The sequence below is a fragment of the Monodon monoceros genome, unplaced genomic scaffold (genome assembly GCF_005190385.1).
Source record: "Monodon monoceros isolate NGI ecotype Baffin Bay Population unplaced genomic scaffold, NGI_Narwhal_1 Super_Scaffold_14, whole genome shotgun sequence".
Lineage (NCBI taxonomy): Eukaryota > Metazoa > Chordata > Mammalia > Artiodactyla > Monodontidae > Monodon > Monodon monoceros.
The window spans coordinates 41,804,421-41,876,509 of NW_021703770.1; positions in this window are offsets into that span (position 1 = coordinate 41,804,421).

Sequence of the window (72,089 nt, forward strand, 5' to 3'; positions counted from 1 at the left end):
CCTTCTTTTCAAGCCCTTTACAAATATTGAATCACATAGCCCTCATAACAACCTTGAGAGGTTGGTAATATGAGAAACCCAAAACAGAGATAGTAAGTAATGTGCTTAAAATCAGACTGCTATAAGAAGTTTGGCTTTCTCTCTTTCCTAAGTTTTATTAAAAATGAGAATGAGGGGCTTCCCTGGTGGCGCAGTGGTTGGGAGTCCGCCTGCCGATGCGGGGGACACAGGTTCGTGCCTCGGTCAGGGAGGATCCCACATGCTGCAGAGCGGCTAGGCCCGTGAGCCATGGCCGCTGAGCCTGCGCGTCTGGAGCCTGTGCTCCGCAGTGGGAGAGGCCACAACAGTGAGAGGCCTGCGTACCGCAAAAAAAAAAAAAAGAGAGAATGAGCAGTATCTCCATTCTGTGCTTTAGGAATATGCTACCTCTGGAGTAATATGGCAGCTCCTTGCCATATTACTGTGAACATAGTGATCATGTGAAATCTTTTTTATTTTGTTAATTTTAATTTTATTTAAAAAAATTTATTGGGGTATATTTGATTTATAACGTTGTGTTAGTTTCAGATGTACAGCAAAGTGAGTCTGTTATACATATACATATATCCACTCTTTCTTAGATTCTTTTCCCATACAGGCCATTACAGAGTATTGAGCAGAGTTCCCAGTGCTATACAGTAAGTCCTTATTAGTTATCCATTTTATATATAGTAGTGTGTATGTGTCAATCCCAATCTTCCAATTTATTCCTCCCCCCATCCATTTTGTTAATTTTTAAACTCATGTCTTTATGAGACCAAGAATGCTAACTTAGCTAACTGAATAGCTGGAAAGTGGTCTAATGCATGATTCAGTTTGTCTGAAAACAGAAGATACAAAACTAATTACTTCTCTGTCTGCATCTATCTCAGTAGCACTGACCTCCTTCCTCTTTCCTCATCTTGTTCATCTTTTATTCCCATTTCCTGACTGTGTCCTCTCCACCCCCACCCTAAAGACCATCCCTGGTGTCTGGAAAGCCTTATGAATTATCTTCAACTGGACATATTTAGTACTTAGGTCCATTAATACTTTGAGTATTGGCTAATATGTTTGTCTGATCTTGCATTTGAATGCATTTCCCTAATATTGAATCCCCAAATTGTTTTAAATTCTCCATTAGGATCATTTGAGGTATTTAAAAATGTATGAAGGTTTGATGCCTCTTGATGTGAGCCTGTCAGTCACTGCCAATGACTGCAGTCAGAGGCTCTGGTGATGAGGATGTGAGTTACTGCTGGACTTAAGTAGAGAACTGTAGAGTCTTCAATGGCCTGAATGATATCTTAACATGTCTCTAATTTAATGCTTTCATCAGCTAATTCAGTTTTCTATCCAGACTGTATTGTTTTCTTTCAGATCAGTGAATTGATGGGATAAAATGGAGAAGCAAGATAACAAAATTTCTAAGCATAACCCTACCAGCTTCTGAAATGTACACTAGAAATGAGCTTAAACCTTGACAAAAGGTATTTGGAAATAAATTAAAAATAAATTATTTAGAAAAAAAATTTTAAAGACTATTTTTCTTCAAAATAAATGTAGAATACAGTCTGCTTTTAGAAAACATCCAGAATAAGTCAACAAAAAGAGAGGTGGCAGTGGTTCAGAAGAGTTCAGAAGTCTATTTTGAAACTCAAGTGATGAGCGTTGCTGGGCAGCCAGCTACTTCACTCTTATTTTGACATATAACCATGGAGAACCAGACTGGACCAATTCAACAAATTGTGACATTTGTAAATTTTTTTATAAAGGGCAAAGAAAAAAAAATCTAGGTCTTTCTTTCCACTGCAGTTTGAGACCAAAATCTTTGAAGGTCCTTTACTTCTCCCAAAATACAGCAATCCTGTTGGTAGCAATTTGGTGCTCACGCTTGCTGAAATAAGTTTACCAATGCAAGGTGTTTGGATTATACTAAGGTTTGAGGTATTTGTTTGGAGATAAATAGTTTCAAGTCATGTCCTGAGTCAAAGTCTTCAACATGTGTGGGCCAACTGAATAACTCTGTTATAATCAAGTACATGTATGTCTAAATTAAATGTATCACATGCTAAAATATATCATTTATTTAGCATTTATATTCCAAATAGGTATTATTTACATTAGCTATGGGTGGCTGCAGTAGTTGCTACCTTTATGACACCTTTGGACATGTTTCTCTGAGTTAATATCATTTTGAAACTTAGATTTCTCATGTGATCACAGTGATTCTGTATTACTTTTAAATAAGATGGTAAGCTGGAATAATTAAATCAAGGCATTAAAATAACGTGCATGCAAAATTTCTTTTTTGCTTTATTAATTTTTTCACCCACAAGAAATAATTCCTGAGATTGTCTTTTCCTGATGGGAAAACTAAGTTAGACTGTCTGAGAACTCAGAAGATTTCAGTGAGGTTAGACAAGAGAGGACTTCATGATTCCTCATCTTATGATGGTGCTGACCAGTAAAGGACACCCCCTCCCTATTTCTCTCATTTTGAAGAGAGATAATTCAGTGGGTACAATACAGCTCTCAGCTATAGGTTCAAGATATTATACTCCACAGCAGGACTCCTTTTCATCCTGCAGGGAAATAGGTTTCCATTATAACCCTCAACTGTCAGCAAGAACACAGTTAAGGACTGAATTAAGCTATTGCCCACAATTGCAAAAAATTGGATACATCTTTTCGTTACTTTTGAAGATATAATGACAATACATAGGCTTTCTTGAAGTGGAACAAATGTACTCAGTAGGCTCATGGGAGCATAAATCTGTCTGTGACAACTGTAATAGAGTTATGCAGGCTACTGCTTATTAATCAAGAGTTTAAGTCTTAGGCTGAAAAATTAAATTCTGTCGATTTTTGTTTTTTGAAGAGTAAATCAAACTAGTTTTCTCCCACAGATTTGACACTGCTCATCTCCTGTTTCTTTTTTATCTCTCTTCATGTTTGCTCATCTTTAATGTAAATGTAACTTATGGATTGTTGAACTTTCTAGAGACTCCTGCTGTGTTGATTAATTGTTAATGAATGCTAATGAAGGAGTGAGGTGAATTTACACTATGATGTATTTAAGGGATGATTGATTAGATTTAGCACTGGCTGTCAGGAGAGTACTTACCACAACAACAAGTCCATAAATATGCACAGAGTAGTTGGCAGTCTCACTCTGTGATTCTGGCCTTTCAAGTCAAGTTCCTGGGTTCATTGAATCAGAGAAAGCACTAACATTTTAGCTTCTGTAGCTGAAATTAATTTTCTTGTTAAAAAACTATAGTGATTTCATTGATGTGTTTTAATGTAAAATTGATAATCTGTGGATATTTAATTGCTAAAATATTTCACAGATTTTTTTAAAGGATAAAATTAATTCCTAGTAAAAATAGGCTCTAGCAAATATGTTTGGAATTCATGTAGTTAAATAAAAAATTAACTGACTTTGCAAACAGGACAGTGTACAGTTATTGTGTAATAATTATTTGTATATTGGTTCACTTAGGAAAGGTACTGAAGTGTTAAAATCAGATGCTATGATTCCAATGAATTTGATTTTAAAAGTCAATTTCTATTCTTTTTCTACTCACGACACTTGTACTTGCAAACTTTTCTTAATCTACTTGGTGAAAAAATACCTCCTTGGGTCCCTCTCTCCTGCTGAAGCAGCCCTGAAACAAAAATAATTGGGGGGGGGGGTTGGAGAATGTTTGGATTTTGGAGAGACAACTAAATTATAATACACTTTTTTCCTACTATCTTTTTGAATCAGTTGAGAGATAAGACAAAGCATTTCATAAGATAAAACATTATTATTCATAAAGCTAATGTTGGAGAATGTGATTTAGGTTTGTGGCAACAGTAGGTGCAATAGTATAAATGATCAGATACAGTCTCTCAGGCTCAGGTACCATTGAGAACTCATGGACTTCTCCAAAGGGGGCCTATATTGTGTTTTTTACAGGATGGAGAATTAGAGGAGAAAACCTGCTCCCTGTAGTCAGGTATTGTCTAAATAAGTGAGCAGGAAGGGCTAAGACATCATACATGGTTCATCTCCTAAACTCATCAAATAAGTCAGATCTCTCACTCAAGAGAGATTAGAGGGAAGTACCAAAAAAAAAAAAAAATAAGACAGTGAAACCCCCTTCACATAGAAGGGAATATTAGGGAGATATTTTGGGGAAGAGCATTGCCCCCAGTCAAGAAAAAAGTTGATTTGATCCACCTCAAGTCAATAAAAACCCATTAATAAATAAAAAGAAAAATGTTAAATATTACTATGAAAAGAGAACAGCTTATCATGAGGAGTGGTTCCATGGGCCATCAGTTTTAAGAAGCACAGTCTCAGGTTCATGCCACAGTTCAGAAATATATACACTCAAAAATTATTCCTCAAGGAATGTGCCAGGGTAAATATTAAAAAAAAGGAAGAGAGATGATGACACAAAAACTTATAGATAAGTGTTATCTACATGAGATCAAGATGCAGTATACACATTGTATTAAATACAATACTGTATGTATTGTAGTATATCTAATTGACTAGATATTAACATATGTATTGTAGTATATCTAATTGACTAGATATTAACATATGGATTCAAACATATAGTTCTTCGATTGCCTTTTTTTCATGTACCTGTTTTGGCCTTGTGTTTTGTTGTCTTATACTATCAAATACTATACAAGGTATTGACATTTCTTATTAAAAATTAAATAGATATTATTCAATTTAGAGCCATATGCTATTTTGATGATCAGATTGAGTCAGATTTACAATCAAAAGTTCCTAAAATTTTACCAAGGGAGGATTTGTAATTTTTTTTTTATCATATAAGAGTAATTACATATTCTGTACTTAGTTGCTTAATCATGTTGCTTCAAAAGATGTAGAATATAAGTTTTAGCTAATTCACTTTACAACATCATTTGCTATAAAGTTTATACAGTTGGATAATAAAACTGAGCTATTATTTGATGTAAGGAAGATTTGTAAAATACTAATCATATTAAATTTAAGTTCACTTTAAAATCCATATTCTACGCGCTCTATTTGTTATTTTCTTTTTCGAGAAGGTCTTTCATATGGCATGCTTTATTTTTTCATCTGTTATCTAACATTTTTATTCACAGATCATAGAATATGGCTATTCCTCTAAGGCACCATGGAGATGTGAAAATGTAATTGCCTTAATATTAACATTATGTGGTAGACAAGCTTTTGGATGATAACTGGATATTTCTTTGTGGATTATTAATTTAATTTTCTTTTTTTGATATTTTAAAGATTAGATAGGCTGTGCCTTAAGTTAAGGCTTTATATTCTACATGTTTTCCTATCTTATTTAATTGATTAACTTCTTAAGTTATGTGTGTGTTTGTGTGTATGTGATATCTTTTGCCATCTGAGCATGTGTCTGTATTTTAAGGTGATGATATATCATTTCACTCTTTTTCTGTAGCACTTCCAGAGTAGGATAACACTAATCAATAGCTATTTGAATCTTTATACAACTCCTATAGTATAGCCTCCTGATTCTGGATAGTTTCAAATAATATGTTCAAAAAGTTTGCACAAACGTAATGTATTTGCTTTTTATACTTCTTTTTTATATACACATTTTGAAAAAGATTAGATACTATACAACTCTATAAATTGAGGACAGCCATATCTAAAGAAAAATAATTAAGTAAAACTTTGATTCTCTTTTACTAAGTTAATTATCTTTCCTTAACTAGATGTACATCAGTACATCATGGTAGTCTTTTTCTGTTATCTTGATGCAGTTTTTCTGCCAATATTCTATTGCAACCCAGTGAACGTCTTTCTTGGCCCTAAATTAATTCCTGGACATTGGAAAAGACCTTGTCTACTATAGTAGAAACTAGTGAAAATTGTTGCATCCCTTTGCCTCTCAACCTCAAATAGCTTTAAATATTTTCTTTTGTCCTGACTTTAGAATCCCATTTGTAATTGCATGGTTCCACCTCTGCAATATTCCTAAATCCACCATGAAACATGAGTATGGGCAATACTTTAAAGGGACAAATAAAACTCTTGTGACTTAAGCTCTTGTCATGTGTGATGATTTAAATTTAATTATCAGTGTAAGCCCATGCTGTATCTTTAATAACTTTTGAGTTAAATACATCTGCCAAGGTAAATATTAAATAACTGCATAGGGAGAGAGAGAGCAATTAACAAGTGTAGGCAATAGAGAGCCTTTCTCTGGTGAGAGCTGAAACACAGAGAGTTGGTGATGTGAAGAAACTCTCAGTGATAGAAATTACTTAGAAAGTTCTATTAAGAACAGAAAGAGTATACTTAATTTTATATACCAGACCATGACAAGGTGGAATTTAGGGGAGTGTTTTATGAAAGGATTTATTGTAGTTAGAGACAGAGGAGAGAAAGAGGAAAGGAAACTACTAAATAGTAGTCTCTGTCTTTGGCTTTTAAAATTTTGATTGTAATGCGTCTCAGTGTGGATGTCTTTGAGTTCATCTTACGTATAGTTTGTTGAGTTTCTCTGATGTTTCTTTTTCTTATTTTAAAGAACGTTATTTTTTAAGAAATTGTAATTACAATAGCAATACTTTTTTTTATTGTCAAAGCTTTAGAAAATACAGAAATCAAAAAAAAGGAAAAAAATCATCCATAATCTATCTTCTTCCATAAAAAAAAACCAAACACCCAAATTTTGGAGACTGTTCCTCTACTTTTTTATGCATATGTAAATATATTTATATAAAAATAGGATCATACTTGACATGCTGTTTTTAACTTGCTTCTCTTTAAAATTATGAACACCTTTCTGTACTAATATATCTACATCATCCTTTTTAATGTCATGTATTCCATGGTACGGATGGACTGTAATTTGTTTACTCTAGCCCCAGTTGCAAACACTATAGTTTCAATATTATGGCTTTTATTAAAATGCTACACAGAATATCCTTTTACACACATTGGATTCTATCATTAGGATAAACTTCCAAAAGTGGAAACACTGGGTCAAAGGGTGTTTAAAATTTCAAGGCTTTTGATGCATATGGTTACCTCCAAAGAGGTTTATAAACAAAGTGTAAAACTGGTTGTTCCCCCACAGCCTTAAATACTGGGTAACATTGTTCTTTTTAATCTTTGCTAATCAGCAAAGGAAAAACAGTAAAACAAAACGAAAGGCATTTCCGTGGTAATTTATATTTAATTACTGTGGAGATTGGCTCCTTAAAGATATATATTCACTATTGAATTTTTTCTTTATTGTATAGCTTCTTCATATCTTTTGGGCATATTCACCCATTCTTTTTTTATTTATTTAATTTATTTAATTATTTTTGGCTGAGTTGGATCTTTGTTGCTGCATGCGGGCTTTCTCTAGTTGCAGCGAGTGGGGGCGACTCTCTCGTTATGGTGCGCAGGTTTCTCATTGCGGTGGCTTCTCTTGTTGCAGACCATGGGCCCTAGGGTATGTGGGCTTCAGTAGCTGTGGCATGCAGACTCAGTAGTTTTGGCACGAGGGTTCTAGAGTTCAGGTTCAGTAGTCATGGCACACGGGCTTAGTTGCTCCGTGGCATGTGGGTTCTTCCCGGACCAGGGCTGGAACCCCTGTCCCCTGCACTGGGAGGCAGATTCTTAAACACTGTGTCAACAGGGAAGGCCCTCACCCATTCTTCTTCTTTTTTTTTTTTAAACATCTTTATTGGAGTATAATTGCTTTACAAGGTTGTGTTGGTTTCTGTTGAACAACAAAGTGAATCAGCTATACATGTACAGTTATCCCCATATCCCCTCCCTCTTGCTTCTCCCTCCCACCTTCCCTATCCCATGCCTCTAGGTGGTCACAAAACACCAGGCTGGTCTCCCTGTGCTATGCAACTACTTACCACTAGCTATCTATTTTACATTTGGTAGTGTATACATGTCCATGTCACTCTCTCACTTCGTCCCAGCTTACCTCTCCCCATGTTCTCAAGTCCATTCTCTACATCTGGCCCCCATTCCTGTCTTGCCCTTTCCCCTAGGTTCTTCAGAAACTTTTTTTTTTTTTTTTAGATTCCATATTTATGTGTTAGCATATGGTATTTGTTTTTCTCTTTCTGACTTACTTCAGTCTGTATGACAGACTCTAGATCCATCCACCTCACTACACATAACTCAATTTAAGTTCTTTTTATGGCTGAGTAATATTCCATTGTATATATGTGCCACATCTTCTTTATCCATTCATCAGTCGATGGACACTTAGGTTGCTTCCATGTCCTGACTGCTGTAAATAGAGCTGCAATGAACATTGTGGTACATGACTGTCTTTGAATTATGGTTTTCTCAGGGTTTATGCCCAGTAGTGGGATTGCTGGGTCATATGGAAGTTCTATTTTTGTTTTTTAAGGAACATCCATACTGTTCTCCATAGTGGCTGTATCAAACTACATTCCCACCAACAGTGCAAGAGGGTTCCCTTTTCCCCACACCCTCTCCAGCATTTATTGTTTGTAGATTTTTTGCTGATGGCCATTCTGACTGGTGTGAGGTGATACCTCATTGCAGTTTTGATTTACATTTCTCTAATGATTAGTAATGTTGAGCATCCTTCCATGTGTTTGTTGGCAAACTCTATATCTTCCTTGGAGAAATGTCTATTTAGATCTTCTGCCCATTTTTGGATTAGGTTGTGTTTTTTTTTGGTTTTTTTTTTGATATTGAGCTCCATAAGCTGCCTGTATATTTTGGAGGTTAATCCTGTGTCTGTTGATTTGTTTGCAAATATTTTCTCCCATTCTGAGGGTTATCTATTTGTTTTGTTTATGGTTTCCTTTGCTGTGCAAAACCTTTTAAGTTTCATTAGGTCCCATTTTTAAATTTTTGTTTTTATTTCCATTTCTCTATGAGATGGGTCAAAAAGGATCTTGCTGTGATTTCTGTCGTAGGAGAGTAAATTCATGAATTTATAAATACTACTTTAATTTTGTTTCATTCAAAATAATCCAGTTTTTGTGAAATCTTTCTCTATTTTGTTAAATAAACTTGAATTAGTGTACTACCTCCACAAGTAAAACAAAAAGAGATATTTTTCCAAAAAAGGCATATGGATGGCCAACAGGCACAAGAAAAGATGCTCAACATCACAATCATCAGGGAAATGCAAATCAAAACCATAATGTGATACCACCTCACACCTGTCAGAATGGCTATTATCAAAAAGACAAGACACAACAAGTGTTCGTGAGGATGTGGATAAAATGGAACCATTGTGTGCTGTTAGTGGGAATGTAAATTGGTGCAGCCACGATGGAAAACAGTATGCAGGTTCCTCAAAAAATTAAAAATAGAACTATCATATGACCCAGTAATTTCACTCCTGGGTATTTAACTGAAGAAAATGAAAATACTAATTTGAAAAGATATATGTGCCCCTATGTTCATTGCAGCATTATTCAAACAGCCAAGATATGGAAGCTGCCCATTGATAGATGAATGAAGAAGATGTGGTATACACACACACACACACACACACACACACACACACACACACAATGGAATATTACTTGACCATAAAAAAGAATGAACTCTTGTATTTTGGGACACCATGGATGGACCTAGAAGGTATTGTGCTAGGTGAAATAAGTCAGACAGAGAAAGACAAATACCATATGGTCTCACTTATATGTGGAATCTAAAAATTAGAACAAACAAATAAAACAAAGCAGAAACAGACTCATAGACACAGAGAATGAAGTGGTTGCCAGAGCAGAGCAGTGTGAGGGGACAAATAACATAGGAGAAGGGAACTAAAAGGTACAAAATTCCAGGTATAAAATAAATAAGTCACAGGGATATGATATATACATAGAGAATATAATCAATAATATAAAACTTTGTATCATGACAGATGGTAAGTGGTCTTATTGTGGTGGTCATTTAACAATGTATACAAATGTTGAATCACAATGTGGTACACATAAAATTAATATAATATTGTATGTTAATTATAACTTAATTAAAAATTTTGTTGAATAAAAAACCCTTGCAGAGTATCTTAATTCCTCTATTCAAGTGATTGGGGGAGAGATTAGACAACTCTTGTTTCAGGGTATTAGAAGATATATTTCCTCTCAATATGGACACAGACCTCCAGATATTTATATACATTTATATCAATGTAATCATGCATTGATTTTTCTGTATATACTTATCCATCATAAATAAGAACACAGGTATGTCTATACACACATATGTATCTGATTTGGAATTCTCTTAAACACCCATGTTTACCATTGATCATTACTAGGGTGGTGCTCTAAAATTATTTTTCATTCATCTCTCTAAAAATATACCTTTTTTTGCCTTATACTTATGTGTATTTCTGGAAATTCTTGGATAGAACTTTACTTGATTTTAAGAGCAAAGAGCAGAAATGGGTTAGAACTCAGGAAAGTGAGAAACCATACCCCAGAGAAGGCTGGGATCGTTGGAGTCAAAGCCAAAATCTGTAAATGGGTTCTATGCTTGAAACTCTTTCTAAAAAAATGGATACTGCCTGTGTCCTCCATGAATTTTCAGAAAGAATGACCGTTGTGTTTGTGATAGAAGGCTTTGAATCCTTAGATAATTACATCAGTCACACTTAGTCACATTATCTAATGCATGCTGATTTTAATACAGGCTTTTTTCCCCTTTAAGTATTTATAAAATGAAACATCTTCTGGTCCTCTAACTATTGCATCTCATATTAAAATTCAGACTACATCACCACAGTTACCAATTTACCTTTTTGAAAATAAAAAGGTTAAGAAAAACTGAAGTGGAAAAACAGGATACTAGGGAAGTTCAGACAGTATTACAATATGATATCAGCTTTTCCTCATTCTTGAATATTACATTAGCTACTTGAAGATTTTTCCTTTGGTTTTAAAATTTTATTTTTAATAAACTTTAAATATAATTGACATTCAATCAAATGCACCCATTTAAAATGTAGTTTAATGAGATTTGACAAATGCATGCACTTGAGTAACTGCTAGCACAAAGCATGGAAACATCACTCAACTACATTTTCTCACGCCTTTTTGCAGTTAGCCCCTTCTCTCCACCCTGGGTCTCTGGAAATCACTAATCTGTTTTTTGTCATTATAGATTAGATTTCCCTTTTATAAAATTTCATATAAATGTAATAAAGCAGAATGTACTTTTTATGCCTGGTTTCTTTTCTTCAGTATAATTTTTTTCCCCATTCTTATTACATATATCAATAGCCCATTTCTTCCAATAGCTAAGTAGTAATACATTTTATGAATATATCACAATTTGCCTGCACATTCATCTCTTGATGAACATTTACTTCCAGTTTTTGGCTAATATAAATGAAGCACCTATGAACATTTTAATACAGCTTATAAATACACACTTTAGATCTTGTGCTACTTTTGAAAAAAAGATTCTAATCAACTTTAGATCCAGATTTTCAGAAGACAATCTGAAATCCTTTGTATGGACATGTATTTTCATTTATTTTGGGTAAAGACCTAGGAGTGAATTAGTTGGCTTGCATATAAATGTATGTTTAATTTCATAAGATACTGTCAAATTTTTCAACATTTTGTTTTAATATTTTACATTATCATCAGCAATGCTTGAGAGTTCTAATTGCTCAACTTCCTCTACAAATCTTTGTATTGCCAATCTTTTAATTTTCGTCATTTCAGTGGGTCGGTAGTGGTATCTCAATTTTAATTTACTTTCCCTCATGACTGATGATGTTGAGTATCTTTTGATGTGCTTATTGGCCATTAATATATCATTTTTCATGAAATGTTTGTTCAAACACTTTGTTCACTTTATGTTATCTTATTATTGAATTGTAAGTGTTCCTTATTTTTTTAAAAAGGGACATTTCTAAAGTCTTTGCATTTTCATATAAATTTTAAAATAAGTTGGTTAAATTTATACAAAATATCTGATGCAATATAAGTGATTGCAATCTCTATATCTATAGGGGGAGAAATTAAAATATAAACAATATCTGAGTCATTTAATCCATGAACAAAATTTATCTCTCCATTTTACATATTCTCTAATTTTTCTCTTCAAAATTTTGTAGTTTTCAGTGTACACTTTACATACTTGTTAGATTTTTCCTTAAATATTGCACACTTTTTACATTATTACAAATTTTATTTTAAACAATTTTAATGTTTGATTGTTTATTGTTAATATACAGAAACATAATTGATTTTTGTATGTTGACTATGTATTCCACAACCTTGTTAAATCACTTAACAGTTCTAGTAGAAGTTTTGGATACTCTTCAGGTTTTCTAAAATAGTCATGTCATCTGTGGGAAAAAAGGACAGTTTCACCTCCTCCTTTCCAATGTGTAGTGGTATCTCCTTCATTCCTAGACATTTGTTTCTCCTTTTGCTCTTTTTTTTTCTTTATCATTATAGCTAGAGGATTATCAATTTTGCCAATTTTTTCAAAGAACCAGTTTTTTATTTCATTGATTTTTCTCTATTTACTTTTGCCAATTTAATAGATTTCTGCTTTACTTTTATTGTTTTATCTTTCTGTTTACTTTGGATTTAATATGTTCTTAGTTTTCTAGTTTCTTGGGTGGAAGCTCAAGTTATTGTTTTGAGACCTTTTTTCTTATCAACTGCTGGAAGAGGTTTGTTAAATCTCTGACTGTGTTTATGAAATTTTCTATTTCTCTCTTAAATTCTGCCAGCATTTTCATCATGTACTTTGAAGCTCCATTATAAAGTACATACAAATTTATAATTGTTGTGTCTTCTAGATGTGTTATCCTTTTACCACTATAAATGTCCTTTGTTTTTACTCTTATATGGCTTTTGTCCATCTACTTATTTTCAACTTCTTTGCATGTTCATATTTGAAGATGGTTTCTTTTAGACAGGATGCAGGTGAGTTTTGCTTTTTTATCCATTCTTATGGTCTGGTTTTCATTGGAGTGGTTAGTTCACTAATATTTAAAATTTTTTGATGTGGCTGTATTTTGATCTATCACTTTACTATTTGTTTTGTGTTTTATCTCTTCTCTGTTTTTGTTTCTTTGGTATAATCCTTTCTTCTTTTGGATTAAATATTTTTTTTTTAGAATCCCATTTTAACTTATTTATTGACTTTTCAGCTAAACTTTATTTCTTTGTCTTATTTTTTACTGGCTGCTCTGGAGATTGAATATACATTCTCAGCTTTTCTCAGTCTACTTAATATTTAGATTATAACTATTCAGGTAAACTATCATAAATGTGTAACCACATAAATCTCTTCTATCACCCATCTTTAATATTATACTTGTTACATGTAGCATAGCTACATGCATTACAGTCTCAATATAATGATACAATTTTTGCTGTAGACAGATGTATGTATAAAATAGCTACAATTTTTATTTAATCTCTCTCAAGTCCTAGCCAAAGTACCTCATTTTCTTAATACTATTAGCTAGCATGGACCATTGGCATTTGTTTTTGTGAGATGTTTGTTAGAGTAATCTAGAGATAATTTTGCAATCTTGAGGTATAATTTTGTGTGATTCAACTTTGTTACATTTCCTCTAATACAATTGAAGTCTGTCCTGGTGAGAAGACATGTTGGCTAAAAATTGGGATTTTCCATTGCTTCACTCTTCTATGCTTTTCCCCAACAAGGCACTTCTGTAAATAGATTTAATCAATATTTTCCTACTATAGGAACAGGTTTTCTGAAGAGTCAAAAAGTTGGGCTTAACACTACTATAGGTAGGAATAAATGATGATGTAGTATTCCAGCAAAAAACCTAATGCAAAAAAAAACCCCCAAAAACCACACACTCCCCCCCCAAAAAACCCAAACTATAACATATATCATTAATTGAGAGCACACTGCCTCTGTTATTTTGAGTGAGTTTAAAAGAAAATTTTTTTTTACCTTTTCATTCTGTGGAAGCTCAATAAGAACAAATCCTGCTCCACTGATTTAATTGCCCAATTGCAGCTGCTGCATCTCGCAAAACTTTGAGTCCCTGAATACAGATCCCAATGTGACCTAAACAGAGAACCTGAGACAAGTAATGGATGAAAGAAGTTCAGGAATTCCCCATCCACTTTTCTCACATAATGCAAAGGTATCCTGAACTTTCAGGTATCTGGCATAAAACATAACACTTATTTTTGTGAACTGACCTAAGTAACTTTGGTCATTCAACAATTAAAAGATCTAATAAACCCCTGCCAGAGCAAGATATAAACTATACTACCTTCACTACAATCTCATTATCAGCTTTCAGTCTAAATTTTGCCACCAGCACACATATTTATTACTAGGAATGCATATATGCACAGGCACATGCACACACACACACTCACACACACACATTTAACCTGATCTTGTAATTTTAAGTCTCTACTTGTCCTCTCTCTTCAGACACTCCCACAAAGTGCCTGGAAAGGAAGATTTACTTCAAGGCTGATGTTATGCTGATGTCTGATCAGCTAGTCTTCTGTTCAGTTCAGCTTTGGAGACCTCCAGTGTGTTTCTGTGTGTACAGCCAAGTGAAGTTGTAGATTTGGTGTTCTTCCCTGAAGGTTCATTCAAGTAGAATGGAGTTTGCAACATCTGGAAGTCTAGTCAGCTCTGTAACTTTAAAAAAGAACACTCATTTAATCAGTGAAAAATTATGTCTAATATTCCTTATTCTACTTAACAAACCCTGTGCTGTATATCTAGGTAAAATCACTTCTTGTCACCACCTCTGGATTTCTGATTAGTATAACTAACTGCCTCTAGGGTATATATTACTGTTAAATTAAGCACACACATCTGCTTTGAATTTTGAAGTATTTTAATGTAAGAAATTTTGACAAGATAACACATATTCTACCACTTGTCCCTTTTGAGGGTAAGGATAGATATACTGAAGTGAATACTAGACTTCTAATTAGCAAAACAAAACAAAACAAGCTAGCCTAGACTTTGAAATAAACATTTGTGGAGCACCAAACTCAGTTCAGGGGTCAACAGTGAGGACATCCTATCAGCTGTGGGACTTTTAAAAGAAATAATTACATGATACCTACTTATTTATATGCAAAAAAATCCTCAGCTTATGAATGGATCCATTAGCTCTTTACACTCTTCGTCTTGTATGTTAGTTCAGGTCCAACTGAAAAGCAGAGTCTAAGATGGGATTATACATGAAAAAGAACACCTGAGTATGATAGAAGGAGAAGGAGTAGGAATACATAGAAGGAGAAGGAGTAGGAATACAGGGAGTCTTTAGACCATACTGCAGAACTGATGCCTGTAAAAGAAGGGCTAGTGGAAGGAGGACAGGAGAGGAAAGTGTCTACACCACAGCAGAGTTTTAGGAAGGAATCAGCCAGCAAAATATGTAGTCTTCAAGCCAACATCACCTATTAGGAGAGTCTCCCATCTTGCAGGAAAATTTGCTTCTCTGCCACATGCAATCTTTGGCTGGAAGTAGCTCCTGGGAAGTGTGGTCTTGGTAAAACACAGTGGTGGATTCAATATGCAGTAGCTGGAGCCATTAGGAAATTATATACTCACAGCCAGAGACCTGAGTGCTACATTCTCTTGACTGATACGTCTTTTCTGAATGTATGCGAATTATGGAAATTATTAATTATGGGAATTATTCCTAAAACTAAACTCATTGCTTGAGTCAAGTATTTCTTATAAGGAAACCAATGATAACCTCTTTTACTTGATGTACTTTTCTTAGTTATCCATGTCATATGAGTAAACGTAATGTCATTGGTAGTTAAAATGTTAATTTTGGCTTAGAATTTTTCATTAGGAGAGGACTTAAGATGACAGTTATAGGAACCTTGCTTCTAATAGTCCATTGAAGGACTTGAGGGCTTTACAGTGAAGTAGAATGGATACTAAACTGGCTATCATATGTCTTGACCCTGCCCCTTGCTAATGGTATGACTTCTGGCCGGCTACTTGACAACTCTGGTTCTCAATGTTCTCATAGGCAAAAAGGTTTTTTATTTCAACTTTAAAATTCTGTGACTTTCTACACAAGGAGAAATGTTAAGTTATCATAGAGATCCATATTAAGAAATAATGGGATAAAAGAATAAGATGCATTTTTATGTTGTGTATAAGTGTCTGTGTGTTTGAGTTTAATAATAAACATGTTCATACCCTCTTACTTGTTAAAAGTGTAAGTAGGTATAATCTTTCTTGAAACTCATTTGTCAATATGTATCTAGAACACCTAAACAACAGCCATTTGACACACTTATTCAAGAGCTTCTCAGAAATTCTAACAAAGATTCATGTACAAGGATGCTTCCACAGCACTGTTTAAAATAGTGCAGAATTAAAAACAATTCACATGCCTACCCTGGTGGGATAGTTTTAAAAAGCCTTGATTATATAGACTATTCCAGACCCACATCAATGTATGTTTTTGAAGAAACAATGACATGTAGTAATGATATATGAGAAAAGAAAGATTAAAAACTATATACATTATTAGCAAACGTTAGAAAAAATATATGCAGACAGACAATGGAAGAAGCTTCAAATGCATGTTAATCATCCTTGCTAGGGATTATAGATGCATTTTCTTTTCTTTTTTTTTTTTTTTTTTTTGCGGTATGCAAGCCTCTCACTGCTGTGGCCTCTTCCGTTGCGGAGCACAGGCTCCGGACGCACAGGCTCAGCGGCCATAGCTCACGGGCCTAGCCACTCTGCGGCCTGTGGGATCTTCCCGGACCGGGACACGAACCCGTGTCCCCTACATCGGCAGGTGGACTCTCAACCACTGTGCCACAAGGGAAGCCTCTTATTTTCTTTTTATATCTGCTTTTATTTTCAAAGTTTTGCAATATCCAATGATTATTGCTTGAACAATTATTTTCAATAAGCAGTTTTTGAATGAACAATGAATATGACCAATAAATATATTTTAAAGGTGAAACAATTTGTTGAGAAAAAGGAGCTGAAACAATCAAAAAGAGAATGAGATTCAAGAAAGAGATGACAAATTTGAATTCTATCTTTAAAAATAACCCAAATACTTTACAAATAACATAATAAATATTAGGGAATGAATGCTATGAATCTCACATTGTTTTTACTAGGCACAGTAACTTAAATCTGTTTTCTTTGTCTGGAGTTTGCTCTGGAGAGCGTTTGGGGACAGTACATTAAAGTCAAGCCTATTTTATGTCTTCATTGTTTTCATGCAGTTTTATTGAGATATAAATGACATACAGCACTGAATAGATTAGAGGTGTACAACATAATGATTTCACTTACATCATGGTATGATTATCACAATTAGTTTAGTGAACATCCATCATCTCATATAGAGACAAAATTTAATAGAAAACATGTTTGCCTTGTGATGAGAACTCTTAGGATTTATTCTCTTAACAACTTTCATATATAAAATACAACAGTTTTAATTATATTTATCATGTTGTACATTACATCCCTAGTACTTATTTGTCTTATGACTGGAAGTTTATACTTTTGACTGCTTTTATCTTATTCCTCTTACCCCCAACTTCCACTTCTGGTAACCACAAATCGTATCTCTTTTCTATGAGTTTGTTTTTTATTGTTGAAGTATAACTGAATTGCAGTACTATGTTCGTTCCTGGTACACTGCATAGCGATTTGATATTTCTATACATTTCAAAGTGATCACCATGATAAATCTAGTTACCATCTGTCACCATACAAAGATATTACATAGTTCTTGACTACATTCCCTACACTGTATATTTCATACTCATGAATCATTTATTTTGCAAATGTAAATTTGTACCTTTCATTCTCTCACCTGCTTCTTCCCTCCCACTCCCCCTCCCCTCTGGTAATCACCAGTTTGTTCTATCTATAACTCTGTTTCATTGTTTTGTTTTTTTAGACTCCACATATAAGTGAAATCATACAGAATTTGTCTTTCTCTGTCTGACTTATTTCGTTAAGCATAATACCTTCCAGGTCCATCCATATTGACTCAATGGCAAGATTTCATTCTTTTTATGCCTGAGTAATATTCCATTCCATCTTATTTATCCATTATCTATTGATGGACTTTTTGGTTACTTCCATATCTTGACTATTGTAAATAATACTGCAGTGAACATAGGGCTGCATAGCTTTTAGAATTAGTGTTTTTGGTTTTTTCAGATAAATACCTGAAGTGGAATTGCTGGATTATATGGTAGTACTATTTTTAATTTTTTGAGGAATCTCCATATTGTCTTTCATAGTGGCTGCACCAGTTTGCATCTCCCTTAAACAGTTCACAAGGCTTTCCTTTTCTTCAATTCCTTGCCAACACTTATAATTTGTTGTCTTTTTGATAATAGCCATTCTAACAGGTAGGAGGTGATATCTCATTATGGCTTTGATTTCCATTTCCCTGATGCTTAGTGATGAGCACTTTTTCATATGCCTGTTTGGCCATCTGTATATCTTCTTTGGAAAAATATCTATTCAGATCTATGTCCATTTTTCAGTCAGATTGTTTTCTTGATGTTGAATTCATATGAATTTTTTGGATATTAGCTCCTTATCGGATATATCATTTGCAAGTATCTTCTCCCATTTACTAAGCAGCCCTTTCGTTTTTTTGATAGTTTCCTTCACTTTTCGAAAGCTTTTTAGTTCAATGTAGTCCCATTTGTTTATTTTGGCTTTTGATTCCCTTGCCTGAGGAGACATACCTTATTTCTAATACTGATGTCAAGGAGTATCCTGCCTATGTTTTCATCCAGAAGTTTTGTGGTTTCATTCTTACATTTAAGTCTTTAATCCATTTTTGAATTTATTTTTGTGCATGATGTGAGAGAATAGTCCAGTTATTTTGCATGTAGCTGTCCAGTTTTCTCAACACCATTTATTGAAGAGGCAGTCTTTTCCCCATTGTATATTCTTGCCTTCTTTGTCATAGATTAATCACCCACATAAGTATTAGTTTATATCTGAGCTCTCTATTTCATTTGTCTATGTGTCTGTTTTTATGGCAGTACTATACTGTTTTTCTTTTGTGATGTGCTTATTATTATTATTATTAAACTTTTATAGAAAATGACCAAGTTCACTCCTGGACGTTACTCACAGCCAAGCCTTAGATACTATGTGGCAAGTAGCAAAAGAGTCAGTGATGCTGGCTGTTTCATTTCTGGTGACTGACCTCTGCTACTTCAGAAGGCTGCATCTATATTCAGGACACCAGCTGAAATGGTAGGTGGTTGCATCATCTTTAAATTTCAAAAATACCCTTGCTCTTCAAAGTAGCAATTTGATATTATTGTCCCCTTTTTCTTTTAGGTGGATTGGATAGCTGCTGAAACAATTTAAAAGTAAATATTTTCATGCATATGTTTTATTTTTAAGGTTCAGAGAGAGTTCAAGACGGGAGAGAAAAGGGAAAATTCACCAATTTTCTTTCTTTTTACTTGGTTCAGGGAACCTCAGCATGGAGGTGGAAGTTGATTTACTCAGTTATTGTGCTAGAGAGTGGAAAGGAGAGACACCCCATGCCAAGCTGATGAGAAAGGTGTGTCTATTTGTACAGCTCACGGAGGAAGGAGAATTTTTGTGAAAAATCAGGAAACACATTCCAGTCTGCTTTACTAAATCCCAAGACCAACTAATACCAAATGTGATTCAAGGAACAATTGTGGTTCTAATTAAAAGCCAAACAACTGCTGGACATTGCCTTTGGGCCTTTCACCTAGAGCTAGTGCCTTTGAGGACTTGAGTAAATTAGGTCTGTAATTTCAGGACACTTGAGCATTGTACCCTTTTCAGCTCTCTTCTGGCCAGGTCTATTAAATATCTGCACATGCAGTGGAGACTTCTGTCCTTGAAGGGATCAGGCAACTTGACATACAATACTTGGAGGATTTTTAGAATTTTCCATTAGACCAATCTTGGTAAATATTCCCAGCACTGCTGTCCAACCTTGTCACTAGCAAAAGCCAAAAAAAAAAAAAAAAAAAAAAGACAAAAGTTCATTTAAAGTACTCTTTAGTGTGGTCTTAAAAGTGTACACTAGTACTTTTCATTGTGCTCAAGTTGTATCCATCATCTCCCCAAAATGACATTCCCTGGATCTGTGCTTCCAGGAATTTGTCAGCTAAAAAAGCATGACATGGACTCTATACACACGAAAGTCACTTTAAAATTATATGTGGTCATATTCATAACTTATAATTGTCTTTGTTTCTGTTGCCCACTTAATTTGAGAGTAACACCTTGCTGAAAATGCAGTAAGTTCACTTTTTTATTTTCTTATCCAATGTAATTAAAAACAACTTTTTCTTTTTGTGCTAATAGGTTCATGAGGAGCTGCTTTGGTGGCATTATATTAAGTGTGTTGGACAATAAAGAGATATAACAGTGATGCACTACAATGAATGCATCAGATCTTCAACCAGTGCCTCTCTTTTCCACTCTGGAAAAGAACAAGAAATAGTGAAGGTGTGTCCTCATATTACCGAGTCCAAGCTTGTACTGCTCACTGCAGGACAGGTCAATAAATGGATAGATAATGTGTTAGGGCAAGAAAATAACAACTTTATTCAGAAAGCCAGCAGAACAAGAAGATGGTGGACTAGTGTCTCAAAGAACCATCTTACCTGGGTTAGAATTCAGGCTTTTTTTAATACTAAAAGAGGAGAGGATGTGGCTTGTTGTTGCAAACTTCTTGGTGCTGGAATCCTTTGTTCTTGCAGCTGTTCACCTATATCTGGTCACAATATTCCTATAAACCTCCAAAAAGACAATTGTTATTTTCTGTTCTGCAACTTTTTATCTCTGTATGAATGGAAAAGTGTATCTTAAAAAGTGAGGCCTGGAGGCAGAGCATTGAGAAAGGGCAATTATGTATATTTCAGGTTATAAGCAACATTCTTTCACAAATGCACAGAGTCAGCATGACTAAGCACAGGCAACAGAGTATAAAGGTTAGCACTAAAGGAATAGGTCCAATATGGAGTCAGGTTTGTTCTTCTCTGTTACACACACACTGGAAACACAGGAAAAAGTTACATTGATGGTAACTGGAGCACAGATGCTCTGGGTCTTCTTGGGTGGCTTTGTACACAGAATATCATGAGATTGAAGGAATTTTGAGAGGTCTTTTAGCCAAGTCCTCTGCCTCTCATGTCAGTTTTTAAATAAATCATCTCAGAAAGATAGTCACACTCAATTTTGTTTGTTTTTAATCCAGCATCTGTTCTTGAGAATTGCATCTGTCTTTAATAAGTAAAATGTTCTACTAAAATTCACTTTTTTACTCCATAGTTATTTGACCTTTTAAAAATTATTATTTTTTAATTGATGTATAGATGATTTACAGTATTATATAAATTTCAGGTATACAACACAGTGATTTGCAATTTTTAAAGATTATAATTGTTATAAAATAGTTCATATAAAATATTGGCTACATTCCCTGCACAGTACAATATATCCTTGTAGCTTATTCACTTTATACATAGTAGTTTGTGTGTAACTACTACCCATTTCCTCCCCCTCTCCTCTTCCCTCTCCCCACTGATAACCACTCATTTGTTTTCTATATCTGTGAATCTGTTTCTTTTCTGTTATATTCATGTTAGTTTTATTTCTTAGATTCCACATATAAGTGATAACATAGAGTTTTTGTCTTTGTCTGAGTTATCTCACTAAGCATAATACCCTCTAGGTCCATCCATGCTGTCTCAAATGGCAAGATTTCATTATTTTTTATTTTTTTTATTTTTTATTTTTTATGTCTGAGTAGTGTTACACACATACACACCAAGTTTTCTTTATCCATTCATCTGCATGGACAGTTAAGTTGTTTCCATATCTTGGCTGTTGTAAATAATGCTGCTATGAACATTGGGGTACATGTACTTTTTTGAATTCGTATTTCTGTTTTCTTCAGATATATAACAAGGAGTGGAATTGTTGGGTCATATGGTAGCTCTACTTTTAGTTTTTTTTAGGAAACTCCATACTGTTTTCCATAATGGCTGCACAAATTTACATTCCCACCAACAGTGTACAAGTGTTTGCTTTTCTCCATATTCTTGCCAACATTTGTTATTTGTTGTTTTTTTAATAGTAGCCATTCTGACAATTGTGAGGTGATATCTCATTGTAGTTTTGATTTGCATTTCCATGATAATTAGAGACGTTGAACATTTTTTCATGTACCTGTCAGCCATCTGTATGTCTTCTTTGGAAAAAATGTCTATTCAGGTTCTCCTGCCCATTTTTAAATTGGGTTGTTTGTTTTTCTGATATCAAATTTTATGATCTGTTTATATATTTTGGATATTGACCCCTTATTGGTCATTTCATTTGCAAATATTTTCTCTCATTCCATAGGGTTTTTTGTTTGTTTGTTTTGTCAAAAGTTTCCTTTCCTGTGCAAAGGCTTTTAAGTTTAATTAGGTCCCACTTCTTTATTTCTTGCTTTTGCTTCCTTTGCCTGAGGAGACAGAGCCAAATAAATATTGCTATGATTTATGTCAGGGTGTTCTGTCTATGTTTTCCTCTAGGAATTTTATGGTCTTTGGCCTTACATTTAGGTCTTTAATATATTTTGAGCTTATTTTTGTAAATTGTGTGAGAAAATGTTCTAATTTTATTCTTTCACATGTGGCTGTCCAGTTTTCCTAGCACACTTACTGAAGGGACATTTTCCCATTTATATTCTTGCCTCCTTTGTTGTAGATTAATCAACCATAAGTGTGTAGATTTATTTCTGGACTCCCTATTCTATTCCATTAATCTTTGGGTCTATTTTTGTGCCAGTAACATACTGTTTTGATTACTGTGTAGCTTTGTAGTATAGTCTAAAGAAAGTGTGAATGATACCTCCACTCTGTTCTTTCTCAATATTGTTTTGGCTATCTGCGGTCTTTTGTGTTACCATACAGATTTTAAAATTATTTGTTCTGGTGCTGTGGAAAATGCCATTGGTGTTTTGATAAGGATTACATTGATTCGGTAGATTGCCTTGGGTAGTGTGGTCATTTTAACAATATTAATTCTTCTGATTATGACCATGGTTTATCTTGCCATCTGTTTGTGTCATCTTTAGTTACTTTCATCAGTGTCTGATAGATTTCCAAGTACAGTTCTTTTACCTTCTTAGTTAGATTTATTCCAAGGTATATTATTTTTTTGATGCAATATAACTAGGATTGTTTTCTAAATTTCTCTTTCTGATCACTTGTTGTTAGTGTATAGAAATGCAACAGATTTATGTATATTAACTTTGTATCTTGAAACTTTACCAGGTTCACTGATGAGGTCTAGAAGTTTTTTGATGGCATCTTTAGCATTTTCTATGTATAATAACATAACATCTGCAAACTGTGACAGTTATACTTCTTCCTTTCCAAATTGAATTCTTTTTATTCTTTTTTCATCTCTAATTGTCTAGTAATTCCAATACTATGTTGAATAAAAGTAAAGAGAGTAGGGATCCTTATCTTGTTCCTGATCTTAGAGAAAATGCTTTCATCTTTTCACTGTTGCATATGATGTTAGCTCTGTGTTGTCATATACAGCCTTTATTATGTTGAGATATATTCCCTCTATACCTGCTTTGGGGAGAGTTTTTGTCATAAATAGATGTTGAATTTTATCAAAATCTTTTTCCACATCTATTGAGATGATCATATGATTTGTGTTCTTCAATTTGCTATTGAGTTGTATATGGATTAATTTGTGGATATTAAATCATCCTTGAATCCCTGGGATATATTCCACTTGGTCATGGTGTATGATTCTTTTACTGTATTATTTTCTTTTTCATGTTTCGTAAAGTATTTATTAATTGTATGCTGATATTCAGTCACCAAAATAAACACTGTTATACTATACCTAGGTCATTCAAGTTTTCCCTTCTCAGTAGTTGCCCTAACAGTGGGATTATCCTGAAGTGAAAAAAGGTCAGGATTTTTTCATTTCATTTCATAGGATACAAGAATGACAAATTTACAAGCACATACCACAGCCCAGGGAAGTACTGACATTTTCACCTATTCTTTTGCCTTTCAGCTTTGCTTTTCAGATACAAAGAATTATCTGAATATAATCTTATTCTGGGTAAATTTATTGTAGCCACAGACACTCCAGGATAGTATTTGGCTTAAGAAGAAGAACACTGTTTCACAAACAAGAAAGACATTGGTACAAACATAGGTTTGCAACTTACTGTTTGTGTGACCTAAACTCCCTGAACCTTATCTGTTGAGACACGGCACCTATATAATATCAGCTATTTTAATTACAGGGATTGTGGTGAGACTTATATAAACATATAATTATGAAGATTGGCAAGTCTCACCCATTGAAAGAGCGAGTCCCAAGGACCTGTGTCACCATGGCAAGTGAATTAGTTAACAATTTTCTCAACCCTTCCCCAAAGGGACCTAACCTAAGACCATTTAGTCAACAAAGAAAATACCCAAACATTTCAAGGGTTTTGGGCACAGGGTTTAGGTTGACACTGAAACATCATCATGTTCTCCCTGTTAGAGTACCAGAATATGGGAGTGAAGTAATAAATCCAGTCCTTTCTAAATCCTCTGCTAACAGTGGGTCCACAGAGCGCACTAGTGCCTATTTGTCCTCTCTCCTTTTCCTAAAGGCGTAATTATTATGAACATATTTGGTAATTAGCAGAACCTCCATATTGGTTCCTTAGACTTTGGGATAAGACCTATGCAGCTTCAAACCATCTTCTTCAAGATTATAGTTTTGTTTTGTTTTGTTTTTTAATTCAAACAGAAAGTCACAAAAATTATAATCATCCTCATCAGTTCACTCAGTCCCATGTAATTAATTTTTTTTCATCTTGATCTTTTGTTAGAACTTTTATGAATTCATCAGTTTTCCATTAGAGTTCTGAAAATGCTTATTCATTCAGTTCAGCAGTATAGTCAGTTACCAGAAACCTGTACTTGTCAGAGTCTTTTCCATGAATTCCTTGAAGATGAAACCATTTTATAGGAACATATTTGCAAAAGCATCAGAGTACACCCAGAACTGTCTGTAAATGAAAAAAAGACTTAAAAATGACCACAGTTAAAGATTTGATGAAAGTTCATAATAATGCAATTGACAAGGAAATTTAGTTATTTCTGAGATACACATTTTAAAGTAATAACTAGAATATGACTTATAACATTATACTAGAACATATAAGATTTTTAGAAATGTCGTGTAATGTCTGACACATTTATATTAACATATTTCCATACAAATAACCCAAAGAAAGTTTAGTATTAGTTGTTTTTGTTTGTTTGTTTGTTTGTTTGTTTTATACTGCAGGTTCTTACTAGTCATCAATTTTATACACATCAGTGTATACATGTCAATCCCAATCGCCCAATTCAGCACACCACCATCCCCACCCCACCACAGTTTTCCCCACTTGGTGTCCATATGTTTGTTCTCTACAACTGTGTCTCAGCTTCTGCCCTGCAAACCGGTTCATCTGTACCATTTTCTAGGTTCCACATACATGTGTTAATATACGATATTTGTTTTTCTCTTTCTGACTTACTTCACTCTGTGTGACAGTCTCTAGATCCATCCACGTCTCAACAAATGACTCAATTTCGTTCCTTTTTATGGCTGAGTAATATTCCATTGTATATATGTACCAAAACTTTTTTAACCATTCGTCTGTCGATGGGCATTTAGGTTGTCTCCATGACCTGGCTATTGTAAATAGTGCTGCAATGAATATTGGGGTGCATGTGTATTTGAATTATGGTTTTCTCTGGGTATATGCCCAGTAGTGGGATTGCTGGATGATATGGTAATTCTATTTTTAGTTTTTTAAGGAACTTCCATACTGTTCTCCATAGTGGCTGTATCAATGTACATTCCCACCAACAGTGCAAGAGGGTTTCCTTTTCTCTGCACCCTCTCCACCATTTGTTGTTTGTAGATTTTCTGATGATGCCCATTCTAACTGATGTGAGGTGATACCTCATTTCAATTTGATTTGTATTTCTCTAATAGTGATGTTGAGCAGCTTTCCATGTGCATCTTGGCTATATGTATGTCTTCTTTGGAGAAATGTCTATTTAGGTCTTCTGCCCATTTTTGGATTGGGTTGTTTGTTTCTTTCATTAATTCATTTTATTTATTTTTTTAAACATCTTTATTGGACTATAATTGCTTTACAATGGTGTGTTAGTTTCTGATTTATAAAAAAGTGAATCAATTATACATATACATGTGTTCCCACATCTCTTCCCTCTTGTGTCTCCCTCCCTCCCACCCTCCCTATCCCACCCCTCTAGGTGGTCACAAAGAACCGAGTTGATCTCCCTGTGCTATGCGGCTGCTTCCCACTAGCTATCCATTTAATGTTTGGTAGTGTATACATGCCCATGCCGCTCTCTCACCCATCACAGCTCACCCCTCCCCCTCCCCAGCTAACCCCTCCCCCTCCCCATATCCCCAAGTCCATTCTCTAGTATGTCTGTGTATTTATTCCCGTCTTACCCCTAGTTTCTTCATGACTTTTTTTTTTTTAGATTCCATATATATGTGTTAGCATACGGTATTTGCCTTTCTCTTTCTGACTTACTTCACGCTGTATGACAGACTCTAGGTCCATCCACCTCACTACAAATAACAATTTCATTTCTTTATATGGCTGGGTAATATTCCATTGTATATATGTGCCACATCTTCTTTATCCATTCATCCGATGATGGACACTTAGGTTGTTTCCATCTCCTGGCTATTGTAAATAGAACTGCAATGAACATTTTGGTACATGATTCTTTTTCAATTATGGTTTTCTCAGGGTATATGCCCAGTAGTGGGATTGCTGTGTCATATGGTAGTTCTATTTCTAGTTTTTTAAGGAACCTCCATACTGTTCTCCATAGTGGCTGTACCAATTCACATTCCTACCAGCATTGCAAGAGTTTACCCTTTTCTCCACACCCTTTCCAGCATTTATTGTTTCTAGAATTTTTAATGATGGCCATTCTGACAGGTATAAGATCATATCTCATTGTAGTTTTGATTAGCAATTCTCTAATGATTAATGATGTTGAGCATTCTTTCATGTGTTTGTTGGCAATCTGTATAACTTCTTTGAAGAAATGTCTATTTAGGTCTTCTGCCCATTTTTGGATTGGGTTGTTTGTTTATTTGTTATTGAGCTGCATGAGTTACTTGTAAAATTTGGAGATTAATCCTTTATCAGTTGCTTCATTTGCAAATATTTTCTCCCATTCTGGATGTTGTCTTTTGGTCTTGTTTATGGTTTCCTTTGCTATGCAAAAGCTTTGAAGTTTCATTAGGTCCCATTGTTTATTTTTGTTTTTATTTCCATTTCTCTAGGAGGTTGGTCAAAAAGGATCTTGCTGTGATTTGAATCATAGAGTGTTCTGCCTATGTTTTCCTGTAAGAGTTTGAAAGTTTCTGGCCTTACATTTAGGTCTTTATTGCACTTTAGGCTTATTTTTGTGTATGGTGTTATGCAGTGTTCTAATCTCATACTTTTATATGTACCTGTCCAGTTATCACAGCACCACTTATTGAAGAGGCTGTCCTTTCTCCACTGTACACTTCTGACTCCTTTATCAAAGATAAGGTGACCATATGTGCATGGGTTTATCTCTGGGCTTTCTATCCTGTTCCATTGATCTATCTTTCTGTTTTTGTGCCAGTACCATACTGTCTTGATTACTGTTGCTTTGTGGTATAGTCTGAAGTCAGAGAGCCTGATTCCTCCAGCTCCATTTTTCATTCTCAAGATTGCTTTGGCTATTCGGGGTCTTTTGTGTTTCCATACAATTTGTGAATTTTTTTGTTCTAGTTCTGTGAAAAATGCCAGTGGTAGTTTGATAGGGATTGCATTGAATCTGTAGATTGCTTTGGGTAGTAGACTCATTTTCACAATGTTGATTCTTCCAATCCAAGGACACGGTATATCTCTCCATCTATTGGTATCATCTTTAAATTCTTTCATCAGTGTCTTATAATTTTCTGCATAAAGGCCTTTTGTCTCCTTAGGTAGGTTTATTCCTAGATATTTTATTCTTTTTGTTGCAATGGTAAATGGGAGTGTTTTTTGATTTCACTTTCAGATTTTTCATCATTAGTGTATAGGAATTCCAGAGATTTCTGTGCATTAATTTTGTATCTTGCTACTTTACCAAATTCATTGATTAGCTCTAGTAGTTTTCTGGTAGCATCTTTAGGATTCTCTGTGTAAAGTACCATGTCATCTGCAAACAGTGACAGCTTTACTTCTTCTTTTCTGATTTGGAGTCCCTTTATTTCCTTTTCTTCTCTGATTGCTGTGGCTAAAACTTCCAATACTATGTTGAATGAAAGTGGATAGAGTGTGAAACCTTGTTTTGTTCCTGATCTTATTGGAAATGCTTTCAGGTTTTCACCATTGAGGATGATGTTGGCTGTGGGCTTGTCATATATGGCCTTTATTATGTTGAGGAAAGTTCCCTCTATGCCTAGTTTCTGCAGGGTGTTTATCATAAATGGGTGTTGAATTTTGTCGAAAGCTTTCTCTGCTTCTATTGAGATGATCATATGTTTTTCTGCTTCAGTTTGTTAATATGGTGTATCACGTTGATTGATTTGCATATATTGAAGAATCCTTGCATTCCTGGAATAAACCCCACTTGATCATTCTGTATGATCCTTTTAATGTGCTGTTGGATTCTGTTTGCTAGTATTTTGTTGAGGATTTTTGCATATATGTTCAACAGTGATATTGGCCTGTAGTTTTCTTTCTTTGTGACATCTTTGTCTGGTTTTGGTGTAAGGGTGATGGTGGCCTTGTAGAATGAGTTTGGGAGTGTTCGTCCCTCTGCTATATTTTGGAAGAGTTTGAGAAAGATAGGTGTTAGCTCTTCTCTAAATATTTGATAGAATTTGCCTGTGAAGCCATCTGGTCCTGGGCTTTTGTTTGTTGGCAGGTTTTTAATCACAGTTTCAACTTCAGTGCTTCTGATTGGTCTGTTCATATTTTCTATTTCTTCCTGATTCAGTCTTGGCAGATTGTGTATTTCTAAGAATTAGTCCATTTCTTCCAGGTTGTCCATTTTATTGGCATAGCATTGCTTGTAGTAATCTCTCATGATCTTTTGTATTTCTGCAGTGTCAGTTGTTACTTCTCCATTTTCATTTCTAATTCTATTGATTTGAGTCTTCTCCCTTTCTTTCTTGATGAGGCTGGCTAATGGTTTTTCAATTTTGTTTATCTTCTCAAAGAACCAGCTTTTAGTTTTATTGATCTTTGCTATTGTTTCCTTCATTTCTTTTTAACTTATTTCTGATCTGATCTTTATGATTTCTTTCGTTCTGCTAAGTTTGGTGTTTTTTTGTTCTTTCTCAAATTGTTTTAGGTGCAGGGTTAGGTTGTTTTTCTGAGATGTTTCCTGTTGCTTAAGGTAGAATTGTATTGCAATTAACTTCCCTCTTAGAACTGCTTTTGCTGCATACCATAGGTTTTGTGTGGTCGTCTCACCATTGTCATTTGTTTCTAGGTATTTTTTGATTTCATCTTTGATTTTTGCAGTGACCACTTCATATTAAGTAGTGTGTTGTTTAGCCTCCATGTGTTTGTATTTTTTACAGGTCTTTTCCTGTAATTGATATCTAGTCTCATAGCATTGTGGTCAGAAAAGATACTTGATACAATTTCAATTTTCTTAAATTTACCTAGGCTTGATTTGTGACCCAAGATATGATATATCCTGGACAATGTTCCATGAGTCTTTGAGAAGAATGTGTATTCTGTTGTTTTTGGATGGAATTTCCTATTAAGATCAATTAATTCCATCTTGTTTAATGTATCATTTTAAGCTTGTGTTTCCTTTTATTTTCATTTTGGATGATCTGTCCATTGATGAAAGTGGGGTGCTAAAGTCCCCTACTATGAATGTGTTAATATTGATTTCCTCTTTTATGGCTGTTACTAATTACCTTATGTATTGAGGTGCTCCTATGTTGGGTGCATAAATATTTACAATTGGTATATCTTCTTCTTGGATGGATCCCTTGATCATTATTTAGTGTCCTTCTTTGTCTCTTATAATAGTCTTTATTTTAAAGTCTATTTTTTCTGATATGAGAATTGCTACTCTAGCTTTTTTTTTTTTTTTTGTGGTATGTGGGCCTCTCCCATTGCGGAGCAACAGGCTCCAGACATGCAGGCTCAGTGGCCATGGCTCACGGGAGCAGCTGCTCCGCGGTATGTGGGATCTTCCCAGACCGGGGTGCGAAACAGTGTCCCCTGCATTGGCAGGTGGACTCTCAACCACTGCGCCACCAGGGAAGCCCTACAGCTTTCTTTTGATTTCCATTTGCATGGAATATGTTTTTCCATCCCCTCACTTTCATTCTGTACATGTCCCTAGGTCTGAAATGGGTCTGTTGTAGACAGCATATATATGTGTCTTGTTTTTGTATCCATTCAGGCAGTCTGTGTCTTTTGGTGGGAGCATTTAATCCATTTACATTTAAGGTAATTATTGATATGTATATTCCTATTCCTATTTCTTAATTGTTTTGGGTTTGTTATTTAGGTCTTTTCCTTCTCTTGTGTTTGTTGCCTAGAGAAGATCCTTTAGCATTTGTTGGAAAGGTGGTTTGGCGGTGCTGAACTCTCTCAGCATTTGCTTGTCTGTAAAGGTTTTAATTTCTCCATCAAATCTGAATGAGATCCTTGCTGGATAGAGTAATTTTGGTTGTAGGTTTTTCTCCTTCATCACTTTAAATATGTCCTGCCAGTCCCTTCTGAATTGCAGAGTTTCTGCTGAAAGATCTGCTGTTAACCTTATGGAGATTCCCTTGTGTGTTTTTTGTTGTTTTTCCCTTGCTGCTTTTAATATATATTCTTTGTATTTAATTTTTGATAGTTTGATTAATATGTGTCTTGACGTGTTTCTCCTTGGATTTATCCTGTATGGGACTCTCTATGCTTCCTGGATTTGAGTAACTATTTCCTTTCCCATATTGGGGAAGTCTTCCACTATAATCTCTTCAAATATTTTCTAAGTCCCTTTCTTTTTCTCTTCTTCTTCTGGAACCACTATAATTCGAATGTCGATGCGTTTAATATTGTCCCAGAGGTCTGTGAGACTGTTCTCAGTTCTTTTCATTTTTCTTTATTCTGTTCTGCCATAGTTATTTCTACTATTTTATCTTCCAGGTAACTTATCCATTCTTCTGCCTCAGTTATTCTGCTGTTGATCCCTTCTAGAGTATTTTTAATTTCATTTATTGTGTTGTTCATCGTTGCTTGTTCCCCTTTAGTTCTTCTTGGTCCTTGTTAAATGTTTCTTGCATTTTCTCTATTCTATTTCCAAGATTTTGTATCATCTTTACTATCATTATTCTGAATTCTTTTTTCAGGTAGGCTGTGTATTTCCTCTTCATTTTTTAGGTCTGGTGGGTTTTTATCTTGCTCCTTCAACTGCTGTGTGTTTTCTATCTTCTCATTTTGCTTATCTTACTGTTTTGGGGGTCTCCTTTTTGCAGGCTTCAGGTTGTTACTCTCCTTGTTTTTGGTGTCTGTCCCTAGTGGCTAAAGTTGGTTCAGTGGGTTGTGTAGGCTTCCCGGTGGGGGAAGTAGTGCCTGTGTTCTGGTGGATGAGGCTGAATCTTGCCTTTCTGGTGGGCAGGTCCAAGTCTGGTGTTGTGATTTGGGGTGTCTGTGGCCTTAATATTATTTTAGGCAGCTCTCTGCTAATGGGTGGGGTTGTGCTCCTGTCTTGCTAGCTGTTTAGCATAGGGTGTCCAGCACTGTAGCTTGCTGGTCGTTGAGTGAATCTGGGTCTTTGTGTTGAGATGGAGATCTCTGGGAGATTTTCGCTGTTTGATAATACATGGAGCTGGGAGGTTTCTTGTGGACCAGTGTCCTGAGGTTGGCTCTCCAAGGTCAGAGGCAGAGCACTGACTCCTGGCTGAAGCACCAATAGCCTTTTATCCACATGGGTCAGAATAAAAGTGAGAAAACTAGAAAGAAAGAAAGAAGATATAATAAAATAAAATAAAGTTATTAAAATAAAAAATTATTATTTGAGAAAAAATTTTTAAGTAAAAAACAAACAAACAAAAAGATGGACTGACAGAACCCTAGCACAAATGGTGAAAGCAAAGCTATACAGACAAAATCTCACACAGAAGCATACACATACACGCTCATAAAAAGAGGAAAAGGGGAAAAATAATATATCTTGCTCTCAAAGTCCACCTCCTCAGTTTGGATGATTCGTTGTCTATTCAGGTATTCCAGCGGTGCAGGTTACGTCAATTTGATTGTGGAGATTTAATCCGCTGCTCCTGAGGCTGTTGGGAGAAACTTCCCTTTCTCTTCTTTGTTCACACAGCTCCCGGGGTGCAGCTTTGGATTTGCCCCGCCTCTGCATTTAGGTCGCCGGAGGGTGCCTATTCTTCTCTCAGACAGGACAGGGTTAAAGGAGCAGCTAATTCAGGGTCTCTGGCTCACTCAGGCCAGGGGAAGGGAGGGGCACAGTGTGTGGGGCGAGCTTGCATTGGCAGAGGCCAGTGTGACATTGCACCAGCCTGAGGTGCACCATGCATTCTCCTGGGGATGTTGTCCCTGAATTACGGGATCCTGGAAGTGGCGGTCAGCACAGGCTTCCGGGGGGGTGGTGTGGATAGTGGCCTGTGCTTGCATACAGGCTTCTTGGTGGTGGCAGCAGTGGCCTTAGCGTCTCATGCCCGTCTCGGGTCCACGCTGATAGCCATGGCTCGTGCCCGTCTCTGGAGCTCCTTTAAGCAGCCCTCTTAATCCCCTCTCCTCGTGCACTGGGAAACAAAGAGGGAAGAAAAAGTCCCTTGCCTCTTCGGCAGGTCCAGAGTTTTTCCCGGACTCCCTCCCGGCTAGCCGTGGTGCACTAACCCTTTCAGGCTCTGTTCACACTGCCAGTCCTCTCCCTGCGATCCGACGGAAGCTTGAGCCTCAGCTCCTAGCCCCCGCCCACCCCGGCTGGTGAGCAGACAAACCTCTCGGGCCGGTGAGTGCTTGTCGGCACTGATCCTCTGTGCGGGAATGTCTCCATTTTGCCCTACGCACTGCTGTTGCTGTGCTCTCGTCCGCGGCTCTGAAGCTTCCCCCACCCGCCACCTGCAGTCTCCGCACGAGAAGGGGCTTCCTAGTGTGTGGAAACCTTTCCTCCTTCACAGCCCCCTCCCATTGGTGCAGGTCCCATCTCTATTCTTTTGTCTCTGTTTCTCCTTTTTTCTTTTGCCCTACCCAGGTACGTGGGGAGTTTCTTACCTTTTGGGAAGCCTGAGGTCTTCTGCAAGCGTTCAGTGGGTGTTCTGTAGGAGTTGTTCCACGTGTAGATGTATTTGTGATGTATCTGTGAGGAGGAAGGTGATCTCCATGGCTTACTCTTCCGCCATCTTCCCTGATCTCTCTGTTTCTTTAATATTGAGCTGCATGAGCTGTTTATATATTTTGGAGATTAATCCTTGTCCGTTGATTCATTTGCAAATATTTTCTCCCATTTGAGGGTTGTCTTTTCGTTTTGTTTATGGCTTCCTTTGCTGTGCAAAAGCTTTGAAGTTTCATTATGTCCCATTTATTTATTTTTGTTTTAATTTACATTACTTTAGGAGGTGGATCAAAAAGGATCTTGCTGTGATTTATGTCAAAGAGTGTTCTGCTTATGTTTTCCTCTAAGAGTTTTATAGTGTCTGGTTTTACATATAGGTCTTTAATCCATTTTGAGTTTACTTTTGTGTATGGTGTTAGGGAGTGTTTTAATTTCTCTTTTACATGTAGCTGTCCAGTTTTCCAAGCACCACTTATTGAAGAGGCTGTCTTTTCTCCATTGTATATCTTTGCCTTCTTTGTCATAGATTAGTTGACCATAGGTACATGGGTTTATCTCTGGGATTTCTGTCTTGTTCCATTGATCTATATTTCTGTTTTTGTGCCAGTAAAATATTTTCTGAAGTTGGGGAGTCTGATTCATCCAGCTCCGTTTATTTTTTTCCCAAGATTGCTTTCGCTATTTGATGTCTTTTTTGTCTCCATACAAATTTTAAGATTTTTTAAAAAATTTAGTTTCTAGTTCTGTAAAACATTCCATTGGTAATTTGATAGGAATTGCATTGAATCTGCAGATTGCTTTGGGTAGTAGTCATTTTCACAATACCGATTCTTCCAATCCAAGTACATGGTATATCTCTCCATCTGTTTGTGTCAGCCTTAATTTCTTTCATCAGTGTCTTATAGTTTTGTGAGCACAGTTCTTTTACCTCCTTAGGTAGGTTTATTCCTAGGTGTTTTATTCTATTTGTTGCAGTGATGAATGGGATTGTTTCCTTAATTTCTCTTTTTGATCTCTTGTTCGTGTATAGGAATGCAAGAGATTTCTGCACATTAATTTTGTATCCTGCAACTTTACCAAATTCATGGATGAAATTTAGTGGTTTCCTGATGGCATCTTTAGGACTTTCAATGTAGAGTATCATGTCATCTGCAAACAGTGACAGTTTTACTTCATCTTTTCCAATTCTTATTCCTTTTGTTTCTTTTTCTTCTCTGATTCCCATGGTTAGGACTTCCAAAACTATGTTGAATAATAGTGGCAAGAGTGGACAACCTTGTTTTCTTCCTGATCTCAGTGGAGATGCTTTCAGTTTTTCACTATTGAGTATAATGTTTGCTGTGGGTTTGTCAAATATGGCATTTATTATGTTGAAGTAGATTCCCTGTATGCCCACTTTCTGGAGAGGTTTTATTGTAAATGGGTGATAAAATATGTCAAAAGCTTTTTCTGCATCTATTGAGATGATCATATGGTTCTTATGCTTCAGTTTGTTAATATGGTGTATCACATTGATTGATTTGCATATATTGAAGAATCTTTGCATCCCTGGGATAAATCCCACTTGATCATTCTGTATGATCCTTTTAATGTGTTCTTAGATTTGGTTTGTTAATATTTTGTTGAGGGTTTTTGCACCTATATTGATCAGTGTTATTGGTCTCTAATTTTCTTTTTTTTAGTATCTGTCTGGTTTTGGTATCAGGGTGATGCTGGCCTTGTAGAATGAGCTTGAGAGTGTTCCTTCCTATGCAATTTTTTTGGAAGAGTTTGAGATGAATAGGTGTTAGCTCTTCTCTAAATGTTTGATAGAATTTGCCTGTGAAGCCATATGTTCCTGGGCTTTTGTTTGTTGGCAGATTTTTTTTTTTAAATTTTTCAGCACGCGGGTTTCTCACCACTGTGGCCTCTCCCATTGCAGACCACAGGCTACGGACACGCAGGCCCAGTGGCCATGGCCCATGGGCCCAGCTACTCTGTGGCATGTGGCATCCTCCTGGACCGGGGCACGGACCCATGTCTCCTGCATCGGCAGGCGGACCCCCAACCACTGCGCCACAAGGAAAGCCCTGTTGGAAGATTTTTAATCACAGTTTCGATTTCAGTACTTGTGATTGGTATGTTCACATTTTCTGTTTCTTCCTGATTCAGTCTTGGAAGGTTATACCTTTGTAAGAATTTGTCCATTTCTTCCAGGTTGTCCATTTTATTGGCATAGAGTTGCTTATAGTTGTCACTTATGATGCTTTGTATTTCTGCAGTGTCTGTTGTAACTTCTCCTTTTTCATTTCTAATTTTATTGATTTGAGTCCTCTCTCCTTTTGTTGATGAGTGTGCTAAAGGTTTATCAATTTTGTTTATCATCTCAAAGAATCAGCTTTTAGTTTTATCGATCTTTGTTATTGTTTTCTTCATTTCTTTTTCATCTATTTCTGATCTGATCTTTATGATTTCTCTCCTTCTGCTAACTTTGCAGTTTTTTCGTTCTTCTTTCTCTAATTGCTTTAGGTGTAAAGTTAGGTTGTTTATTTGAGATATTTCTTGTTTCTTGAGGTAGGATTGTATTGCTATAAACTACCTTCTTAGAACTGCTTTTGCTGCATCCCATAGGTTTTGGATTGTCGTGTTTCCATTGTCATTTGTCTCTAGGTATTTTTTGATTTGTTTTTGATTTCTTCAGTGATCTCTTGGTTATTTAATAGCATAGTGTTTACCCTTCATGTGTTTGCGTTTTTTACGATTTTTTCCTTGGAATTTATTTCTAATCTTGTGATTAGATAAGATGCATGATATGGTTTCAATTTTCATAAATTTACCAAGGCTTGATTTTGTGACCCAAGATGTAGTCTAACCTGGAGAGTGTTCTGTGCACACTTGAGAAGAAAGTGTAACCTGCTGTTTTTGGATGGAATGTCTTATAAATATCAATTAAATTTATTTGGTCTATCATGTCATTTAAAGCTTGTGTTTCCTTATTAATTTTCTGTCTGTATAATCTGTCCATTTGTGTAAGTGAGGTGTTAAACTCCTTCACTATTATTGTGTTAATGTCAATTTCCCCTTTTATAGCTGTTAGCATTTGCCTTATGTATTGAGGTGCTCTGATGTTGGGTGCATATATATTTATAATTGTTATGCCTTCTTCTTGGATTGATCCCTTGATCATATGTAGTGTCCTTCTTTGTCTTTTGTAATATTCTTTATTTTAAAGCCTAATTTATCTGATATTAGTATTGCTACTCCAGCTTTCTTTTGACTTCTATTTGCATGGACTATCTTTTTCCATCCCCTCACTTTCAGTGTATATGTGTCCCTAGGTCTGAAGTGTGTCTCTTGTAGACAGCATATTTATGGGTCTTGTTTTTATATCCATTCAGCCAGGCTGTGTGTTTTGGCTGGAGCATTTAATTCATTCCCATTTCAGGTAATTATAGATGTGTATGTTCCTATTACCATTTTCTTAATTGTTTTGGGTTAGTTTTTGTAGATCATTTTCTTCTCTTGTGTTTTCCACTTAGAGAATTTCCTTTAACATTTGTTGTAGAGCTTTTTGTGGTGCTGAATTCTCTAAGCTTTTGCTTGTCTGTAAAGCTTTTGATTTCTCCATTGATCTGAATGAGATCCTTGCCTGGTAGAGTATTCTTGGTTGTAGGTTCTTCCCTTTCATCACTTTAAATATATCCTGCCTCTCCCTTTTGGCTTGCAGAATTTCTGCTGAGAAATCAGCTGTTAACTTTATGGGAGTTCCCTTGTATGTTATTTGTCATTTTTCCCTTGTTGCTTTTAATAGTTTTTCTTTTTCCTTATTTTTTGTCCATTTGATTACTATGTGTCTTGGTGTGTTTCTCATTGAGTTTATGCTGTCTGGGACTCTCTGCACTTGCTGGACTTGGGTGGCTCTTTCCTTTCCCACGTTAGGGAAATTTTTGACAGTAACCTTTTCAAATATTTTGTAGTGTCCTTTCTATCTCTCTTCCCCTCCTGGGACTCCTATAATGCCAATGTTTGTGAGTCTAATGTTGTCCCAGGGAGCTCCTATGTTGTTTCCATTTGTTTTCATTCTTTTTCTTTATTCTGTTCCACAGCAGTTATTTCCACCATTCTGTCTTCCAGGTCACTTCTTCGTTCTTCTGTCTCAGTTATTCTGTTATTGATTCCTTCTAGTGTATTTTTCATTTCAGTAATTGTATTGTTCATCTCTTTTTATTCTTTAGTTCTTCTAGGTCTTTGTTAAATATTTCCTACATCTTCTCGATCTTTGCCTTCTTTCTGTTTCTGAGGTCCTGAATCATCTTCACTATCATTATTCTGCAGCCTTTTTCTGGAAGGCTGCCTATTTCCACTTCATTTAATTGTTTTCTGGGGTTTTATCTTGTTACTTCATCTGGGACATAGTCCTTTGCCTTTTCATTTTGTCTCTCTTTCTGTGATTTTGGTTTTCTTTCCACAGCCTGCAGGATTGTAGTTCTTCTTGCTTCTTCTGTCTACCCTCTGGTGGATGAGGCTAAGTGGCTTGTGCAAACCTCCTGATGGTAGGGCCTAATGGTGGGTAGAGTTGAGTGTTGCTTTGGTGAGCAGAACTCAGTAAAACTTTAATCCACTTGTCTGCTGATGCCTGGGACTGAGGTCCCTCCCTGTTGGTTGTTTGGCCCGTGGCAACCCAGCACTGGAGCCTACAGGCTCTTTGGTGAAGCTAATGGCAGACTCTGGGAGCACTTACACCAATGAGTACTTCCCAGAACTTCTGCTTCCAGTGTCCTTGATCCTGCAGTGAGCCACAGCCACCCCTGCTTCTGTAGGCCACTCTCCAACACTAGCAGGTAGGTCTGGTTCAGTCTCCTATGGAGTCATTTCTCCTTCCCCCGGGGCCTGATGCACACTCTACTTTGTATGTGCTCCCAAGAGTGGAGTCTGTTTCCCCTAGTCCTGTTGAAGTCCTGCAATCAAATCCCACTATGACTCAAAGCCTGATTCTCTGGGAATTCCTCCTCCCTTTGCCAGACTGCCAGGTCGGGAAGCCTGACATGTGGCTCAGAACCTTCACTCCAATGAGTGGACTTCTGTGGTATAATTGTTCTCCAGTTTGTGAGTCTCCCACACAGCAGTTATGGGATTTGACTTTATTGTGATTGCATCCCTCCTACTGTCTATTGCATCTTGTCGTTTGTCTTTGGATGTGGGGTATCATTTTTGGTGAGTTCCAGTGTCTTCCTGTTGATGATTGTTCAGCAGTTAGTTGTGATTCTGGTGCTCTTGCAAGTGGGAGTGAGCACATGTCCTTCTACTCCACCATCTTGAATCAATCTCCTATGTTGATTTCTTTTAGGTTGTCAATTTTATTGGCATATAATTGTTTGTAATAATCCCTTATGATCCTTTGTATTTCTGTTTTCAGTTGTAACATTTCCTTTTTCATTTAAGAATTTATTGATTCAGGCCCTCTCGCTTTTGTGCTTGATTAGTTTGGTTAAAGGTTGACCCATTTTCTTTACTTTTTCAAAGAACCAGCTCTTAGTTTCATTAATCTTTTCAATTGCTTTTTTTCTCTACTTCATTTATTTCTGCTCTCCTCTTTACGATTATGTTCCTTCTACTAACTTTGGTTTTTGTTTGTTCTTTTTTTCTATTTCTTTTAGGTGTAAGGTTAGGTTGTTTATTTGAGATTTTTCTTGTTTCCAGAGATAGGATTTTATAGCTATAAATCTTCCCTCTTAGAACTGCTTTTGCTGCATCCCATATATTTTGGATTATTGTGTTTTCATTTTCATTTGCCTCAAGGTATTTTTTGATTTCCTCTTGGATTTCTTCAGTGACCTATTTGTTTAGTAGCATACTGTTTAGCTTCCACATGTTTATGTTTTCTGCGTTTTTTTGTTTTTTTTTCTTGTAGGTAATTTCTAGTCTCAGCACTGTGGTTGGAAAAGATGCTTGATATGATCTCAGTCTTCTTAAATTTACTGAGACTTGTATTGTTGCCTAGCATGTGGTCTATCCTGGAGAATGTTCCATGTGCACTTGAAAAGAATGTTAATTCTGCTGCTCTTTGATTGAGTGTTCCATATATATCCATTAACTTCATCATTCTTATTGTTTTGTTTAAGGCCAGAGTTTCCTTATTGAATTTTTGGCTGGATGATTTGTCCATTGTTGTGAAGGGGTGTTAAAGTCCCCTACTCTTGTTGTGTTACTGCTAATATTTCCTTTTATGTCTTTTAATGTTTGCCCATATATTTAGGTGCTTCTATGTTGAGTACATATGGTTTTTACAATTGTTATATCTTCTTCTTGAATTGATCCCTTGATCATTATATAATGTCCTTCATTGTCTCTTGTTACAGTCTTTGTTTCAAAATCTATTTTATCTGTTTTAAGTACTGTTATTCAGGCTTTCTTTTCGTTTTCATTTGCATTGAATACCTTTGTCCTTCCCCTCACTTTCAGTCTGTGTGTGTCTTTAGATATGACATTATTCTTTTGTAGGAAGTATGTATATATATATATATATATATATATATATATGTATATATAATGTCTTATTTTTATATTCATGCAGCCACTCAATGTCTTTTACCTTTTTTTTTTTTTTTTTTTTTGCGGTACTTGGGCCTCTCACTGTTGTGGTCTCTCCCATTGTGGAGCACAGGCTCCAGATGTGCAGGCTTAGCGGCCATGGCTTACAGGCCTAGCCACTCCATGGCATGTGGGATCTTCCCAGACTGGGGCAGAAACCCGTGTTCCCTGCATCAGCAAGTGGACTCTCAACCACTGTGCCACCAGGAAAGCCCCCAATGTCTTTTGATTTGAGCATTTAGTCCATTTACATTTAAAGTAAGTATTGATAGGTATGTATATATTGCCGTTTTCTTAACTGTTTGGGGGCTGTTTTGTAGTCCATTTTTTTGGTTCCTTTTCTCTTCTTTTGTTCACTTCCCTTGTGATTTGATGGCTTTCTTTAATATTACTTTTGGATTCCTTTCTCTTTTTTATGTTTGTATCTAATATAGATTTTTGGTTTGTGGCTATCATGAGGTTTACATATAGCAATCTGTATTTACATGTAATTATTTTGAGTAGCTGATCTCTTAAGTTGAATGCATTTTAACAACCTAGCATTTTTAGTCCCTCTCCCCAGTGTTTAGTGTTTTTGACATCATATTTTACAGGGTTTTTTTGTGTGTGTGTATCTCTTAACTACTTCTTGTGGATATGGAGGATTTTACTCCTTTTGTTTTTTAACCTTCCTACTAACCTTATATGTGTTGATTTACTACTTTTACTCTCTATTTACCTTTACCAGTGAGATTTTTTCTTTTGTAATTTTCATACTTATAGTTGTGGTCTTTTTTTTTTAGCTTAGAGAAGTTCCTTTAACATTTCTTGTGAAGCTGATTTGGTGGTACTGAACTCTTTTGGGTTTTTCTTGTCTGTAAGAATTTGATATTTCCATCAAATCTGAATGAAAGTCTTGCCAGGTTGTATATTCTTGGTTGCTTTTTTTTTCCTTTTCATTATCTTCAATATTGCATGACACTTACTTCTGATCTGCAGGGTTTCTACTGAAAAGTCAACTTATAACATTATGGGGTTTTCCTTATATATAACTTGTTGCTTTTAATATCTTCTCTTTGACTTTATTTTTTGCCATTTTAATTACAGTATGTATTGGTGTGGTCCTCTTTGGGTTGATCCTGTTTTGGAGTCTCTGTGCTTCCTGGACCTGGAAGTCTGTTTCCTTCCTCTGGTTAGGAAAGTTTTCATCTATTATTTCTTCAAATACTACATCTGTCCCTATCTCTTTTCTTCTGGGTCCCATATAATGCAATGTTAGTACACTTATTGTTGTCTCAGAGATCTCTTAAGTTGTCCTAATTTCTTTATATTCTCTTTTCTTTTTTTTTCTGTTCAGCTTCAGTGATTTCCTCTACTCTGCCTTTCAGCTCACTGATCCATTCCTTTGTATTATCTAATCTATGGCTGATTCCTTTTAGTGTATTATTTATTTCAGTCATTGTATTTTTCATCTCGTTTTGGTTCCTCTTTTTATTTTCTAATTCTTATTTTAAAACTTCTAACTTGTCACTCTGTTCATCAAACCTTCTCCCAAGTTCTTTGAACATCTTTACTATCATTGAACTTGTACTCTTCATTGGGTAGATTGCTTACCTCCAATTTGCTTGGTTCTTCCTCTCAGATTTTATCTTATTCCTTCATTTGGAACATATTTCTCTGTCATCTCATTTAGCTTAATTTGCTGTTGATATTTCTATATGTTTAGTACTATTTGTTGTGCTTCCTGACCTTGGAGAAATGGGCTTTTGTAGGAGACATTTTATATGTCCCAGCAGCACACTTCCCTCTGGCAACTAGAGCTATATTTTCCATGGGTGCCCCCTTTGTGGCCTGCATTGGTCTTTCTGTTTTGCTGGACTGACTACTATGTGTGGTCTGGTGGGTGTGGTTGGCCCCTCATCTAGCTGATTTCCAGGTCCTTCTTTGTTCAGTGGCTGTTGGTCAATGGTGGACAGGACCCAGTTCACAAGGAAGGTGGTTGTAGAGCACTGAGGGCTCCCAGGGCTAATGCTGGCTCACTGGTGGGCAGAATCAGGCTCCAGAGTGAGTGTTATAATGTTGGGGGGTCTCAGATCTAGTGTCAACCTGCTGGTGGGTGGGGTCAGATTATGTCATGGCTTGCTGTGAGCCCAGGCTGTCCCAAAGCAGTTATTTTCCTGCTGGTGAGTGGCACTGGATGTTGGGACATCTGACTGATGGGTCCAACGTGTCTCAGAGCTGGTGTCATCCTCCTGGTGGGCAAAGTCCTTGTACAAGATCTCGGCCTGCAAAGTCCTGATGGTCCTGGGTCTGATGTTGGCCTTTTGGTGGGCAGAACCAATTCCTGACACAGCTGGCAATGGAGTCCAAGGTGTCCTGAAACTTGTGTGTGTGGCCTGCTGGCAGGTGCCAGCCTGTAGTGCGTGGTCTGGCTCCTGACATGACTGACTGTGGTGTTTTGGTGGTCCTGGGCTTGGTGTCCAACCACTCATGGGTGAGATCATGTCCTGGGGCTAATGCCAGACCACTGGTGGGTGAAGCCAGGTCCTGGGATCTGTAGCTGTGGGGCCCTGGGGGTACCAGGGTTGGTATGTTGGCCTGCTGGTGAGTGGAGCTGGGGCCCAGGGAATCCTGGGGTGGCTCTGGGCTTAGGGGTTCTTAATGCAGCAGGTCTGCTGGTGGGTGAGGCTGTGTCCTCACCTGGCTAGCTACTTGACCTGAGCCATCTCAATACTGGTGCTGACAGGCTGGTGGTGGGGTCAGGTTCCAGTGCTCATAAGCTGGAGGAAGGATCCAGAATGGTGCTCACCAGCAGCAGTGTACTCATGGTAGATCAAGTACCCCAAAATGGCTGCTGCCAGTGTCTATTTACCAAGGGCGAGATCCTCTTGCCTCTCTGGGAAGCTTTTCAAGGTCAGCAGATGGGTCTGATATAGGCTCATTTCAAATTGCTGCTTTTTCCCTGGGTCCCAGAGCATTTGAGAATGTGTGCACACACTTTAAGAGTAGGGTCTCTATTTCCCACAGCCCTCTGGCCCTCTTGAAAGTAAGACCTGCTGGCCTTCAAGGCCAAATATTCTGGGGGCTTATCTTCCTGGTTCTGGACCCTCAGACTGGGGAAATTATGTGGGGCTTGGACCCTTCACTCCCTGTGGAGAGCCTCTGCAATTGTAATTATCTTCCCTTTTGTGAGTCACCCACCCAGAGTTATGGGTATTGACTGTACAATTTTCTACCCCTCTTACCAGTTTCATTGTGGTTCCTTCTTTATATCTTTAGTTGTAGAAGATATTTTCTGCTAGTTTTCCAGTGTTTCTCATCAATAGTTGCTCTGTAAATAGTTGTAATTTTGGTGTGCCTGTGGGAGGAGGTGCATTCAGTGTCTTTGTACTCCCCCATGTTGGCCAAGAAGTCACCTTGTTCATGTTTTTTAAATTCAATCTACCAGTGCTGATCCTTCCCTTCTGATTAAACCAATTACTACTGTGCTTAAGGGGTATCATTTCATATACAGAGACCAGACACCAAATTCTCCAAATTTTATTTTTGAATCCTTAATGTCCTAGTCTTCATTAATTTCTCAGCATTCTATCTCATGTATTTCCTTCCCCTGCCATCAAAGATCCTGACTGTGCAAACAAATATATTCTTAAATATTAAAAGATCAGGATTTTGTTATGATAAGTGATAGACTTTTAGAAAATGAGGCACAAGAGCTTTTGGCCTGTGACATCAGGCTCCATTTTGGTTGGGTTCACAGATGATGGTCTGGCTGTGGAAGTAGGTGATAAGAATTTTCCTGACCTTCAGTTTTTCTTAATGCTGTACTGTGGGGCAGCACCATGAAACTATCACTCCCAATGATTTCTCTGCAACACAAGGACCCAGGAATAATCAATGTGATCAAAATCTTGACCTGTAGCCTACCTCCTATGTGTTTTCCAGATTGGACACAGGAAAAAATGTTACGGGCCAAATAACAACTAAATGCTAAATGTCTCTAAATCAAAAAGTGAAAAATTTCTCTAACTTAACCCTTTCCCATCTAGCTTCTATTGATGTAAAACTAAAGTGCCCAAGATTTTTCTTGTGTCAATAAAGACTGTAATAAATAATCAATGGTGACTTGTTTGAATATGAAGGTCAATCATTGTTTTCTAAGTATGCTTTCAGAGATACAAGCTTTTACTTTTTGCTTTTTTTTTTTTTTTTGGTATTCAACTGATCTAACTCAAGAGGAAGAACGAGGAAGCTAACATCTATTTAATATCCACCAAAACTTTGTTATGAGCTTTACATATGCTGTCTCATTTACATCTCTAAAGATCCCTATGTGATAATTATTAATGTTTTGACTTTTAACAATAAGGCTTAGGTACGTTACTTAACTTGGTTATAGCCACATACATAATTAGTAGCAAATTTGAGGTTTGAACCCATGGTTGTCTGGCTGCAAACCCACACCACTTTCAATGCTGACTTTTTTGTTAATGGCCTTGAATCAAAATTAGATAATTTAGGGCTTCCCTGGTGGCGCAGTGGTTGAGAGTCCGCCTGCCAATGCAGGGGACGTGGGTTCGTGCCCCAGTCCAGGAAGATCCCACATGCCGCAGAGTGTCTGGGCCCGTGAGCCATGGCCGCTGGGCCTGCACGTCTGGAGCCTGTGCTCCGCAACGGGAGAGGGCGCAACAGTGAGAGGCCCGCATACCGCAAAAAAAAGAAAAAAAAAATTAGATAATTTGAAATTTCTATTTTATGGAGTCATTTGCACCATAGGAGCAAGTGTTCTCTTCTTTTGATTGGGAAACAATTACAAATGTAAAAGGTGGTAAAGGGTAAGGAGCAAAGTTTTCTGCATCTTGTTCCTGCTACTTAACTTTTTTTTATGATGTATTTCAACTCATTCAAATTTTCTCAGTCTTGGTTTCTCATCTGTAAAATAAACATATTACCAAAAATTGCCTCACTTAGCTACTTAAATTGACTATGATAATATGAATACCTTGTAAACTATAAAGCACTACATAAATATTTATATCCTCATTGTTTTAGCTTATGATAAGTATATTAGTTTCCTATGGCTGCTATAACAAAGTACCAAAAACTGGGTGGCTTAAAACAGTGAAAATTTATTGCTTCACAGTTCTGGAAGTTGGAAATCTGAAATCAAGGTATCCACAGTGTCATACTCTCTCTGACATCTCTAGAGGAGAATCTTTCCTTGACACCTCTATTCTGGTATTCGTTGGCAATCCTTGACATTCCTTAGCTTGCAAGTACAGTCGTTCCTTTGTATCCAAGGGGGATTGGTTCCAGGAGCCCTTGTGTATACCAAAATCCAGCAAATCCTCAAGTCCCATAGTCGGTCCTATGTATCTGTAGTTCTGCATCTGCAGATTCAACCAACCACTGAATGTGTAGCACTGCATACACTTATTGAAAAAAACCCTCATATAGGCGGGCCTTCCCAGTTCAAAACTGTGTTGTTCAAGGGTCAGCTGTACATCATTTTTCAATCACATGGCTGTCTCCTCCCTGTGTTTCTTCATATTGTCTTCTCTCTCTCTCTCTGTGTTTATCTCTGTGTCCAAATGTTCCCTTTTTATAAGGATTAATGCCCAACATAATGACCTCATATTAACTTGATTACTTCTGTAAAGATCCTATTTTCAAATATGGTCACATTCTGCCTTAATGGAAGTTAGGACTTCAACATATCTTTTTGGAAGGTCACAATTCAATCCATGAAAATTGGGTCATTCTAAAAGAAATGGTTAATAAAGAGAATGCAAAAGAAGTAAAAAGGCAGTTAAGACCAGGTGATATCTACCCATATATTTTTATCAGAATGATAAAGGAAAATCCCTGTATGAGAAACCTCATTGATGATCAGGATTCCTGCTTCCAGAATATCTGTTATGTTCCTGGAAGCTGGAAGGATTATCAGGCTGAATGATCAAATGATAAGAAATTTGAGGCCTCTGAAGATCCCATAGTTCTTCCGGATGCATCACAAAATTACTTAGATATATGATTTTACCTTTGGACCCCTAACAAGGATCTCCTTGGTAAATGAAGCAGATTATTCAACTGGAGCTGGGCCTGCAATAACTTATCACCATAATTTAAGTTAGTGGTTCTCAAAGTATTTTTCACAAAGCATTAGCATCAGAATCACTTGGGAACTTAGAGATGCACATTCTCAGGTCTTACCCCCCAATCCTCTTAATCAGAAAATTCTGAGTCTAGAGGTCATAAATCTAAGTTTAATTATCCAGGAACTTCTGATGAATAACAGAATTAAGTGATTTTTAATCAATTATGAACAACTGGTGAATCTGTAAAGATTTATAAAATATAAATTTGTCCTTGTCTCTGCCCCAGAGCTTCTGCATTAGAGGGTCTGAGATGGGACATGAGAATTGATTTAAAAAGCTCCACATGTGATAAACACTTCTGATTTAGAACTATTCAAAGTCTGCAGAACTGTACCAGAGACAAGCCCGACTCAGTAATTTTGAATGGCTTAGAATGAAAAGCCAAATCAGTTCCTTGGAAGCCAACGTTCACTGGTTCACTTGGTGCTGCCCTTGGTGCTGATCTAGCTCCATCTGATGCATCCTGCTCAAAAGTCTCCCTATTTATGCATTCTGTTAAGTGCTGGAACTGTTTGTTGAGATTTACCATGACAGATCTTCCTGACCATGAGATTTAACTTGAAATATTTTTGTTGGTCCATCCTTGACTGAGTGAAGTCTGGATGATATTTATCGCAAAAGAGAATTAAAACTAATTTAAATATACTGTGATGGCAAGACATTAAGGTTAATATGTTGCTAAAAATCTCAGTTGCTGTATACAGAACCTCATTATAAACAAATGAATAGTGGGGCACATAAGAATCACTGTGAGTAAGTAACAGACACCTGGGCCACAATCTAGGGGCTGAGACTAAGGGTGATGTAGCTTCAAAAGTCAAATGGATAATTTTGAGGTACACCATCAGTTAAGAGGTACTGCCTTAATAGTTACTGACTGGTAAGTATAAGTCAAAATTTCCTGGAATATGATATTTGTCTATTCAGTGGCAGAATCCATTTTCTAGGTTCACCTCAGAGTTTTTCAACAAAGATGCATACACACTGTTCCTTTTCTTCTCTTTCTGGTGTTTGTTTTTGATGAGCAATTTGACTGATAAATAGATTTGGTTTATGCTGTTGGGTTGTTAGAGAAAAGGAGGACTGAAAACAGCTGGAAAATGTCTACTAATTCATAGAAGAACAATCACCTCTAAACAACTCTCAGCTTCCCTTCACTCTTAGACAAGGACTCACCTATCATGCTATTTTTGGAAGCAAAATGTCAACAGTGTTCATAAAATTAAATATTATACCATTGTATATTAAACCACACAGCTTTGGCACTAATGAGTGTAACAAACATCAGTGCATTGTAAATCCAGTGCTTAAATCTCAAATCCCAAAGCTCTTTTTGTTAGTTGCAGAGCAGTGGAAGTGGGATGTGTCTTGGGTGCCATGGAGAAAAGAAATGGCGAGAACATTTTAAAACTTATTCACTGGAACCACTATTAAACTGATTAAAAAGCTGCAGACATAGTAGGAGCTTAACTTCTTTCAAAATATTTCAGATTATCACCATACAAAATATTTGCAGTTTTATGAAGAGCTACAGCTGCAGCTACATTGAATTTAACAAGGTGTCTCTTTCCACGAACATCAGTCCCAGTAACTTGTGAAAGCAGAAGAGAAGAAGTGCTATTAACAATTTAGCTCTGAATGCCTGAAAATTCAGGCTTTAAAAGATACCAGAGCTATATACAGTGTCCAGATTCTGAAATTCCATTACTTCTCAGTTTCAGGAATACAAGAATATGGTATTACCCCTGCTTTTGAAAAACCATCTAAAAATAACCTCCTTACATTCCAAACACAATGAGCTGTAACTATGGTATTGCCTAAAGGCATTTGAAGGTGTAGAGGAATTGAATCTTGGCAGTTGTTATAAATTCTTCCAAGTTGTTAGAGCAGATGTTTTTGCCTTACCACCTTTTACCTACTTCACTCTTAACTGAGCTTTATTTATTTTTAAAATTTTTGTCTTTCCTTTTATTATTAATTTTTATTGGAGCATGGTTGTTTACAATGTTGTGTTAGCCTCCACTGCACAACAAAATGAATCAGCCATATGCATACAGATATCCCTTCCCTTTTGGAATTGCCTCACATTTAGGTTACCACAGTGCATTAGGTAGAGTTCCCTGTGCTATACAGTATATTGCCAACATTTGTCTATTATATACATAGTATCAATAATGTATATGTGTCAATCCCAGTCTCCCAATACCTCCCACCCCACCCCTTTAACCTTGGTATCCATACATTTGTTCTTTACGTCTGTGTCTCTATTGCTGCCTTGCAAATAAGATCATTTATACCATTTTTCTAGATTCCACATATATCCGTTATTATACGATATTTGCATTTCTCTTTCTGACTTACTACACTCTATGACACACACTAGGTCCATCCATAGCTCTACAAATTACCCAATTTCATTCCTTTTTATGGCTAATATCTCATTGTATAGATATATACCACTTCTTCTTTATCCATATTGGGATTGTTGGGTCATATGGTAGCTCTATTTTTAGTTTTTTCAGGAACTTCCATACCGTTTTCCATAGTGGCTGTATCAATTTATATTCCCACCAAGAGTGTATGAGGGCTCCCTATTCTTGACGTCCTCTCAAGCATTTATTGTTTGTAGATTTTTTTGATGATGGCCATTTTGATTGGTGTGAGGTGATTCTTCATTGTAGTTTTGACTTGCATTTCTCTAATAATTAGAGATGTTGAGCATCTTTTCATGTGTTTGTTGGCCATCTGTATATCTTCTTTGGAGAAATGTCTATTTAGGTCTTCTGCCCATTTTTTGATTAGGCTGTTTATTTGATATTGAGCTGTATGAGCAGCATGTATATTTTGGAGATTAATCTTTTGTCAGTTGCCTCATTTGAAAACATTTTCTCCCATTCTGAGGACTGTCTTTTTGTCTTGTTTATGGTTTCCTTTGCTGTGAAAAGCTTTTATTAGGTCCCATTTGTTTATTTTTGTTTCAATTTTCATTACTTTAGGAGATGGGTCAAAAAAAATCTTGCTGTGATTTATGTCAAAGAGTGTTCTGCCTATGTTTTCCTCTAAGAGTTTTATAGTGTCTGGTCTTACATTTAGGTCTCAAATACATTTTGAGTTTATTTTTGTGTATGGTGTTAGGGAGTGTTCTAATTTCATTCTTTTACATGTAGCTGTCCAGTTTTTCCAGCACCACTTATTGAAGAGGCTGTCCTTTCTCCATTGTATTTTTGCCTACATTGTCATCGATTAGGTGACCAGAGGTACAGGATTTATCTCTGGGCTTTCTATCCTGTTACATTGATCTACACTTGTGTTTTTGTGCCAGTATCATACTGTCTTGATTACTGTAGATTTGTAGTATAGTCTGAAGTCAGGGATCCTGCTTCCTCCAGCTCCATTTTTTTCCTCAAGATTGCTTTAGTTATTCAGGGTGTTTTGTGTTTCCATACAAATTATAAAGTATTTTGTTCTAGTTCTGTGAAAAATGTCATTGGTAATTTGATAGGGATTGCATTGAACCTGTAGATTGCTTTGGGTAGTATTGTCATTTTCACAATATTGATTGTTCGAATCCGAGAACATGTTATATCTCTCCATCTGTTTATGTCATCTTTGATTTCATTTTTCAGTGTTTTATAGTTTTCTGAGTACAAGGGTTTTGTCTCCTTAGGTAGGTTTGTTCCTAGATATTTTATTCTTTTTGTTATAATGGTAAATGGGATTGTTTCCTTAATTTCTCTTTCTGATCTTTTGTTGTTAGTGTATAGGAATTAAAGAGAGATTTGTGTATTAATTTTGTATGTTGCAACATTACCAAGTTCATTAATTAGTTCTAGGAGTTTCCTGCTGCCATCTTTAGGATTTTCTATGTATAGGATCATGTTATTTGCAAACAGTGACAGTTTTACTTCTTCTTTTCCAATTTGGATTCCTTTTATTTCTTTTTCTCCTCTGATTGCTGTGGCTATAACTTCCAAAACTATGTTGAATAATAGTGGAGAGAGTGGACACCCTTGTCTTGTTCCTAACCATAGAGGAAATGCTTACATTTTTTCACCATTGAGAATGATGTTGGCTGTGTGTTGGTCATATATGGCCTTTATTATGTTGAGGTAGGTTCTCTCTTTGCCCAATTTCTGGAGAGTTTTATCATAAATGGTGTTGAATGTTGCTGAAAGCTTTTTCTGCATCTATTGAGCTGATTATATGGTTGTTATTCTTTAATTTGTTAATATGGTGTATCACATTGATTGATTTGCATATATTGAAGAATACTTGCATCCCTTGGGTAAATCCCACTTGACCATGGTTATGATCATTTTAATGTGTTGTTGGATTCTGTTTGCTGGTATTTTGTTGAGGATTTTTGCATCTATGTTCATCAGTGATATTGGCCTGTAGTTTTATTTCTTTGTGGTATCTTTGTCTGGTTTTGGTGTCAGGGTGATGGTGACCTTGTGGAATGAGTTTGGGAATGTTCCTTCCTCTGCAATATTTGGAAGAGTTTGAGAAAGATAGGTGTTAGCTCGTCTCTAAATGTTTGATACAGTTCACCTGTGAAGTCTTCTGGTCCTGGACTTTTGTTTGTTTGAAGATTTTTAAATTTCAATTTCATCATGTGTGAATTGTCTGTTCATATTTTCTATTTCTTCTATGGACTATTGTACTTTTCTAAGAATTTGTCCATTTTATTATTGTATAGTTGCTTGTAGTACTGTCTTATGATCCTTTGTATTTCTGTGGTGACAGTTGTAACTTCTCTTTTTTCATTCTTATTTTATTGATTTAAATCTTCTCCCTTTTTTTCTTGATGAGCCTGCTTAAGGTTTATCAATTTTTTTTTATCTTCTCAAAGAACCAGCTTTTAGATTTATTGATCTTTGCTGTTGATTTCTTTATTTCTGTTCTGATCATTATGATTTCTTTCCTTCTACTAACTTTCAGTTTTGTTTGTTCTTCTTTCTCTAGTTTCTTTAGGTGTAAGATTAAGTTCTTTTATTTGAGATTTTTCTTATTTCTTGAGGTAGGATTGTATTGCTGTAAACTTCCCTCTTAGAACTGCTTTTGCTGCATCCCATAGGTTTTGGGTGGTTGGGTTTTCATTGTCATTTGTTTCTATGTATTTTTTAATTTCCTCTTTATTATCTTCAGTGATGTCTTGGTTATTTAGTAGCATATTTTTTAGCCTCCGTGTATTTGTATGTTTTTCACTTTTATTCCCAAAATTGGTTTCTACTCTCATAGCATTGTGGTCAGAAAATATGCTTGATATGATTTAAATTTTCTTAAATTTACTGGGGCTTTATTTGTGACCCAAGATGTGATCTATCCTGGAGAATGTTTCATGAGCACTTGAGAAGAAAGTGTATTCTGCCACTTTCAGGTGGAATATCCTCTAAATATCAATTAGGTACATCTGGTCTAATGTGTCATTTAAAGCTTGTGTTTCCTTATTTATTTTCTGTTTGGATGATCTGTCCATTGGTGTAAGTGGGGTGTTAAAGTTCCCCACTATTTTTGTGTTACTGTTGATTTCTCTTTTTACTTGTCTTATGTATTGAGGTGTACCTATGTTGCGTGTGTAGATATTTACAATCGCTATATCTTCTTCTTGGATTGATCCTTTGATCATTATGTGTGTCCTTCCTTGTCTCTTGTAATACTCTTTATTTTAAAATCTATCTTGTCTGATATGAGTATTGCTACTCCAGTTTCTTTTGATTCCCATTTGCATGGTATATCTTTTTCCATCCCCTCACTGTCAGTCTGTATGTGTCCCTAGGTCTGAAGTGGGTCTCTTATAGACTGCATATATATGGGTCTTATTTTTGTATCCATTCAGCCAGCCTTTGTCTTTTGGTTGGAGCATTTAATTCATTTACGTTTAAGGTAATTATAGATATGTATGCTCCTATTATCATTTTCTTGATTCTTTTGGGTTTGTTCTTGTAGGTCTTTTTTTAAAATTTTTACTTTTGAATTTTATTTTATTTATTTTTTTATACAGAGGCTCTTATTAGTTATCCATTTTATACATATTAGTTTATATATGTCAATTCCAGTATACCAATTCATCACACACACACACACACACACACACACACACACACACACACACATTCTAGGTCTTTTTCTTTTCTTGTGTTTCCCATAGAGAAGCTCCTTTAGCATTTGTTGTAATGCTGGTTTGGTGGTGCTGAATTCTCTTAGCTTTAGCTTGTCTGTAAAGCTTTTGATTTCTCCATCAGTTCTGAATGAGATCCTCACTGTGTAGAGTAATCTTGGTTTAGGTTTTTCCCTTTCTACACTTTAAATATGTCCTGCCATCCCTTCTGTCCTGCAAAGTTTCTGCTGAAAAATCAGCTGATAACCTTATGGGGATTCCCTTGTAGGTTATATGTTGCTTTTCCCTTGTTGCTTTTAATATTTTTTCTTTGTATTTAATTTTTGTTAGTTTGATTAATATGTATCTTGGTGTGTTCCTCCTTGTGTTTATCCTGTATGGAACTCTCTGCACTTCCTGGACTTATTTGAGTATTTCTTTTTCCGTGTTAGGGAAATTTTCAGCTATAATCTTTCAAATATTTTCTCAGGCTTGGTGTTGATATGGATACCTTCAGGAATGCACATGCTGATTAATATTCCCTGGGTCTAGGAATTCTCTATGTTTCAGCCTCCTGGAGTCTATTTTTCCATCCTGGGGGCCCAGGCCAAATCCCAGTTGGGGAACCAAGAGCCCTCAAGCTGCACAGTGTGGCCCAATAGAAATATGGAAAAGAAAATAAAAAAGAAAAACAAAACAAAAAAACAAGAAAACAAAACCAAAAAACAGACAAACAAAGCTCAAGGCAAATAACAAGAATGGAAGCAAACAAATAGCAGCAACACAACACACACTCACACACACACACAGAAAAGAAACCAAAAGCAAGGGAACAGACAACCAAACAAGAGGATTCTCATATGAGAACAGTTGATAAGGATTATACTAATGTAAACAAAGAATGAGAAATAAAACAGAAATGGGGGCAAGCAAACAACATCAACAACAACAATAACAGGTGAATAAAACATAGAATATACACCTAAAAACAATTTTAAAAAAGAAAAAGGGGAAAATATATAAAATGAAGAGCAAAGACAAGACTAAAGCCACAGAGCAACAATAAAGGAAGAATATAAATATAAAAACTTTATGTATATTAAGAAAATATCATAAGATAAAAAATTAAAAAAAAGTAAAACATAGAAAGTAAAAGATAAAAAAGAATAAAAGCAACAACACCAACAACTGAACAAAATAAAACAGAAAAGCAAAGTATAGTAGTAACTAGAATATTTTCCTTTGGCCACCTCCCAGGAGGCATTCCAACACCTCTAGGTAGGTCTCTGGACCTGCTGTTGCCACTGTGGGGCCAGCTCAGATTCTGATCTGGCCCAATTCCTGTGTGTATTTGCCCACAATGTCCAATGCTGTGAAAGCTATACTGGTCTCAGATGTTGAAACACTTGTTGTCTATTCAGGTATTCCACAAACGCAGGATTTACCTAGCCAATCTTGGGGATTTAATTCACAGCTTGTGCTGTTGCATAAAAAGATTTGTATTTCTCTTCCTTAGTTGCACTGCCCCTCAGGCTCAAGTTTGGTTTTAACCCCTCCTCTGAGTGTGTGCCACCCTCAGTTGTCTGATCCTTGCCCAGGTGAGTGGGAGCAAAATCAGTGGCTGCTTAGAGCACACATGGGTACTCCCAGTACCTGCAGCAGCAGGAACTAGTGTATGGGAGTGCTATGAGCCCCACCCCCCATGCACCTCTCAACAATGGCATCTCACTTCCCAGGCAGACCCCACTTCCTCTGGGGCATTCCTGGCCATGCTTCCCCTCACTCCCATCCCTTCTACTGTATCTGCACAGCCAACTGCGTTTCTCTCCCTGGGTCTGTTTTTCCAACCCCATACTTTAGCCCTCTGACCCTGCCAGCTTTGGTAGACTCTTGTCCAAGTTAGGGAAGCCTTGGGCTGATTTCCAAGGAGGTTTTGGGTTGAGCAGCACTCAAGTCCCTGGAGCCTACACAGGTGGAGGCAACCCTGGCCAGAGGGGTGGGTGGGCCCACTCAGGTGGGAGCCCCTCTCAATGCCCACAGAGGCTGAAGAAGCTGACGGGTGGGGAAGGGGCTTATAATGGTGGCTCCGCCCCTTGCATATCACTGGACAATGACACCTTGCTATTGTGTCTCAGGCTTTTTCCACAGACTTTCCCAGTTGTGTCATCCCTTGCTCCTGTCCATTCACGCTGTCTTTTCACAGCCAAGAGCTGTCCTCTCCCTGGGTCTGTACTCCAAATCTCTCTTTTCAGCACCCAGATCCCCTTCACAACAGGTGACACACAATTCAGGCTGGAAAATGCAGAGCTGTCTTGTAGATCATGCATGCAGTTCTTACTTTGTTCTGCCTTCCACAGACCATCTGCTGCATTCTTTGATCCGCCAAAGTTCCTCTTCTGTCCCAGCTGATTTCCCCTCCGTAAAGGAGTCTTTCTTAATGTAGGGATCTCTCCTCACCTTCAGCTTCCTGCCAGGTTTGTTGGTCTATTTTTTGATTCCTCTTTTCTTTTTCTCTTTTTTCTTCTCTCCTTCATTATTTTAGGTGTCCAAAGTCTACCTCTACTGTTCAGCAGGAGCTCTTTGGGAATTGTTCCATTTGTAGATGTGTTTTTGATGAACTTGTGAGGAGGGACAAATTCCACATCCTCCTATTCCAACATTGACTCCTCCGCCTTTACCTGAGTTTTAAACTTGTGCAAACACACTTTAAACTGTTAGCACTGTTCACTTGTTGGCATTTCTAGCCATTCACTGCATAAAGGGTGACAAACTGGGGCTTTAGGAAAAGCCTGTTACTTGATGCAATACTTTTAGATGGATTCAATGTGTAATAAATAAATGAGAACTACTTAGGTGCAAATTGGTATTTTGGCATAATCTTATCAAATTACTTCTTTTGTATGCTTTTTGTATATGGACCATGATTTCAGAATGGTTGGATAAGAGAAGTGTAGCTTTATCATACAGTAGGGTCTTATAAATCTGTCATATATTATTGGACTAAAACCCTGTAATTCAATAGCTAAAGCAACCTAAGTAATATTTTTCCTATCCCCTTTCCTCCAGAAAAGGAAAAGGAAAAGAAATAAAAGGACATGGTGAAATGCATTCCTTTCTCCTCTCTCTTACCTGAATCTGGTAAGGTGCTCAAAACTTTTCTATTTAGTTATTTTTGAAATCCATTTCTTTTAATCCAAACCAGCTGTTTTCTCTGAAGAGCAGACTGGAAAAAAAATATTGTTTGAATACTTTCCCAAGCCTGTACATTCTTGGGGTTAGGGCTAGCTAAACCCATGAATGATTTACATTCCTGTTTATTCCAAGAGCTTTATGGTTTCCCATTAGTCTCCTCCCCAGACCCCAGACGGTTTCCCAAGCAGCAGCACATTCACTAAGCACACAGCTAATTTAATCACATTTGGACTAATGGACGTTTTGGGGGATAGGAAAGTTTTTGTTAGAATCTTCTCAGTTTTAGATAAAATTGGGCAGAGAAACCTGAAGTACAGCTTATTTTTCTATTACATGTATTTCTTATTTTTCTATTACATTTAAATGTTCTAATTGCTTCTCTCAGAGTGAATCTAATCTCATAATTATAAATAATTAATGTTTCCCTAGAATAACACTAAATTGAGACATCATTTGGGGATACAAATACACAGTAGCACCCAATAAAACATACACCTTAATATTATTACTAAATCAAAATGAAAGTGAAATCTCCAGAGAACTCAGGCCTCAGGAAGATATATGATATGAGTAACTAAAAGAAGGAAAGATAGATGGAATTTTTTGTTGTATGGATGTCTACATGAGAATCACTAATGTAAATTTCTCCAATTATGCAGCAAAATCAACATCTATATGACACACAATTTTTATTTAAATAGGCAACATATCCCATATGACTTCTGTAACTTATGGTAATTTTACATATAGAAAATTTCAATATACTTCATATTCAAATTTTAGATAAGTTTCCCAGGGCAAGCTATCTAAAATTAATCCAAAAGCACATGTTCTTGCTTGACAGAGGTCCTTCCTCAATATCTAGTGTCTAACCTGCACGTTTCATTCTGAAGTACTGATTCATGTACCGAAAGAACAGCAAAGTCACGACCGTAACTTCTACATCTCAAAAATATGTACGCAGTGAAGAGCAAATTACTGGCATGTTTTCTGGTTAAATCAAACCCTAGACAGCTAGAGTTATAAAAAGGGTAATAAAGTTTTTATAACAAGCAATAAATACAAATCTCTGTTAGGACTGATTGAAGAAGATAGTTCTTCATCACCTATATATGGTTCATTTCTGGCCCCCCTATCTCCTCTCTGCAATTTTTATACATGAAGGAGATACTTTGATTTTTATTCAGAATGGTTGAGGGCAATTACATCAGAGGCTCAATGCTAGGTGAGAAGTAATTGGCTGCAGCTTTATATTGTAGGGTGTGTTGGAGGGAGATTGTAAAGTTTTGTGGGTAGTTTTTAAACCTCTTGTTTACTTAATAAACCACAGTAAGTAGGTAACTACAGATGAAAGATGCTTTTCAAGAGCTTAAGTCTTCATTCAGTCATCCATCTATTCAGCCATCTGTTTCATCCATTCATCCATACATCCATTCCTAGTGTGTGTGAGGCATACTAAGCATTAGGAAAATTCTACTAAAAGGTGATAGGAATTGAGTAAAATAGGAAATTTTTTCTGATGACTTCTGAATGTGGGTGCTTGCTAACTTTATTTCTCACTACTGGCAGCAGCAAATGGCCCATCTGCAAGTCTGCTTTCCCTCTTTGTTCCTATCTTAAAAGATAGTACCGCCGAAATCCTGGGCATAGATCTGCATAGACTGCGACCTAAGGCGAAGCAGGGTATACTAAAGACAGGTATCTTTCTCCTCTAGAATAGCAAGCTCTGTTTAGGTCCAGACATTCAATGACTTTTCTCACTCAGGGAAGAGCATATTTTTTGTTTTTTGTTTTGCTTTTTTAATAATGATTCTCACGGTCATTATTTATTTTTAACTTTTAACTTTATATTGGAGTAGAGCTGATTAACAATGTTGTGATAGTTTCAGGTGCACAGCAAAGTGACTTAGCCATACATAAACATGTATCCATTCTCCCCCAGACTCCCATCCCATCCAGGCTGCCACATAACATTGAGCAGACTTCCCTGTGCTATACAGTAGGTCCTTGTTGGTTATCCTTTGTAAATATAGCAGTGTGTACATGTAAGTCCCAAACTCCGTAACTATCCCTTCCCTCCACCCTTCCACCCCAGTAACCATAAGTTCATTCTCTAAGTCTGTTTCTGTTTTGTAAATACATTCATTTTTATCATTTCTTTTTAGATTCTACATATAAGTGATATCATATGATATTTCTCTTTCTCTGTCTGACTTACTTTACTCAGTATGACAGTCTCTAGGTCGATCCAAATGGCATTATTTCATTCTTTTTATGTGGCTGAGTAATATTCCATTCTATATATGCACCACATCTTCTTTATCCATTCCTCTGTCAATGGACATTTAGGTTGTTTCCATGTCTTGGCTATTGTAAACAGTGCTGCAATGAATATTGGGGTTCACGTATCCTTTCGGACCATGTTTTTCTCCGGATATATGCCCAGGAGTGGGATTGCAGGGTCATATGGTAGCTCTATTTTTAGTTTTTTAAGAAACCTCTGTACTGCTCTCACAGTGGCTGTACCGATCTACATTCCCACCAACAGTGTAGGAGGGTTTCCTTCTCTCCACATCCTCTCCAGCATTTACTGTTTGTGGATTTTTTGTTGATAGCCATTTTGACTGGTGTGAGGCAATATCTTACTGTAGTTTTGTTTTGTTGTGTTTTTTGCGGTACTTGGGACTTTCACTGTTGTGGCCTCTCCCGTTGTGGAGCACAGGCTCTGGATGCGCAGGCTCAGCAGCCATGGCTCATGGGCCCAGCCGCTCTGCAGCATGTGGGATCTTCCCGGACCGGGGCACAAACCCGCATCCCCTGCATCAGCAAGTGGACTCTCAACCACTGCACCACCAGGGAAGCCCTCACTGTAGTTTTGATTTGCATTTATCTAATCATTAGCTATATTGAACATCTTTTCTTGTGCCTCTTGGCCATCCATATGTCTTCCTTGGAAAAATGTCTGTTTAGGTCTTCCACCCATATTTTTTGTTTGTTTGTTTGCGGTACGTGGGCCTCTCACTGTTGTGGCCTCTCCTGTTGTGGAGCACAGGCTCCGGACACGCAGGCTCAGCTGCCATGGCTCACGGCCCAGCTGCTCCGCGGCATGTGGGATCTTCCCGGACCGAGGCACGAACCCGTGTCCCCTGCATTGGCAGGTGGACTCTCAACCACTGCGCCACCAGGGAAGCCCTTCCACCCATTTTTTGATTGGGTTGTCTGTTTTGATGATATTAAGCCACATGAGCTGTTCGTAAATTTTGGAGACTAATCTCTTGTCAGTCACATCATTTCAAATATTTTCTTCCAATCTGTGGGTTGTCTATTCGTTTTGTTTATGGTTTCCTTTACTGTGCAAAAGCTTTTGAGTGTAATTAAGTCCCATTTGTTTATTTTTGTTTTTATTTCCATTACTCTGGAAGTTGGATCAGAAAAGATATTGCTGTGATTTTTTTCAGAGTGTTCTGCCTATGTTTTCCTCTAGGAGTTTTATAGTGTCCGGTCTCACATTTAGGTCTTTAATCCATTTTGAGCTTATTTTTGTGTGTAGTTTTAAATAATGATCTAATTTCATTTTTTTACATGTAGCTGTCCAGTTTTCCCAGTACCATATTTTGAAGAGACTGTCTTTCCACCATTGTAAAGTCTTGCTTCCTTTGTTGTAGATTAATTGACCATAGGTGCATGGGTTTATTTCTGGGCTTTCTATCTTGTTCCCTTGATCTATAGTTCTATTTTTGTGCCAGTACCATACTGTTTTGATGACAATAGATTTGTAGTATAGTCTGAAGTCAGTCAGGGAGCCTGATTCCTCCAGCTCCATTTTTCTTTCTCAAGATTTCTTTGGCTATTCATCATCTTTTGTGTCTCCATACAAATTTTAAGATTTTTAGTCCTATTTCTGTGAAAAATGCCATTCATAATTTGATAGAATTGCATTGAATCTGTAGATTGCCTTGGGTAGTATAGTCATTTTGAGAAGATTTATTCTTCCAGCCCAAGAATATGGTATATCTTTCCATCTTTATGTATCTTCTTTGATTTCTTTCCTCAGCATCTTATAGTTTTCGGAGTACAGGTTTTTGTCTCATTTGGTAGGTTTATTCCTAGTTATTTTATTCTTTTTGATGCAATGGTAAATGGGATTGTTTATTGAAATTCTGTTTCTGATCTTTCATTGTTAGTGTATAGAAACGCAACAGATTTCTGTGTATTAATTTTATAGCTTGCAAATTTACCAAATTCATTGATTAGCTCCAGTAGTTTTCTGCTGGCATCTTTAGGATTCTCTATGTATAGTATCATGTCATCTGCAAACAGTGACAGTTTTACTTCTTCTTTTCCAATTTGTATTCCTTTTGTTTCTTTTTCTTCTCTGATTGCCATGGCTAGGACTTCCAAAACTATGTTGAATAATAGTGGTGAGAGTGGACATCCTTGTCTTGTTCCTGATCTTAGAGGAAATGCTTTCAGTTTTTCACCATTGAGAATGATGTTTGCTGTCAGGTGTCGTATATGGCCTTTATTATGTTGAGGTAGGTTCCCCCTATGCCCACTTTCTGGAGAGTTTTTATCATAAATGACTGTTGAACCTTGTCAAAAGCTTTTTCTGCAGCTATTGAGATGATCATATGGTTTTTATTCTTCAATTTGTTGATATGGTGTATCACACTGATTGATTTGCATATAATGAAAAATCCTTGCAACCCTGGGATAAATCCCACTTAATCATGGTGTATGGTCCTTTTAATGTGTTGTTGGATTCAAATTGCTAGTATTCTGTTAAGGATTTTTGCATCTATGTTCATCAGTGATATTGACCTATAATTTTCTTTTTTAGTTGTATCTTTGTCTTGTTTTGGTATCAGGTTGATGGTGGCATCAAAGAATGAGTTTGGGAATTTTCCTTCCTCTGCAATTTTTGGAACAGTTTCAGAACTATAGGTGTTAGCTCTTCTCTAAATGTTTGATAGAATTTGCCTGTGAAGACATTTGGTCCTGGAATATTGTTTGTTGGGAGTTTTTCAATATCAGTTTCAATTCCAGTGCTTGTGATTAGTCTGTTCATGTTTTCTAATTCTTCCTGGTTCAGCCTTGGGAGACTACATTTCTAAGAATTTGTCTGTTTCTTCCAGGTTGTCCATTTTATTGGCATACAGTTGCATATAGTAGTCTCTTATGATCCTCTGTATTTCTGTGGTGTCAGTTTTAACTTCTTTTTCATTTATTATTTTATGATTTGAGTTGTCTCCCCTCTTTTTCATGATGAGTCTGGATAAAGGTTTACCAATATTGTTTATCTTTTCAAAGAACCAGCTTTTAGTTTCATTGATCTTTGTTATTGTCTTATTTGTTTCTATTTCATTTATTTCTGCTCTTATTTTTATGATCTCTTTCCTTCTACTAACTTTGAATTTTGTTTCTTCTTCTTTCTCTAGTTGATTTAGGTGTAAGGTTAGGTTGTTTATTTGAGAATTTTCTTGTTTCCTGTATTGGGACCTGTATTCCTATGAAATTCTTTTCTTTTTTCTCATAAATTCTTTTGCTGTAACCTATAGGTTTTGGATCATTGTGCTTTCATTTTCATTTGTCTCTAGGTATTTTTTATCTCCTTTTTCGTTTCTTCAGTGATCCATTGGTTATTTAGTAACATATTGTTTAGCCTCCACGTGTTTGTATTTTTATAGTTTTTTTTTCTTGTAGTTTATTTCTAATCTCAGCATTGTGGTTGAAAAACATACTTGATATGATTTCAATTTTCTTAAATTTATAGAAGCTCACTTTGTGACCCGGGATGTGGTCAATCCTGGAGAATGTTCCATGTGCACTTGAGAAGAATGTGTATTCTTCTACTTTTGGATGGAGTGCTGTATAAATATCAATTAAGTCTATTTGGTCTAATGTTTCATTTAAGGCCTGTGTTTCCTTATTGATTTTCTGTTCAGATGATCTGTCCATTGATGAAAGTGGGATATTAAAGTTCCCCACTATTGTGTTACTGTTGATTTCTCCCTTTATGGCTGTTAATATTTGCCTTATATATTGAGGTGCTACTGTATTTGGTGCATATATGTTTACAGTTGTTATGTCTTCTTCTTGGATTGGTCCCTTGATTGTTATGTAGTGTCCTTCTTTGCCTCTTACAACTGTCTTTATTTTTAAGTCTATTTTGTCTGATATGAGTATTGCTACTCCAGATTTCTTTTGATTTCTATTTGCATGGAATACCTTCTTCCATCCCCTCACTTTCAGTCTGTATGTGTCCCTAGATCTGAGGTGCATCTCTTGTAGACAGCATATATATGGGTCTTATTTTCGTATCCATTCAGCCAGTCTATGTCTTTTGGTTGGTGCATTTAATCCGCTTATATTTAAGTAATTATCAATATGTGTGTTCCTATTGCCATTTTCTTAATTATTTTTAGTTTGTTTTTGTAGGTCTTTTTTCTTTCCTTCCTCTTTTGTTCCCTTCTCTTGTGGTTTGATGCCATCTTTAGTGTTGTGTTTGGGTTGCTTTTTCTTTTGTGTGTGTGTATGTATTGTAGTTTTTGGGTTTGCTGTTCCCATGAGGTTTTGATGCAACAGTCTATATATGTACAAGGTTGTTTTAAGTTGCTATTCTCTTTCCCACCTAGAGGATTTCCTTTAGCATTTGTTGCAAAGCTGGTCTGGTGGTGCTGAATTCTCTTAGCTTTTGCTTGTCTGTAAAACTTTTGATTTCTCCATCAAATCTGAATGAGAGCCTTGCAGGGTAGAGTATTCTTGCTTGTAGGCTTTTCCCTTTCATCACTTTAAATATATCCTGCCACTCCCTTCTGGCTGGTAGAGTTTCTGCTGAAAATCAGCTGATAACCTTATCAGGATTCCCTTGTATATTATTTGTTGCTTTTCCCTTGATGCTTTTAATAATAATTTTTGTCTTTAATTTTTGTCAATTTGATTACTATGTATCTTGACATGTTTCTCCTGGGTTTATCCTGCCTGGCACTCTCTGTGCTTCCTGGACTTGGGTGGCTATTTCCTTTCCCATGTTAGGGCAGTTTTTGACTCTAACATCTTCAAATATTTTCTCAGGTCCTTTCTCTCTCTCTTCTCCTTCTGGGACCCCTATAATGTGAATGTTGTTGTGTTTAATGTTGTCCCAGAGGTTTCTTAGGCTGTCTTCATTTCTTTTCATTCTTTTCTCTTGATTCTGTTCCACAGCAGTGATTTCCACCATTCTGTCTTCCAGGTCACTTATCTGTTCTTCTGTCTCAGTTATTCTGCTGTTGATTCCTTCTAGTGTATTTTTCATTTCAGTTATTGTATTATTCATCTCTGTTTGTTTGTTTTTTAATTCTTCTAGATCTTTGTTAAACATTTTTTGCATCTTCTTGATCCTTGCCTCCATTCTTTTTCTGAGGTCCTGGATCATCTTCACTATTATTATTCTGAATTCTTTTTCTGGAATGTCACTTATCTCCACTTCATTTAGTTGTTTTTCTGGAGTTTTATCTTGTTCTTTTATCTGGGAACTTAATCCTCTGTCTTTTCATTTTATCTATCTTTCTATTATTGTGTTTTTTGTTCCACAGGCTGCAGGATTGTAGTTCTTCTTGCTTCTGATGTCTTCCCTTTGGTGAATGAGGCTATCTAAGAGGCTTGTACCAGCTTCCTGATGGTGGGTAGAGAGACCAGTGGTGGGTAGAGCTGGGTGTTGTTCTGGTGGGCAGAGCTCAGTATAACTTTAATCCACTTGTCTGCTGATGCCTGGGACTGTGTCCTCTCCCTGTTGGCTGTTTGGCCTGAGATGACCCAGTACTGGAGCCAACTGGCTCTTTGGTGAGTCTAATGGCAGACTCTTCGAGGGCTCACAACAATGAGTACTTCCCAGAACTTCTGCTGTCAGTGTCCTTGTCCCCGTGATGAGCCACAGCTGCCCCCTACCTCTACAGGAGACCCTCCAACACTAGCAGGTAGGTCTGGTTCCATCTCCTATGGGGTCACTGCTCCTTCCCCCTGGGTCCTGGTGCACAGAAGATTTTGTGTGTACCCTCCAAGTGTGGAGTCTATGTTTCCCCCAGTCTTGTCAAAGTCCTGCAATCAAATCCTGCTGCCCTTAATAGTCCAGTTCTCTGGAGATTCCTCCTCTCCTTTCTGGACCACCAGTTTGGGAAGCCTGATGTATGGCTCAGAACCTTCACTCAAATGGGTGGATTTCTGTGGTATAATTGTTCTCCAGTTTGTGATTCACCCACCCAGTGGTTATGAGATTTGATTTTATCATGATTGTGCCCCTCCTATCATCTCATTGTGGCTTCTCATTCGCCTTTTAATGTGGGGTATGTTTTCTGGTGAGTTCCAGTGTCTTCCTATCAATGATTGTTCAGCAGTTAGTTGTAATTCAGGTACTCTCACAAGAAGGGGTGAGCAAACGTCCTTCTAGTTCTCCACTTTGAACCAGTCTTGGGCAACCATGTTTTGATGCTAGGCCGAAACTCTAGAAGTTGCTTGCAGAAGACTCTGCCATAGCTCTATAAAATGACATGAAAATATAAAATATCAATTTAAAAGACTTTGAGATACTCTTTCTTGTAGTAAATAAATCTAGGAATTACATTTAAAATTCATAAATGTTAGGGCTAAAGCTAGAAGGACAAGGTTGCATAGTTTTAATATGTTGTTATGTTCAGTTTCAGAATAGTTTCTTGCCAAGGGATACCCAATTTTCTTACCCAATTATGTCATTTTTTGATACAGGAAACATGCATGTCTTGGTTAGGAATGACTTGACTTCGAAGATAAATCCACTGAAACAATGTTGAGAAGGAATGAAAGTATGTTGCAAAGATACAAGAGGCAGACACTTGACCCAGCATATAGAAAGTAATCAGCAACTAAGCTAGTTACTCTTTCTGTTATTTTCTCTCCTGGTGTCCCATGATCCCCCGTCTCCTTCTGGATGTCTGCATCCACATTCTCTCTTTAGACTGACTTTCTCTCCTTTGCCATACACTTGGAACACAAAGGACAACCCTGTCTCTTTACTTGTCTTCCCAGCTTTAGCACTTTGGGTCAACTGAAGGGTGTCTTTGTATACCAATTTCAAATTCCTATTCAAGAGACCATGATTGACTTAGTTTAGCAAATCATTTGACTCTCCTGAATCAGATACTACCCTTTCTCTAATGTTTAGAGTCTGGGAAATTTTCCTAGGGCAGCATAATCCACAGAATTATTTCCACAAAAACACTTCAAAGGAAAATAACCATAGAGTTCCATTTCTTTCTTTCAACTTATTTTCTTTATATACAGTAACTTTTAGTTTATGTAAAGTTTTTCCTCTCTGCGTTTATGCAAAGTAATATGTTCTAAGTGAAAAAGAAGATTAAGTTTTTAAAATAAATAAAGTCTGCTGAGTCAATAACACATTACTATGAGCAAGTTTTTCTTCCCTGCTAAAATGAAGCATTTTGTTATTATCTACCACCTCATCATTTATCCTGTGAACATCTTTAATGATGAATTATAACAACACATATTTCAATTCAATGTGTTTTTTATCTAGAGAATTTCCCTTTCAACTGTTTCCATTAGCTTTAATTAATTGGATTTTATTAATTAGTTTTAAAGCTTTGATCAAATAATTTTAAGCTCTTACATGATATCTGGCTCATTGAAATCAGTCAAGCGGTCAAGGAGGAGTTTGAAAAAAAGTAATTATTCCATTGCATACAGGTTAGTTTCATAAATTATCTGATATCTATTCTCTTATCATATTATTGGATTTAGTAATTTTCTCTTTACCTAGTCTTATTCAACTCCAATGTAGCCTCCACACTTCAGCCAGTGATATTTTAAAACAATATATCTGCTTATGACATTCTTTCTCTTTCTCAAAATCAGCTCTTTTGCTTATATGATAAAGCTCAATAACCTTCTTAGCCTGGCACCAAGACCCTTTAAAGGCTATTCCCAAACTAATGTAACCTTACCTCCTATTGTTCCTATTCCTTGAGTTTGTAATTTAGCTAGTCTGTTATTTCCCAAATAGTTCATGTTATTTAATACTGCACCTGAAATAGCCCTCCTTCTAACCTAACTAATCTGGTGAACACCCTCCCCACCTACCTCTATGCCTTCACACCACCTCCCTTACTTTCAGAGCCTAGCTTAGATGTCAGTTCTTTGAGCAGCGTTTCCTGATTCTCTCAGGAAGAATTATTCACCACCCAATTAAAGTGACAATATCTTTGTATCATAATTAATTGGTTATATGACTGAGACTCCCACTCCCCCCCAAATTGTTCTTTGCCTTGAGGGCTGTGACCTGGCTGGAAGTATTTCATCTCCAGAATCTAGCACAGGGTTCACATGTGCTCAGTAAATGTTAACCCAAATGTGCTTATAAATTGACAAATGAATAGAATAAATGAATGAATGAATCTACTACAAATTACTTAGTGTGCTTTGTCAAGTCATCTGTAGTTTTTGGAGGGTTTTGATTTCTAATGTGTAAAGAGGTTATTTTTCTGTTTTTACTGCTATTTCTGCAATATGGCCCTTGCTTATCAATACTTTCTAGTATAGTTATTAGGATAAGCTTTTCAAATTATTTGTTAGTTTCCCAGTTAATTATTTGGTTTGTCATTTTGCCTTCTTTGCCATAGCTGAAAGGACACTGAGTTACTTTAGCCCAAATATTTTCCATAAAATAGTGTTTGTATTCTGATGCTTAAAAATTCAGAAGTAATCTCCTTTTAAAATTTTGCTTATTTTAAAATTAATAGTCCTCAGACTTATTTTAATGTTTAACCCTAGGTTGATTTCTTGATTATTTAAATAATAAACAGTACACTCACCACATTCTCAAAATCATCAAGAAAATGTGTCCATGAAAATTTATCTTATATGTCTTCATTTTAGTCTATTCTCAAACATCTTGGGGTGTTGTAAGCTCGTGGCCTTTCCAATGCTTCAAGTCACAATATAGTTCAGTACTAATGTCAATCATACAGCAAGCTGGATAATTTTGCAATGTGTACAGGTCATCATGATGACCCAGTGACCTAATTAGTTCATTCATTCAGTAGGTGACCATTGTTTCTTATGGTGATATTTCAAAAAATTATCTCAAAGTCATCCACAATATCTCTGATTAGAATCAAGAATAAATATGGAACATTTCTAATCCAAAATATATTTCATTAGTTTATAGCTCCTTTTTATTCAGCTTCTAATTTTCATAGGGGTCTGCTAATCTTGACTAATTGAAATTTTAATATTTCAATATTAAATATTCCTTCAATATCAAGGAGTTATTCATATCATCTCTTCCTGCCCTGACTAAATTTCTGTGCCAGAATTTTTATGACAAAAATTATGCACCATTCCCCATTCTGGAGAGCATAAGCAAAGATTGTTGGTTATAAGTAGTTAATCCTGAAATCAGACACTTTACGAGTTAGTTGGGAAAATTGAATGCCACCAAATAACCGTGATATCCTTTTAAAGGAGGATAAAACAACGATACATGAAACAATGGAGAAAGAAAAGAGTTCTTCTAGTTCTGAGAAATAGTCTTCTTGGCATAGGTAGCAAGCAGGAACTACATTTAATAAACACCTGATCTGTGCCCGCCATGGAAAGAACACTCTACATAAATCAATGTATTCATTCTTCACAATAATTCTGTGAGGTAAGGATTATTCAGAGAGGTTAAGCAATTCATTCTAGATCACACAATCTAGAAGTTAGAACTGTATTTGGACACACATCCATAGGATTCCCGACTTCCACAGCCATGGAGGACAAAGAAGGGACAGGATTTCAACTAGCAGAGATAGCAGTGGTGGAGAAAATACGCTTACATGTTCACATCTGTTCCTAATTACTCGGAGGCTTTACTCTCCCTTGACTTTCTTGAAAGCAGAATGGCATAGAAATTAAGAGCACAAAGCTTGAGGTCATATCAGCTGAGCTCAAGCCTTGGTTATGCTATAGAATAATATTTGAATTCGAGGCAAGTTACTTAAGTGTTCTGAGCCTCAAGTTCCACATGGGTTAAATGGAAGTAGAGTTGTGATGAAGATCAAATAAAATGTTAGCACAGTGTTTGAGTAGTAGTATTTGCTCAGTAAGAGGTTATTATTTGTATTATTATTAATCTCTAGGCACAGGCTTAAAATTTTTAAGTATAGTGATCAGAGTTGCATGATCATGGTTGAACCTTGATTTCTTCTAAACTGTTTTTTGTTAATGAGCTATATACTCAGAGCACACCAACTCATTGAAATCTAGTGTCGCTTATATTTATAATTAACTTACAAGAAACAGTTGCCTCAGTGGGATTTTCTTCTCTCCTGAATGTAGAAAATAGAAAATCAAATGACAGAAGCCTAGAAAACCTGTTTAATACCATTTGTCACTTGAGTTCTCTGGCTACACGTCAGCTCATCACAGGTTATCACAAAACAGAGGAAATGACTATAGAGTACTTTTTCCAATTTATTGAGAAATAAATGGCAAGTATAATTGTATATACTTTAAAGTGTACAATAAGATGAGGTATTAATATGCACATACATGTGTGGAATGATTACCAAGGTCAAAATAAATAACACATCACATAGTTAACTTTGTGCATATGTGTGTGTTGAGAACACTTAAGATCTACTGTCAGCAACTTTCAAACTTTATTACTTATAGTCACCTTGCTGTATATTAGATCCTCAGAACTTATTATTCTTATAACTGACATTTTACAGTCTTTGACATATATCTCTCTATTTTCCTTTCCTCCCAGCCCCTGGAAACCACCATTCTATTCTCTGTTTCTATAATTAGCTTTTCTTTTCTTTTTTAATATTACACATATAAATGATATCATACAGCATTTGTCTTTCTCTGTCTGGCTTAGTTAAATGCCCTCCAAGTTCATCCATGTTGTCACAAATGTCAGGACTTCACTTTTTATGGCTGAATAATATTCTACTGTGTGTGTATATATGTATGTGTGTGTGTGTGTATATATATATATATATACATTTTGTGTGTGTGTGTGTGTGTGTGTGTGTATCCATTCTTTATCCATTCATCTGCTGACAGACCTTTAAGATGTTTCCATATTTTGGCTACTGTGAATAATGCAGTGAACACAGTTCAATACTTTGCTCAATACTCTGTAATAATTTAAATGGGAAAATAACTTAAAAAATAATAGATACATGTATATGTATAACTGAATCACTTTTCTCTACACCTGAAACTAACACAACATTGTTAATCAACTATACTCCAATATAAAATAAAAATTAAGAAAAAATTTTGCAATGAACACAGAGTATGTTTTTGAAGAGCATTAAGCACACAGGCTCTTGTGTCATAAAGCAAGAAAAAAGGCAAACATCTACACTTGACAGACTGCATCTATATCCCTGTGTTTATATGCAGAGATGCATAAGATTAAAAAATCAAAATGTGGCCAAAGAGTTTTTCATAGAGGATATATTTGAAGTGAATCAGTATATATATATATATATATATATATATATATATATATATATATATATCTTTGGTTTTTTGTACATTAAGGCCAACTTAATTTTTAGTGCAGTTAAATTGCCAAATTATTTTTACTGCACAAATTGCAATTTTTTCTTTCCCTTTTTTTGCCTGTAAAACTTTGAGAAAGAAGCATGTAACCCAATGTCATAGCTTAAACCCTCATAATATCCTGAGTTAATGCCAGTAGCGTAAAGAGCTCAATGCACCCTCAGACATTTAGCTCTCTAAATGTGTGTTTGTGTGTGTATACATATTCAGGATATTCTCAAATTGACTTTTTGGACAGTGCAAGCTTCTAATCAAGGTTGTGAAACAACTTTAACTGAGGCTGCCCTTCCAGGCATTTTGCTTTAACTACCCACTCCCTATATAAATCAAGCCTTCTGCCTGTCATTTTTTCTAGGCCCTGCTGTGAATTCAAACCAGGTGACTATGTGGATATGTTGGAGAGCAAAGTGACATAACACACCTGAGCTTCCATTTTGCTCAGGGCAGTGATTATTAATATGAGAAATTCGGAGTGATGTGAAATGGCCAGACTTTCAACAGAATTTATTGTTTACAGCTTTGGGGTCCCCTGGCCTTTACCAGCTGTTCCACACCTGGACATGGGGAACAGAAACATCCCTCTTCAATTTATCTTTCCTGGACTTGTTGCTTATGGGATTCAGATGCCAGGTGACAGGGCTGGGAAGCAGCAGTGAGAGTCTCCACCTGCCCAGCTCTGAATTCCCCCAGAGAGCCCTTGTACTGACTCTGGTGCAGACACCAGCTTTTAACAGTGTGTAAGCTTTAAGTCTGGGGGGAAAGATAACTTATACAAAACTTTTTTTTTTTTTTTTTTAGTGTGTGATCTTTAGTCTAACCTGGACAGATTGATTAAGTGAGCAGGAGACTGAAGTCTCCTGAAAGGTTCAAGGGCTTTGTCTTCCATGGGACATGAGTGCAGCAAGCAGTTCCTTTTTGAAGGTCTTCTGTTGGATTTCTGGAACTCCAGAGAAGTTTCCTATGCCCTGAAATTCTGTGAGCTACATGAAGGTAATAATCATTATATTCCCCAAATCATTATACTGACTGGCACACAGTAGGCACTAAGAAAATGTTGTCTATCAAATGAATGAAAAAAATAAATGAACACAATATCACCCTTCTGAGTTCTAAGAGATACCCTATGTACTTTGGTGGTTAAGAGCACAATCCTTGGAGGGAAAGGACCCAGCTTCTAATCATAGTTCTGCTAATTTTAAGGATGGGACCTAAGGTAAATCCCTCAAACTCTCCAAGTTTCAATCTCTTCTTCTGTAAAATGAGGATAATAATAATAACTGTCTCATATAACTGTTTTGAGGATTAGATGAGACAATGTATGTATAGCAAGGTAGGTTTCATTTCCCTTCCTACCTGATGCCTGACATTTACCTATGCTAAAACAAATCAGAGTAGCTAAAGAGACCCCTTATTCATAATAGGATATAGGAGATATGCTAGTTGAAAGTTAATCTTGGCAGCATTAAAGGTCTAATTTTCTTTTACAAAATAAACTGGTGACCAGCCTATGTTGAGGGTCTGTGTCCTCTTTTCTTCCACTCTCAGGATCTGGAAACTAACGCAGAAGCGAAGTCCACAGAAATGAACGACAATAGTATTTAGGGTCCCCAAGACAATCCGTTTTAGGAGTCCTTCAAGCAATAACTATATGGTTAAGATTCTTCATTTGGTTACAAGACTGTAATCTAAATTTTAAACAAAATACGTTAAAACAACTTTAAGGGACAACCATGCAGTTTCTTTATAATGCAGAAATAATGCAATGTCAGAAATACATAAGACTTGACTTTTTGAAATGTTATTATAAAGAATTAGAAGACTACCCTGATGCTTGGCTACTCTTGCAAAAAAGGTGGACTTTGCTCAGGTAGACCTACAAAGGAAAAAGCCCATGGCAGATGAGGTGACAGAACACACATTTCAGTCTTTGTTCTTGCTCTTATACTTGCTGGTACCTGCTGGAAGAATTTTGTACCTCCTCTTCCTGGAGGAGTTGGATACAGACCCTCCCAGAGACACACAGGGACTGGGATAATGTGCCCTCACCTCCTCCAGTATCAATGGTCCTCCTGAAAACCTTCACTCTTCCTTGGGGTATGAATCATCTCCTTCTCTACCTTCCAAATCTAAGGAAGGTGGTAGATAGCATTCAGGCTAACATTTGTTTTACTCTTTTTTTATGGGTTGCATTCTCTAAGGAAAACCCCATATGCTTAGAATATATCCAGTTCTCAATCCCACCATCAGAACTAGGAAGTCAATTTTCAACCAGCATATTAAATGACTGATAATTTGTACAGGAAACTGAATTTAAGAAGACATGATGCATATATATCTATAACTGAATCACTTTGCTATACACCTGAAACTAACACAACATTGTTAATCAACTATACTCCAGTGTAAAATAAAAAGTAAAATAAAAGATGATATGGGAAACTCATCATATATTAGAAAGTGACCCACTCTCCCTCCTGCCCAACTGACAGGAAACTAGCTTCTTCATGGTTCCCATGTCACTTACTCACTCTGTATGTCACCAACTAACAGGGGTATCCTACTGATGGTTGATCCACACCCTGTGCTGGCTTCAGTATCTCTATCACCATTGGGACTTCTCTAATGGCACCAATCTCATACATTCCCAACTTCTGAAGCTGTTTGGAATTCAGTTTATACGAGAGGTACCACTTCCTCTCCACTTATCGGCAATAGCAGCTTAATTACATTAGTTTCTCAAAAGAAGCAGAAATTTTAAATGACAGCTCTAAGTATGAGGGAATCTATGGAAGAGAACTTTAAGAAAACCTATGTGAATATCTCCCATCTTTGGGGACATTGAGATACAAACAGTAGTGAACAAAACTCTCATTCTCCTTCTTGATATCTCATTCTGGATATGATCCAGCATTTCAGAAATATTCACACTAATGAGTTTTTGTGATACAGTGACAAATAGAAAATAACTGAAATGCCAAGATAGCCAACCCAGGGTGTCCAACAAGTCAGTATATTGTGTTATAATTGTAACAGACACACACATACACACGTTATTTTTGTTGAATAAATCTCTTTCTTTATATTCAAAAAAAAAAAGAAGT